Source organism: Malus domestica, chromosome 16, assembly GCF_042453785.1.
Source record: "Malus domestica chromosome 16, GDT2T_hap1".
NCBI lineage: Eukaryota > Viridiplantae > Streptophyta > Magnoliopsida > Rosales > Rosaceae > Malus > Malus domestica.
In genome coordinates, this window is record NC_091676.1 from 27657969 (window position 1) to 27730057 (window position 72089).

Below are 72089 nucleotides of genomic sequence, written 5' to 3' on the forward strand. Positions count from 1 at the left end.
AACCATATATATATATATATATATATATAATGATATATATAATGGTTGGTTATACCATTAGTATCCGAATACTCTGTTTGTACCTAATTATCTTTCCGTTAATTTCCAGTTTATCTTATCAGTTTAATCTTCTTAGTGTTATCTCTTTACCATAAGGTCTGAGCAGTAAGGCGTCATCCAAACAGTAAGTCCCGGAGGATAGGGCTTGAGTGGCACGCGTGACCCAGAGAGCTTGGTGATTAGATTCACTAGTAAGATTTTGTTGTTAAGATTTCTGTATTTTAATTGTCTGATTTTATTGGTATGAGTAGATTGTTTAGATCTAATTCTATGGCCAGCACTAGCTCTAGATCAAATTTAGGAACAATACCTGACATTGTCAATGAAGAACAAAAATATGAGTTTCAAACAGACAGTAGTCTAAATTTTGCTTAATGGAACATCCCAAAGGTATCTTCAAAAAATATTTATAAAAAGAAATGGGCATTAGCCTCTTTTAAAACTGAACATCATGTGAAAACCGTTGAACAAGCTTATGCTCTTAGTAAAGATCATGAAACTTGTCAATTGTTTACCCCAGAACAAATTAATTCCCATAGGAAAGATGGTCATACTTATATACACATAGGTCTAGTGCAAATTGCAGCCAAACCATTAACACGAAGAGGTCTTAATACCTCTATCCTCTTATGCCTCCGTGATGCAAGATTCACTGATTTCAGTGATAGCATACTCGGTATGGTTGAATCCAGCCTTTGTAATGGACCTATCCATTTCGATTGCTTTCCAGATCTTACCATAAGTCTATCCGACCCACATATGTTAAAAGCACTTACACTAAATATCAAAACTTCAGGATATAAAGTCCTTGAAGGAACACAGCCTTTGGCCTTAATTTATAGAATCTACTATAAAGTCACTGGCACAAATATGAATTTTCAGGCTTTAACCAAAAGTCCGAAGGATCATACTCTCTTGATCCAAACCAATCAAGAGAATGCCAATATTAAAATACCAAGAACCATTAGGTGGTCAGAAATCAATCTCCCTTCAGATTGGTGTCTGATAAACGAAAGTCGGCCAGTAGCCATCCAAAATAGTCTAGTCAATTTAGACAACATAGAACAATACTTTGACGGCACGGTTAAAATTAATTTTGATCGTCTTGCCAGAAAGTCTTGTGATTCTAATAGATCGCTTAAATCTTTTACTTCTAGTAGAAATTCTTTCTCTGGATCTATGCCAAACGATAGGCAAGGTCGAGACCAAGAATTAATCAATTCTTTAGCCAATAGGAAATTAAAATCAGTAGACACAGGTTCATCAGTCACACAGCAAGAATTAATAAATGACCTTTTAAATTTTAAACTTCAATCACTTGAGACAAACGCTCAAGTAGTCCACCCTACCTACCAAACTCCACCTGTTCCTATTAAGGAAGAACAAACATCCCCCAACTGCTTCTGATTTTGACGCAGAACCAGTACATCACCAACTATTGGTTTTAACCAGACAAGAACCTTTTAAATATGATCGTAAAAAACTCTGTAGAGACATAGAAGCCTTAGAAAATGTCCCTCGACGAAACATCTTCAGAAGTAAGTATACTACAGAAGAAAAATTAAAAATCCACAAAGCATGGAAAGACTTCATGCAAACCAACAGACTCGAAATATTTTTCTTTGACTTCGTAGAAAACCATTATGAGTCTGAAAAACAAATCAAGGTAATAACCAAAGAAAATTGGCTTAAAGAGGATAGGACAATTGTTTCCTCCAGCCATCCTCCACAAGAAACTATTCTTATCACCACGGCGAATACGCAAATCCCAGCCTCACCGTTCAAACTTCCGAAGGAAGACGCAGGTGTCAAACCTATTATTGAACAAAACAATTTTACCAACCAAAGCCTACATACCATAGGAAAACAGTTGGACAAAATTGAAACAAAAATTGACAATTTATCAGTCAAACCTCTTAATAAAGAAATACCATTAACCAGTTTTAGAGAGTCACCCTCTTTAAAAACCTCAACATCTATTAAGATTGAACAAATGCTCAATAAGCTAGAAAAGGAAAAATCAGTTCGTGTGATTAATAATGCACATGATTCTGAAATACCTTCCTCAACTCAGGATTCAGAAGATGAAAGTATTGTTTCCATCCATCAAATGGAAAAAGCCTTTCAGAATCTTGAATTAAAACGTCTTAACGTTAGAAGAACTAATCCTACATCCTTAACCAAAAACTGGTATCCCAGACCAACACCTCCTGATCTTCAATTTGAAGAACAGAATTTCCAATTCCAATTCACTGTCTCATCTGATAAACTCTATGAATGGAATATAGATGGTTTATCAGAACAAGAGTTATTAAACAAACTCCAACATATCTTCATGGTAGCAAATAGCTATATCACTAATCATGACCTTAGTCAAACCCAAATTGTAGACATTCTAGTCTCTGGATTCACAGGAATGCTTCATTCCTGGTGGGAGAAACATCTCACCAATGAATCCCAAAATCTAATAAGAAATGCAGTCAAACAGGATGAAGAAGGAATACCTATCTTCGATGAACATCTAGGACGCGGTGTCCCAGATGCAGTCAACACCTTAGTCTATACAATCATCCAACATTTCATAGGAGTCCCTTCTAACATTACCTCCAGGATCCATGACCAACTAAGCAACTTAAGGTGTCCAACCTTAAGCGACTTCAGATGGTACTTGAGATGTATTCATGTCAAGAGTTATGCTTAGAGATGATAGTAATCAACCATTCTGGAAAGAAAAATTCATAAACGGATTACCAAACCTTTTCGCACACAAAATAAGGAATACCTTAATAAACGAAGACGGCATTATACCATATGATAATCTTACTTATGGACATATCATAAGTACTATACAGAAAGAAGGTTTAAAAATGTGCATAGATATGAAAATCTCTAGACAAGCACAATCTGAAAAGGCTATCGCCAAATATGAATTAGGAACTTTCTGTGAGCAATATGGTTTACCACATATAGCTCCTTCCAACCTCAAGAAAAAATTCACTACCTTCAATAGATCTAAGATTTCTAAACCTCGTACTTACTACTCCAAATATCGCAAAGGTAAGTATGCCAAACCAAATCCATTTTATGAAAATCCCAAACCTAAGAATTGGAAAGGAAAGAGAAAATCCTCTGGAAAATTCCACTCTAAAGACAATAGTCATAAGGGAAAATGCTACAAATGTGGCAAAGAAGGCCATTACGCTAATAAATGTAAAGTAAAAAAAATCATAAGCCAGTTGAAGATTTCTGATGAAGAAAAACTTCAACTTATCCAAACCCTAGAACTCCAGGATACTGATAATAGTCCCTCATTAGAAGATGATCTCGGTTCTACCTCATCATCTTCATACCATTCCACTTCTAGTAAGAACTCTACCCCTGATATCAAGCTAGGATGCCCCGATGCTTGTTGTAAAAATATATCAGTATTAACTAAACAAGAAAAACAAGAATAATTACTCTTAGAGCTATAAGCAACGTTGAGGACCCTGAACTTAAAAAATTCTACCTCAAAAAACTTAAACATTTGGTTTCCCAAGAAGACATAGGTACTAGCCAAATCCAGAAACCACAAATCTCTCTTAGTTTTACACTAGCAAAGTTTAGCAAGACTAAGAAAGAAATCACGGTCAGTGACCTCCAAAAAGAAATTAATAAAATTAAAGATGAAATTAAGTTTTTAAAATCAGATAACAATGATATTCGTACACAGCTCACTAGAGTCAATATACCTCCAGAAGAAGAACCATCTAGTTCCTCTTCTTCCAGTAGTCATTCTGAGTCAGATTCCGACAAACTTTCAGAACACTTAGTTCTGAATCTTCTTCACAAAATTAGAATTCAGAAATGGTATTCTAAGGTAACGATAGTAATCGAAGATTTTCGTTTCGAAACAATAACATTAATAGATTCAGGAGCAGACTTGAATTGTATTCAAGAAGGACTAATTCCCACTAGGTATTTCCACAAGTCAAAGGAAATCCTTAGTGCTGCTAATGAGTCTCCAATGGAAATCAAATATGAACTTCCTAAGGCACATGTCTGCTAAGATGAAGTTTGTTTCAAAACACCTTTTGTTCTAATCAAGAATTTATCTGACCCTGTCATATTAGGATTACCTTTTATAGCACTCCTATATCCTTTCAAAGTTCATCACAATAGGATTACCTCAAAAGTCTTAGGACAGAAAGTCACATTTGAGTTCTGCCTGGAAACAGATCTCAAAAACCTTAGACATCTCCAGAAGGATAGCACTTCGCGATCCTTAAATATAATTTCTAATAAGACTAAACACCTTCAATTCTTGAAAGATGACATTCATCATAAAAGAACTGAAGAACAACTCAAACAAGAGATTATATCTAAAAAAATCTTTAAATTCGAAGAACAGCTTATTAAAGAAGTATGTTCTGATATTCCAAACGCCTTTTGGCATCGTAAACAACACATTGTTAAATTACCTTATATCAAGGAATTTAATGAATCAAAAATACCTACTAAGGCCAGACCTATTCAAATGAGTCAAGAAGTGATGGATTTCTGCAAAGCAGAAATACAGGATCTTCTTAATAAAGAAATTATCCGTAAAAGTAAATCACCTTGGTCATGTCCTGCATTTTATGTACAGAAAAGTGCAGAACTAGAAAGGGGATCTCCCCGATTAGTCATTAACTACAAACCTTTAAATGATGTTTTGGAATGGATTCGTTATCCAATTCCTAATAAAAGAGATTTAATAAAAAGGCTTAGTAAAGCAACTATTTTCTCAAAGTTTGATATGAAATCAGGTTTTTGGCAAATCCAAATTCATGAATCTGATAAATATAAAACTGCTTTTGTAACGTCTTTCGGCCATTATGAATGGAATGTTATGCCTTTCGATTTAAAGAATGCACCATCTGAATTTCAGAATATCATGAATGAGATTTTTAATCAGTATAGCCATTTTACGATTGTTTATATTGATGATGTCCTTGTTTATTCTAAATCTATAGATGAACACTGGAAACATTTACATTTGTTTGCTAGGATCATTAGATCGAATGGATTGGTTGTGTCAGCTACTAAGATTAAGTTGTTTCAACTTAAGGTTAGATTCTTAGGATATAATATTCATAGGTCTACCATCCAACCAATTGACCGTGCCATTCAATTTGCAGAAAAATTTCCAGATCAGATTACTGAAAAAACTCAGCTTCAACGATTCTTAGGATCTTTGAATTATGTTTCAGATTTTTATCCTCATTTGCGTCAACAATGTAAACCTTTGTTTGATCGTCTTAAGGAGAATCCTTCTGCTTGGTCTACCATTCATACTTCTATTGTCAAACAGATAAAAAACATGTTAAGACTTTGCCCTGTCTTGGCATTCCAACTCCCAACTCTTTTAAGATAGTTAAAACTGACGCCTCTGACGTTGGTTATGGAGGAATCCTCAAACAGCAAACTTCTTCCGGATCACCTAAACAAATTGTTCATTTCCATTCAGGTGTATGGAATCCTGCTCAAACTAATTATAGTACTATTAAGAAAGAAATATTATCTATTGTATTATGCATTAGTAAATTCCAAAATGATTTATTAAACCAAAAATTTCTTGTTAGAGTCGATTTCAAATCTGCAAAACATGTTTTACAAAAAGATGTTCAAAACATTGCATCAAAACAGATTTTTGCACGATGGCAAGCCATATTATCAATCTTTGATTTTGACATTGAATACATTAAAGGCAGCCATAACTGCATACCAGATTTCCTAACCAGAGAATTTTTGCAGGGAAAGAATGTCTAATAAAAACACTGCTTCTCCAACCGGCAGTAGCCAACAAAGGAGGCTTCCTGCCTCATTACCACCACCAAAACAGGAATCTATTCCCGGTTCATCGGCCTTAGCCATTACCAATAGATTCACTCTATTAGGATCAACTATAGGAAGTATCCGACCAAACTACCATACAGCGTTAGTAAACCAGTATGATCCTTTCTCTTCTACCTATAGGCAATCACCATCTCCCTCTGTGAGCTATACCAAAACATCCCCTTATGTTATTAAACCGTCCAAAGAATATCTCTTCAGTATCCCATTACTTTACCAAAATTTGAAAACACCTGAGGTCATAGCCAAAAAGATGTTTCCAACCAATTCCCATTTCCAACCAAGTGAATTTCACAAAACCCTCAAATACTATACCACCATTCTCAGTGAGACTTCGTCTGTCACCATAAAACCTATCTTTGATAAAACCTCTGGAAATCAAAACAGAATCTTGTACCATTCCCTTACCATTAATAAATTCTTGTTAGAATCAGAATGGGGAGTACCTCTCTTTCAACCCAAACCATTTAAGAGTAATACCTTCCCTAGCCATTCAAACCATTATAATTACTTTGATTACATTCAAGCCTGGACTAATATTTTCTTGCATCAATCAGAAGATTTTAGTCATTCATGGTTTATAACCTTTGATCGAAGTTTCAGATTGAATTTTCCTGCATGGTTCCCCAGATGGTGGTCCGATCATGGTCTTATCTCCGATCTTATGCCGGATGAATTCAAACAAGTCTTATCAGGCACATTCCAGAAGAAATTCGATAGAACGAGATTTGATGAAGGAATTCCTCTGTTCGCCTTATTCATGGCAAAATACAAGGTCCCCTGGATCCTTCGTTGGAACTACGAGATTGAATCCAAGCAAGTCTTTCAACAAAGAATGATCAAATGGTGGGATAAATTCAACCATCAGAAGATTATTGAAGTTGTGCTCAGAGATTTCCCTACGGAATCATCTCCAATACCTGCAGTCCCAGCCCCATCAGCAGAAGCTCTACCTGATCCAACCAAGGAAGAAATCGAATCGCTATCAGACATTAGTCTTTCTTCCTCCCTCAAAGGCAAGGCCAAATCATCCAAATCTTCGAGCAGTTCGAAAAAGAATTGCAAGAACCAAAATCCTTATGAAAGAATTGCAAGAAGAAAATGAAGACAGTTCTGATTCCGACAATTCTTCGGATGCTTCATCCCAATGCGCAGTAGCTACATAAGGAAATATTTTCCCACCAGATTCTCAAGACCCTTTCGAGTTTTGAATTTAGTATAGAAATGTAATAGCCTTATCCCAATAGGGAATCTTTAGCTGTATGTATGTTCACTCAGTAGGATACTTTGTATTTTGTAAGTAGCAGCAGTAGCAGCAGAAGAAGACAAGGTCAGCCGTAAGTGAAAACTACAGTAGCAGACCATCACTATTCATGAATAGTAAAATCACTTTTACTATTCATCCATCATTTCATCCACTCTCGTGATTCTACAGTCCCCGACAGCATCTTCGACTTTTCGGTCTCCTTACAGCAATAGCACATGCAAAGCGGGAATCCCGCTTCTTTTCGCAATCATTCCAGCCATCGTCCATCGACTACAAAATGATCCTTCAGCTTCTCAGAGAAGGAGGCTTCTTTTAGAGGAAAACTCTGCGTATTCATCCGAACAGAGTCTTTTGTTGTAATACATAAAACACTTGCATTTTAATTTTGAATTATCATCAAGGATGCCTGCGAGCTCCAACTCCAGTTTTTAAATCGTCAATAGACGAAACGCTTGTAAGTCTTATTTGATTTTCAATAAATATATTTTCAATCGAATATCAGCATCATTCATTTTAATTCATTATCTTATCATGAATATTACACCTATTTTCAATTTAGTTTTATTTGTTTATGTTCTTATAATAAATTCTATGAATTTACAATTCCCAGTTAATCCTAATATGATATTAATCAAATATTTCGAGTTTCTCGTCTCCATATACATATTTGGCTTCCCCACCCATTTGGTATCAGAGCCAGGTTGTTGGTTATACCATTAGTATCCGAATACTCTTTTTGTACCTAATTATCTTTCTGTTAATTTCCAGTTTATCTTATCAGTTTAATCTTCTTAGTGTTATCTCTTTACCATAAGGTATGAGCAGTAAGGCGTCATCCAAACAGTAAGTCCCGGAGGATAAGGCCTGAGCGGCACGCGTGACCTAGAGAGCTTGGTGATTAGATTCACTAGTAAGATTTTGTTGTTAAGATTTCTGTATTTTAATTGTCTGATTTTATTGGTATGAGTAGATTGTTTAGATCTAATTCTATGGCCAGCACTAGCTCTAGATCAAATTTAGGAACAATACCTGACATTGTCAATGAAGAACAAAAATATGAGTTTCAAACAAACAGTAGTCTAGATTTTGTTGAATGGAACATCCCAAAGGTATCTTCAAAAAATATTTATAAAAAGAAATGGGCATTAGCCTCTTTTAAAACTGAACATCATGTGAATTCTTTGGTTATTACCTTGATTTGTTTTTCAGACTCATAATGGTTTTCTACGAAGTCAAAGAAAAATATTTCGAGTCTGTTGGTTTGCATGAAGTCTTTCCATGCTTTGTGGATTTTTAATTTTTCTTCGGTAGTATACTTACTTCTGAAGATGTTTCGTCGAGGGACATTTTCTAAGGCTTCTATGTCTCTACAGAGTTTTTTACGATCATATTTAAAAGGTTCTTGTCTGGTTAAAACCAATAGTTGGTGATGTACTGGTTCTGCGTCAAAATCAGAAGCAGTTGGGGATGTTTGTTCTTCCTTAATAGGAACAGGTGGAGTTTGGTAGGTAGGGTGGACTACTTGAGCGTTTGTCTCAAGTGATTGAAGTTTAAAAGGTCAGATAAATTCTTGACCTTATGGAAGATTTGGCATAACAGGGTCAGATAAATTCTTGATTAGAACAAAATGTGTTTTGAAACAAACTTCATCTTGGCAGACATGTGCCTTAGGAAGTTCATATTTGATTTCCATTGGAGACTCATTAGCAGCACTAAGGATTTCCTTTGACTTGTGGAAATACCTAGTGGGAATTAGTCCTTCTTGAATACAATTTAAGTCTACTCCTGAATCTATTAATGCTATTGTTTCGAAACGAAAATCTTCGATTACTATCGTTACCTTAGAATACCATTTCTAAATTCTAATTTTGTGAAGAAGATTCAGAACTAAGTGTTCTGAAAGTTTGTCGGAATCTGACTCAGAATGACTACTGGAAGAAGAGGAACTAGATGGTTCTTCTTCTGGAGGTATATTGACTCTAGTGAGCTGTGTACGAATATCATTGTTATCTGATTTTAAAAACTTAATTTCATCTTTAATTTTATTAATTTCTTTTTGGAGGTCACTGACCGTGATTTCTTTCTTAGTCTTGCTAAACTTTGCTAGTGTAGAACTAAGAGAGATTTGTGGTTTCTGGATTTGGCTAGTACCTATGTCTTCTTGGGAAACCAAATGTTTAAGTTTTTTGAGGTAGAATTTATTAAGTTCAGGGTCCTCAACGTTGCTTATTAGCTCTAAGAGTAATTCTTCTTGTTTTTCTTGTTTAGTTAATACTGATATATTCTTACAACAAGCATCGGGGCATTCGAGCTTGATATCAGGGGTAGAGTTCTTACTAGAAGTGGAATGGTATGAAGATGATGAGGTAGAACCGAGATCATCTTCTAATGAGGGACTATTATCAGTATCCTGGAGTTCTAGGGTTTGGATAAGTTGAAGTTTTTCTTCATCAGAAATCTTCAACTGGCTTATGATTTTTTTTACTTTACATTTATTAGCGTAATGGCCTTCTTTGCTACATTTGTAGCATTTTCCCTTATGACTATTGTCTTTAGAGTGGAATTTTCCAGAGGATTTTCTCTTTCCTTTCCAATTCTTAGGTTTGGGATTTTCATAAAATGGATTTGGTTTGGCATACTTACCTTTGCGATATTTGGAGTAGTAAGTACGAGGTTTAGAAATCTTAGATCTATTGAAGGTAGTGGATTTTTTCTTGAGGTTGAAAGGAGCTATAGGTGGTAAACCATATTGCTCACAGAAAGTTCCTAATTCATATTTGGTGATAGCCTTTTCAAATTGTGCTTGTCTAGAGATTTTCATATCTATGCACATTTTTAAACCTTCTTTCTGTATAGTACTTATGATATGTCCATAAGTAATACCTCTATCCTCTTATGCCTCCATGATGCAAGATTCACTGATTTCAGTGATAGCATACTCGGTATGGTTGAATCCAGCCTTTGTAATGGACCTATCCATTTCGATTACTTTCCAGATCTTACCATAAGTCTATCCGACCCATATATGTTAAAAGCACTTACACTAAATATCAAAACTTCAGGATATAAAGTCCTTGAAGGAACACAGCCTTTGGCCTTAATTTACAGAATCTACTATAAAGTCACTGGCACAAATATGAATTTTCAGGCTTTAACCAAAAGTCCGAAGGATCATACTCTCTTGATCCAAACCAATCAAGAGAATGCCAATATTAAAATACCAAGAACCATTAGGTGGTCAGAAATCAATCTCCCTTCAGATTGGTGTCTGATAAACGAAAGTCGGCCAGTAGCCATCCAAAATAGTCTAGTCCATTTAGACAACATAGAACAATACTTTGACGGCACGGTTAAAATTAATTTTGATCGTCCTGCCAGAAAGTCTTGTGATTCTAATAGATCGCTTAAATCTTTTACTTCTAGTAGAAATTCTTTCTCTGGATCTATGCCAAACGATAGGCAAGGTCGAGACCAAGAATTAATCAATTCTTTAGCCAATAGGAAATTAAAATCAGTAGACACAGGCTCATCAGTCACACAGCAAGAATTAATAAATGACCTTTTAATATATATATATATATATATATTAGCATATTATCACAAAAACATAAGTGATCTGGTGGTTAAGACGTTGAAGGAGTCAATTGGGAGGGGTTTGAATCCTTCTATGCGCAAAATTGAGACTTTTCAGAAATTTTCATGTATTTTTGGATTTCATATCGCGATATATTAACGATAATTAAAGGATAAGTCACGAAATATCGTTATATCAAAAAAACGATAATATTTTGCCGATATTTTCGATATTTTGGTCCTTGCTAATAGAGGTAAGGCCACCAATACAAGTGAGTCTCACCTCTATTAAAAAGGTGATACAAAGTGGTATGAAAATGTGGTAGTAAGAAGGGTTTTTTTATTAACACCCTATATTTTGTTGACTACACTCCACATAAAATTTAATAATAAATAACTCATATATCTTGATATGAAATGACTATTTAAGCCTTAAATATATAGTACACTCCGTAAGTTTTTTTAACAGCAAAACCTAATAATAATTCAAGAACATGTTGAGATCGATTTTTCTTGTTTTCAAGTTGCAGTCAAAGAGTTCAAATTTGAAAACATTTTCTGCGAATTCCGATATCCCTTTTTTAAAGATAATTTTCATAAGTTGGGGGTGTAATCACGATCGCAATCGCAAATGCTACAAGGAACCCATGAGATTTTTCGTAAAGGAAATATATTGATGCTGATACATGCATAATCATTAATTATGAATCAGAAACTGATTCCATTTGGCAGTTAAGAATGTCTGGTAAAGAGAGTTTCATTTCTCATTTTTTCGGTTGAAAGGAGAGACTTCAAGAAGAGAAAAGCTAGCTGAAGTTTGAAACCCTAGAGCAAAATAGGATAAAAATGTAAGAGGTCAAGTCAGAGACTAGAGCAAGAACCAAACAAAAACAGCTAAATTATACAGATTGTACACTAGAAACTAGGCGCATTTTATTTCCTGGAATTCGACAAACAGAAGCAATTCTTTCCAACACTGGATAAATCTCCCAACAAGACAGCAACAACCTTTATTATTTCCTTGTGGGGTGTAAGGGTAGTGTAGGAAATTAGGTGGGGTGGATTAAGATAATTTTTAATTTAAAAAGTAAATGTGGGGCGTTTTAGTACATGGGGTGTGGTCAATAAAATGTGAGGTGTTAATAAAACAACCCTAGTAAGAATTGTATTTTTGTATTTCTATATCATGTGACTTCTAGCAAGATGTACCAATGAGAATTCTTTTTGGCGCACTGACAGAAAATCATAACAAACCCAAAGAGCATGCCGTAGGAAACCAACTGAAAATGCGACTTTGAAGGAACTACCGGACTCATGTGAAATTTATTCTCAACAATTTCACAGAATTTTCGGAAAACCAAATTGTGTTGCCTTTTTTTATTTATAACAATCTCCTCTTGTTACTATCCAGAGAGAGTGAATTCATCACAACCATAACAATCAAGCTTATAAAAAACAGTACCCCGTTAATCTATATCTCACTCAAACTTAAAAAAAAAACCCGAAACAATGGTGGTGAAATTCAAAGACTGCTGTGCACTGAAACCCTCTCAGCCAACATGGCAAGGTTGCCTAACTCTATCGGAATGGGATCAAGTCGGCGTCATAACTCATGTTCCCACAATCTACTTCTATAAACCAGACCATAACTTTGTCACATCATCTGACACCATCGCAAACACCCTCAAAGACTCATTAAGTCGTGCACTGGTGCCGTTCTATCCACTAGCAGGTCGTTTGCATTGGATTGGCGGAGGCCGCCTTGAGCTTGATTGCAATGCCGTGGGGGTTCGATTCATTGAAGCTGAGTCTAGTTCAAAACTCGACGACTTTGGTGACTTCTCACCTTCTCCAGAATATCACTATCTTATCCCAACTGTGGACTACACCCTCCCAATTCATGAACTTCCAATATTGCTTGTGCAATTGACTACGTTCAAATGTGGTGGTGTTAGTCTTAGCTTGGCAATATCACATGCTGTTGTTGATGGGCAAAGTGCATTGCATTTTATTTCTGAGTGGGCTAGGCTTGCAAGGGGTGAGCCAATTGAGGTGGTGCCATTTCTTGATCGAAAAGTCTTTCAAGCTTTAAACCTCCCAGCTGGAAGTGCTACTCTAGGGCTTGACCATTCAGAATTCAACCATCCTCCCCTTATACTTGGGCAAGCAGATAATATTGAGGAGAGGAAGAAGAAGACCACTGTCGCCATGTTGAGTCTTACTAAAGATCAAGTTGAGAAGCTTAAGCGGATGGCGAATGAGGGTACCAACTTCAACAACTCTGACACTAAGCGAGCTTACACGCGGTATGAGTCTGTGGCCGGACACATCTGGAGATGTGCTTCTAAAGCTAGAGATCACAAAAATGAACAGCCTACAGCTATGGGGGTTTGTGTTGACTCGCGGAGTCGCATGCAACCCCCACTGCCACAAGGATACTTTGGGAACGCAACGTTTGATGTAATTGCTACTAGTCTTGCTGGTGACTTGGTGACCAAGCCCTTAGGGTACGCATCAAGTAGAATAAGGGAGGCGATCGAGAAAGTGACAAACGATTATGTGCTGTCAGCAATTGATAACTTGAGGAACCAACCGGACTTGACAAGGTTCCAAGATCTTCAGGCTCTAGGGAGTGACCAGGGGCCTTTTTATGGAAACCCTAATCTTGGGGTAGTGAGCTGGTTGACACTGCCTCTATATGGTCTTGATTTTGGATGGGGAAAGGAAATTTATATGGGTCCTGGAACGCATGGTTTTGATGGGGACTCTCTGATCCTTCCAAGTCCTGATGGAAATGGTTCTGCGATTGTGGCCTTGTGTCTACAAGTTGCCCATATGGATGCTTTTAAGAAGCACTTCTATGAAGATATTATATGAATAACTTGTATTATGAGCGTGAAATTGATCATTATATTATGCAAGCGCATAGTTTAACTATCATTTCTTAATCAATAAATCAAGAAATAAGGAACTGATCTGGAAAGATCTCCGGACTTATCCTTGATGATGTACTCGAAAATTTGTACTAATTTCTTAATCAATAAATCAATTATCATTTCTCCTAAAAGTTGTTCTGTAGTAAGAATTCTTTATTTGTAATTATTTCGTATGTGGATTTCAAGTAGATATTACTACAGAACATTCAAGATATATACTTTGTACAAGTTAATTAACTACTTCATCCCATTCTACTGTTGCAAATAACTTAAACAAATTTAACCACTGAATATAAAACTTGATACATCACGTGACATTTTTCCTTTAGGTTAGGGCTGGTCATCTCTCCCTCTGATTAATTTTACGTCGTCATTTATTTTTTCAACCGTACCCTTCAAATGGTAAGGCAGCCAAATTTAGCTATGCAAATTAATAAATAGAGCAATTTATATATAAAGGATGTGTGTGAGCAATGTATCTCAGTCAGTTTTGGGATGTCATGGTTTCTTTGGTAACTTTAACGAAACTAAAGAAAAATCAGGAGTTCGAGTTTTTTAATGGAAAAAGATCGTAAGGAAGGAGACAGTAGATCATAAAAAAGGAGAAATTGTGAAAGCAATGTTCTTGAATTTTAAATGGTGGATTCTTATGGGGTTGTGTGTTCGTGAATATTGGGTCGGTGTCAGCGTGAGAAGACAACTTTGAAAATGGAGTTAACAAATCCAAGGAAGAGCAAAAGAAAGAATAATCGATTGCAAATTCAGATCTTATGTCATTGAACCAAAAAAGAAAAAAAAAGAACAAAAGGAGAAAAATACTACGTTACACTTAATTAATGGAGTTACAAGAGGTATATTTTTGAAGACCTAATTCTAAACAAATAGAATAAGTTTTCTTTTTTTTTTTTGAACAAATAGAAAAGTAATCTTGAACTCAAGTACAACTTAAAAAGAATCTTAATACTTATCTTACAAATAGGTTAATGTTGAAGAAAAATTTAGAGATCGGCAGGAGAGGGATGGCAAGAGAGAGAGAATGGGAGATCAACTGGTTTGTAATTGCTTTCGTTTCCTTGGCGGTCTTATACCTATATTTATACTAATCAAATGGGCTTTACTTGCTCTACAAGTAACACAAGACATAAAGAGATTTCATTCCCAAATCCTATTGGAATCCTACATTTATCTTTACACAATCACATTTCTAAGTAAGAATAACTACAACACTCCCCTTGAGTGTGTAAACCTTAAGAAGTAGTCGCATCAGGTCTTATTGGATGATTGTTGAAGTCTTCAAGCGGCATAGGCAGTTACATGCGTGAAACCTAAATTAAGGTTGCATTAAGGAAATATAAACTCACAAAAACCTGACAATGGTAAAACCCAAAGCGGAACAAAACCCTAAGTATTGTAGAAAAAAGTGAGTGCAAAGTCGAAGCTTGAAAAAACAAGCGGTGATTAATCTCACTTCAGGATATGACCAACCTAGCTAGGATAGGTGCCATATTTAAACGTTGTTATGTTAGCAAAAACCAATGGGAAAATGCTCGTAAACTAAGGTAAAATGAGTACATTAAGGTCAACTAGGTATCTACTAGATATTTCCCCTGAGCTTGACAAAACTCCTTATTTAGACTACAAGCAAAGTAATCGGACAGTTGTGATAGAAACATATTTATACGACTTAGTTAGCTTGTTCTTGTGCATTTGTGTTGTTATTTCTTAGTTAATTATGTATTTTAAGCTATTTTCGTGTGTTTGTAGGTCATAATAACAAAGTTGGCAAGAAAGTGCATTTTGGAGCATTTTTGAGCATTTTTTAGCCAAGATTGGATAGTGCAAGCATGGAGACATGAGGATAGACGTTTTTGAAGATTTGAAGGCTAGAAATCAGCATGTGTGTGTGCAAGTGTGTTGACCTACAACTCCAAACATCCATCCACTACACCCATTACATCTACTCATTACCACAACACTCACCCACTACACCCATTACATCCACTCATTACCACAACACTCACCCATTACACCCATTACATCCACTCATTACAACTCCATACACTCCTCTCCCTAGCCTATAAATACATCCACCCTTCACCATAATTTGGATTCCATCTCCATCCAAAGACACTACATTTCACATCTCACAACTCCATACACTTACACTTTCATCCCTTGCCGTGACCTCCATTTAGTCATTCCCATTTCTTGTGCCGCAACAAGGTGGTGAAAAAGAAGGTCCTTGGCGTTTCAAGCTTGAAGATTGGAGCGTTTTAGGTGTATTTCGTCCTTGCTTTCAATGTCTACTTTGTTATTTTCTAATTTTGTTGCAACTATGAGTGGCTAAACCCCTATTTAGTTAGGGGGAAGTTTGAAGCCATGAACATGCTTGAGATATGAATTGATTTCTTCCAATTGTGATTTGATAAGTTGTGATTGCAATTCAATTATCTATTTTATTCATAACTGATTCTTGTATGTTTATTAAGGATGCATACTTAGTTTTCATGCATGAATTAGATGCTAGAATATAAATGAGTTTCACCTAATCATTACAAGTTTATATTCATGAGTAGTGAAGGTTGTCTATCACAATCACGTTAATTGAATTTTTGGCAATTGTATCATGCATTCATAGTTATAATTACCTCGTCAACACTTATGATTTTCATTGAACGTAATGATCTCTGATTGTATCTCTATTATGCATTCATATAGGGGACTTTTAGAGAATGATTTGGGTTGTCGCATGCATTCATCCAATTCAATAAGTAAAGGAAAATCTGAGGGTTAATTTGTGCATCACGGTTAATCTGGGGTGTTGAGTATCATAGTTTAATGAAAAGAAATTGGAAATCGATTCATGTACAAGTGTGTCATGTGTGAATAATGGACCTCTAACTAATCCATCCATCATTTTATTTCTCAAATTCATTTTATAATCTGCCTAGTTTTATAACTTGCTTGTTTATTTCAAATTCATCCAAATCAAAACTCCCATTTTACTTTCTTGTTCCAAAGTGTTTAAAATCTGTTTTGTTTGTGTTTTAGAGTGTTTTGAGTCTATAGAGTCTAGTTAAGTGTTTTTAAGTTTCTTTTTGTAAGTCAGTTTAGTTTAGATTAGCAATCCCTCCTAATCCCCGGTCCAGAATGATCCCTACTTATACATATACTACAATTGTCAAAAGAGGGTTTAATTTGAGTGCTTAACTTTCATCGCATAAAAATTTGGCGTCGTTGCCGGGGATTAGCAATTTTGCTAATCCCTTGTTATTTCTTTTTGTTTATTTTCATGTTTTTTGTTTTAGTTATTGACTTTGTTTCTATTTGTGTCTCTTATTTTTACTTATGATATTTGATTTACTTTTGTTTCCTTGATTTCAAGCACTAGAGAAGTAAGACATGGATTTTGCTACTATTCAAGCTCAATTGGCGAAACTTACTTCTCAATTGTCACAATATGCCGAAAGGACCACAATGCAAAGTGTCCCTACAGATGGTGTGTCCTATGGGCAAGGATATCCAACTCATCAATGTTCTCAATTCGCTGCGAATGAAGATGCTTGGGGTTATCAAGGCCATAGCCAATCAGGGGACAACATGTTTTCCAACACTTACAATTCGGATTGGAGAGATTATTCAGATTACATGTGTGGAGAACCACAACAATTCCAACAAGATGGATATTGGCAGCAAGAAAAGGAGTTCTATCACTGGCCATATGAACCATCACAGCCACCACAACAATCTGCCCAATTCAATTCAGGTACATCTTTGAATAATGATAATTTTAATAAGTTACTCACCTCTTTGAACCAGGATATAGAAAACTGAAACAAAGAGGTGCAAAAATCAAGCCAGGAAGACGAGCGAATTGGAAAAGCAATTTGGGCAAATTATGGAGTTCACGGTACAAATTCAAGAGCAAAGTGAATTCTCCAACTCAACTGTTGAAAATTTGAAGGAAGATTTTGAAATCCATGATGCTATCACTTTGGGAAGTGCTATGGAGGTTGGAGGTGAACCGAAGACATCCAAACCAAGCCAAAACATGGATGAACAGCTGCTGCTCGAAGAAGAGGAGAATACAAGGCCACGACAAGGGAAGAACCACATTTGCCGCAGCCCCATATGCAGTGGGAGGTCAAGGGAAAGTCACTAAAGCTCAAGGGAAAATCTTATAGGACAACAATAAGGCCAACAATGCTTTTATGGCACAAAATGTTGGGAGGTCAAGCATTAACACGTGGAAAAAAAGAGTGCAGCGAATATGAAAATGCTTCGTTAGAAGTGTGGGTGTGGATGCAAATTTCTTCCTCATTCTTCTTGGACAAAATTGCACCTACAAAACAATCAACACCTTAAGGTCAAGGCCAAGAGCATCACACGCCCACGATGAATGGGGGAGGGGGCTTTGGCCGAAGAACCTCCGATGCCAAAGTTAGAATTTTAGAGAGAAAAGTGTTTAGAGAGTTTTTGGAGTTTTGCAAGAGTGTGGAATTAGGTTTGTAGAGAAAATGGGGCTCAATATATAGAGTATGGCTGGTCCCCTTTGGAGAAAAGGTGGCTGGCCTTTGGGATTTTTTTGGGTGTATTTTGGGGTTTAATGTGTGATTTATATGGCCATTAATGGATTAATTAGGCAATTAATCCATTAATTAGCCAATTAACACATTTTTAGAAAGAAAGTTTTGGATGTTATGGAATGAATAAAATAAATAGCTAATTGATTAGCTAAGAAAGGGTAAAAAATATATGAAATGAAATAGGTTTTGGGAGTTACCTTGTAGAAGGGATTTGATGAGATAGGTTGTGAATTGTTACCTATTTTGGGCACTTTTGACTTGGTTGAGGGATGATTGCCCACTGCTTGCGCGTAGGAATCCCGTTATATCTCAAGGGTATTTTTGTCCTCTTTTATCCAAAAATTCACGTGTTGCTTGTGATTATTTTTGGCTCCACAATGGGCACACGAGAAAGGAAAATATTAAGAACAAGGATATCCAATGTAAAGTATGGATGACCTGCAATTGAAGATAAGATGAGATAATCGGTTAAGATGGTTTGACATGTGAAACAAAGATTTACTGACCCCATTTAGTAAGATAAGGTTTTGTTGTTGTTGTTGTAATCCGGTTTTTCCTTTAGAACTGGACTTTGTTTTTATTTTAGTTCAAATAACTAACAATAAATATAAAGCCCAACCAATTAATCAACTATTAAATAAACAGTTTATATGAAGTTCAATCTTCACTAATTTTATTCTCTGATATCATTCTATTGTGTATGACCTTGTAGTGGATATCTGAGGATCCGTATTTTTAAAATTGCATATTTACTATAATTATTTTTATTAGAAAATTAATATTATATTAGTGGATTTTTGTTATAGGTGTTGTTTTTATTTTGACTCATTAGACTAACTAGATCTCATCCATTCATTTTTTCACTAGACCACCTATCAATGTACCTCAAGCATTCCTACGAATACAACACCTGCTCTTCTCACTTCATGCAAACTGTCAGCGGCACCTACCATTTCTTCATTCTCATCATTTTAGCAATATGTGCACTCTATTGTGTTGATTGTATGCAACTATAACCTAATTTTACATAACTTGATTAATCAAAATAATCAAATAATCTAATTTTACATAATTAGAAACCATTCTATTTCAACATTATAGAAATATCCACACATCGAATAGTAACATCTAGTAATGGATTTTTTCTACCCAAATTAGTGAAAGTATGTTTGAATTCATACAACACATATTTAGAACCTTAGTTATGATTATAATGCAATTCGGTTCATCTGCCTACTATATTCCAATCATATACTTTAGAGCAAGGAACCATTATCAATTGTATGTATAAATATAATCACTATTGGAACCACATTCAAGCACCGTCGTTGATTGTGGACATGCACAAAGATTATAGGAAACGTATCGATTTATTGCTGGATTGGTTTCAGTATCTTATATAACAAGCATGGTCAATCTCAACAAAGTCATCGAACTTCACCCACTAATCCAAAAACAGGATGACAGTGGCATAGTTGTTTCATTTATTTAGCTCCACAACGGAGGTTGTTGAGTCCAAGACTGGACTTTTGAGGTATGCGTATTCCGAACTGCCTTACTTTAGCACTGAAAAATCATGGTCCCACTATCACCATGATGTTTCTCATGTATGTTGCTTTGGCCAAAGACTTTTGAAGATAGAAAATCAAAGGGTTCTAGGAATATCTACCTTAATAATTACCTAAAAGGTGATAGATTCCTTGTTGTCATTCACATATCTCCATATTAACACACATCATCCTGAACCTCACAATGTAAAGCTCCACTATCGTTTGAGAGCTTCGAGGTGAGGCGAAAGATGACCAATAATGCCTCAGGTAAGAACTACTTGCATCCATACTCAAAAGTGTGGTGTGATTGACAAGTAGGTAATCTTTACATGCATACACTCTATGTTAGTCAATGTTCAGTGAACTTAACTTCGTAGATGAGCACATTTATATCTATTCCATGCCAATACATGCTTAGTCTTAGACTTACTATTGAATATGTCATAAATTGGCCTTTGTGGATGTTAGATAGTCAATTCTATCATTTTATGGCTAAGAACATGATTTAGGACTTAATATTTGTAGGGAACATATCTTAGGATTGGAACTTTGTTGTAGTCTCATCCATACAACTTATGGTATTCCTCGGATTCATCGTAATGAATAACGAACTTTCCTTATCTGCTATGAGGTCATGTGCTCTATTGACGGATGTTCTCACTTGCCCTTGTCGTCAATGACTCGACATTGGGTTGCCACAAATAACTATGTTTTGCCACAAATAACTAACTATGTGTTGCCACATCAATTGCTTTTATGGTATACTCCAACATATATTGTTTTCCTTTTCCAATAGATGCTTTTACATGAAATCCACTTTATCAAATATCTTCAAAGCTCAACAACTTTTTTCCAGAATGTGGAGAATACAACGCCTTTAAGGTAAACATCGTACCATTGGACAATATTAGATAGGCATTTCACTGCCCCTCGATCAGGTTGGATGGGCTTGAGAGAGTTTTTAGAGACAAGGTTTTAGGTATGAAGTTAGTGAAGTACTTACAATCATGCAAGATGATATGTGTCGTAGCACTATCAACCATACAACTAACTTCCACACAAGACATACCATAGTCAAATTTAATTGAATCGGTCACATTTATAAAGAAAATTTAAATTCAATTAAATGATACTAGAAAATCCATAATAGTATCCAATTTAATAATAAACTGAAATAGAAACACCAAACCTAGAAATCCACAATCATAAAATTGTTCGCAAACTTAGACCAAAATACTAGCAAATTTCGGCCAACATAGGGCCCCATGTCTAAAAATCTAATCTTCCACAAATGCAACATCCTCTTGAAAATTAGAAATCTCCAACGTTGTATCACCATGATTCTCGACTTGGATGAAACTTGACTCTTGAGCAAAATTGGCCTCCCTAGCCTGCCTCTTGGTGTGGTATTATTTCAGTACTTGTGTCGGGGCTTTGCAAACCTTAAACCAACGGTCAGATCAGCCACAATGGTAACACATAACAAGGTTAGCAAAATACTCTTTCACTTTACCTTATTCTTGAAGTCTTGAGCCTTAGGAGCTAAAGAGTCGGGCTTAGGGCCATAACTCAAACTATTTGCTTGGCTTTGGGTATGTCTGCTCGTATTCGCAAACTTGGGAGACTTGTCCCTACTATGACCCCTATGCAGTGCGCTTGCATTTGCTTATTGCAAAGGAATATTATTTGAGCTAGTAGAGCGAGACTTATGGTTTTTCATCAAGAGCTGGTTGTTCTTCTCAGCTACTAGTAAGGCAGATATCAAATCTAAGAACTTTTAAAAGTTTTGTTCCCAATATTGTTGTTACAAGACAATATTCTCAGCATCGAAGGTGGAAACGATCTTTTCCAAAAGATCCCTATCAGTTAACACCTCATTACAAAATTCTAGTATGGATCAAATTCGACAAACTTCATAATTATATTGGTTAAAAAATTTAAAGTCTTGGAACCAAAGATTAAGCCAATCATGCCTCACTTGTGGCTTTTGTATATACTATTGGTGGGTGAAACAATCAGTCAAGGTTTGCTAAAGAGCATAAGGGTCCTATTCCACGAGGTACTCCGTCTATGGAGCATCATGCATATGCCTTCTAATGAAGATCATAACGAGTGCTTTGTCAACTTTGCTTGCTGTATAATTAGCCTCGATCACATCTCTCAAGTTCTTAGCAACTAGGTGGAGCTTCTTGCCTTGCACTCACTTGAGGTAGGTTGTACCAAACACCTCTAAAGCGGTAAAGTCAATATTGTTGAGATTTGACATTCTATGAAAAAGCAAAATGTGGAGTCAGTGCTTGAGTATAAATCCTCTAAAGCAATCAACATAGACATGAAATGGTCTAACAAATTAATGATGAATATTCTAAAACCTTAAACATGAGTGGCGCATATTTGGGAAATAAAATTTCTATAACATGCTCTACAACTCCGTGCACGAGCTTTATGAACCTTTGATCCATACTACATTAAACACGCACGCGCGCACACACACATACATATATATATATATATATATATTTGTGTGAATGCAAACAATTTATCTCATCATATATCATCCAAACTAATTTAATTAGCATCCATGAGTATGGGAGTCAACGAGACTCTCAATATGCATTTCCAATGCGTTAGATATAAACTATGTGGCACAAGGCCCATCACGGCAATGAAGGGTTTCATTTGGGTCGGGTCCGTCAATACACCATGTATAGCCCGCGGAAGATACGTATGGGTTGAGTGTGCATACCCTAGACCGGCGGATCCGGGTCATTATCCCGGCGTGGATGACAGCTTCGCTTACAATTGTGTCACCACAACGTGGCCAAGTGTAGCTCAAGGCCACCATTGTCTTCCTGCCTATAGTTCATTGAATGGGGAAAGAGAGAGAGAGTGCCATGGGTTGAAAATCTAATTTTTCATGGCAGGAGAACAAACATTGTTAAGGAGGAAGGCCGTAGGAGACTAGGGCACCACCGAAGATTGGGCTCGACGATGGTGGCTTTGGTAGCCACTAGGGTTTGCAGTTTTGTTCGCTGCAAACCCACCGATATTGGCCTCGTTGAAATCAACAGTGGTGTAGTGAGTTCCATCAAGTTCCGTTCAAACCCGGGGAAAATGATGTTCATCGACAACAGAGATCAGAGATGGAGATTTTGGTCATCTACGACGACCTATAGTCATCGGTGGTGTCGTTTGGTCTTTGTGTGGATGTACAGCGTGCGCTGCGTGATTGGAAGCCACGGCTTAACACGTGGGTTAGGGTTTTTAATCAGAAAAACTAATGAAAAGGGTTCGAAAACTTTGAGTTTTAATGATAAGGACAAAATAAAGGGTAAAGTGAATAGTATCATGTTTGACTTTTTAGTGTAAAAATGTGGTTTTTCGTTAAAGTGAACAGTACCGCGGGCTTTTCGTTAAAACTCCCTTTTTAATCCCTCTTTCTTTTGATTATTTTTTCATGCTTTTCCACACACAATTTAATTAAGCAATCCAATATCAAATCACAATAATCCATCGCAAACATAGCAAGATATATAATCCGAAATTGAGAATAGAATTCATGGTTCATGGGATGGTTAATATGCATAAACGCTTATAGAACTTTGACAAAGATAAAATATAGAAAATTCATGGGTGTCGATTGCGTAAATACTATTCTAGAGCGATCCCCTCCTTCGAGACACAGTTCAGGTTGATAACATGTTGAAGGAAAACAATCCTTATGCCAATAAATTAAGTTGATGTTATTAGTTAAGAATTATGTTGCCCACAAATTTATAATTTATGTTCAAGTGATCGAAGTAGTAAATAAGTAAAGCTAGTGAAATACATTGACTATTTAGTACCATAGTCGGATAATAGAAGGCCATTTATTATAAGTGTTTGATATCAATAAAAGGATTGATACTCAACTAGGTTTGTTGTGAATTTATGTCAAGTTATTAATTTAGACTTACGAGAGTTTCTTCCAACACTCTTCTATAGAAAAACAAGCAAACCAAACCAACGAAAGTCGTATGTAACAAGTTGATGTTGTTTACTATATTTAATCAAATCTTATTGGATCTAAAACTTGTATGCTTTTTTGCGAGTATCACAAATAGTTTGAGAACATAGTGCGAGAATCAAAGTTTTTTATTGTGGTAACACCAACATTTGTTTAAAAGAAAGTGATTATGGCACTTCGTTGGCTACTTGTGAGGGTGCAGAGAAGTCTTGAGCAATGAACTTCAGTACTCCTTCTGGCGGGCACTTACACATAGTGTTGATGCATGAGCATTTGGCTGGGTCAGGACATTCAGCAGATGTTTTGCAGGGAAACCTCACTATTGGACCCCTCGCTTCTACTCCAATTTGTAGACCTGCAATATCATTATTTCCTTAAGTAATATTGAAATTGCATTTTCTACTTAAATACTAATTCATGTAGAACTTGAGGGTTTTTTTTCTCCGATCAATTCAACTTGAGAGTTAAGAAAGCAAAATACATAAACATGTATATCTCGTCTATGTAGGGATCATATAGTAAAAAGTATTAGAGACAAGTATTTTACCATATGCAACAATCAACAGCACAACAAAGAAGGCTAACTTGAGTGAACCTTTCTCCATGTCTCTTTGTTGATAGATAGAGGCAAAAAATTATGATGATTGTTGAATTGTATTCTTCTTAAACTTAATTTTGAGCTACTAGTGTGCTCCAAAGCTACAATTATATAGTTGAAGTTGGGATTATTTTCTATAATTGTACATCTATCTCGATAAAAAAAATATTTCTTTAACAAATTGGTTGCTGCATAAATTTGTAAAGAAATCTGTTCACCAAAACTTTATAGTAAAAATGTTTGATAAAATCAGATTGCAAACCATAGTAGTTCATTTTCATGCATGAAATAATTATGTCTAAAGTTAGTTAGATTCGCATTGAAGCTATGTGATTCTCAAGTAACTAGTGCTCTTTAAACTAAAGATTTTATATAGCTATATTTTGGATTACTTTCTTAAAATACATGCCTAGATATAGTGAAATTCAATTTTGGATTACATTCTTGTTTAGACTTGAAATAATAGTTTGGGTCGAGAATGGGCTAAATTAAGTTTAAAAGTTATGATTCTCGACCTAGTAATGATCCCTCAGGCTAGTGGGCTTTCAACCCAAAAGAGAGTATTGATTCGGCCAAGTCTTTGTAGGAATATGACTATTAATGGATCAAGCTCTTGTGTGGCTTGGTCGAGTGTTAAGAGAGTTAAAATGACCAAAGATTAAGCTGAATTCTGATAAGATGCGAATCATTTTAGGGATCAAAATTCATGCTTGATTAGTTCAGAGTTCTGGTTCAAATAAAAAAGTTGAATCCACTTTTATAATAATTTTTTAGTAAAAAAAATTAAATTTAAAGGGAGTAAAGTCAAAATTTTAGTAAATTTTATAATAGTTTTTTTAAATACCTTGCGCGACGAATGTAATTGTTGTGTAAAAGCACTTTGCACGACATCGACGTCAAAATGTATCCCTGCGCTGCGATGCGCCGTGCTATTTGTGATAATTTTGACGGTGAAGTTGTAAAAAATAGGCGCTTCTTTTAAAATTTTCCTAAGTTTGGACAAAATTTTCCCAGACCCGAACGCTCTCTCACTCGGTCTCTCTCTTCCCAAGTTTGGACAAAATTTTCTTTTCCCGTTGCCTTCCTCCTCATCTTCTTTCCATCGCTCCCGACTGCACCCAGCCAGCAGGTATTGACCCAGGTATCTATATTTTCTTAATTCTTAATTTTTCTTCTTTCTAAGGTCAGAATCAAGCTTTAATGCCTTAATTTGAAGATTTTGGTATTGTAATTAGATTCAATTTGGAAAATTAAATTAGAAATTGGGGATTTTAGTGTTAAATCGAATTTTAGGGTTTGAGTGTTAAATCGAATATTAAGATGTTGATGGTGTTGTGCGTTGTGAGTGTGAATGAAAAACCAAGTAAACTTTGATAAATTTGACATCATGAATCTCTGGGTGTGACAAGCATTTGGAAGAATTTCCGTGTATCGGATATCGTCTCTGTGTATGGTTTTTTCCCCCCACCTCTTTAGGGTGGTGGGTTGGTATGCCAGGTATGTCTGATTTATTTTTCTGTTCATACAAATTTGCTGCAGTTGAAAGTTATTGGTCTTTGTCTTACTAAAAATTGAAAATTCCTTAGGTTGCTCTGACATGCATGGCAAAGTTAAGAGATGACAGATTTTTATTTACTGGTGGTCTTAGTTCTGATAGTTTGGCATGTCTTGACATTATCATGGCAAAACAATTACCAAATGGAGCTTGTCACTCAATCCTGTTTAAAGCTTACGCTGGCAATTCTTAGACAAGAATCATCAGAAGCCTTAAGGAGACGGTATGCTTGTTCAAGATGTCCCGTCAACCGTTCTGCAATTCTTGCTGCTTGATGAGCAAGATGGTGATGATATGGATCTCCAGAAGGTGTCTAGTTTCTATGATTACAAGGCAATTTGCACTAAATATCATCTGGTGGAAAGGATAGCTTACCAGGTGTGATACTACATATGTTATTTTCTCTGATCAACTGAGAACTGGCAGAACTTGCTCGTGCCAATTTCTCTATATTAAGGAAAGAAGCTCAGTCTATTTTGGAATAATTGTTTGGTATCTAGTTGAAAATCTTGCCTGATAATTTTAGGATATGATGACCTATGGAAGGAGTTGGATCTGGAGTATAATTCAAGTGGAGAGTTCTTCTGTAAAAGATGTTTTGCTTCTAGGAAGGTTCTGCAGTATCTAAATGAGATAGATTGGGGTTGTTTGAAGATAGTTTGTGCATATCAGCCACATCTATTTGAGCAACTGATTATTTAACTACACATTAGTTTTGAGTGCATCCTCTTCACACAGACTTGCATGCACTACTAAATTGATATTGCTTTTGCAAATACTATATTTCCTATCTATTTATCTTTTGACATATTTTTCTCTTTAACCATGAATGTTCAGGTAATAAAGGATGCTACTGAAGGCAGTGAACTTGGGAAACAAATGGCACTCTATGTTTTGGATGCATTGTTTTGTGTAGATCATGAAAAATATTTCTTAAGCCAGCTTCAAAGCAGGGGTTTCTTAAGGTCTTGCTTAACAAGCATCAGCAATTCTCATCAGGTTCTTGTTTAACCAACTATAAAGTCCAATGTAAGGGTGGTTTTGATTGTATGATACTAGGCATTATTAGTTTTTGTTTGGCACGTTCAAATTAGCCAATTGAAAGATCTCATGTTTTCAACTTTTTAATTAAGCATAAATTTTTAGGCAATCCTATTTTGGTGATACCAACACCATCAGCACTCTTACGAGTCTTTGCCTTTACAATTGTTTGAGGACCAACCAAAGAGTGAGTCGTCTTCCAACTTGGGACCCTTGAGATGTAACCTCACTCCCCTCTCATTCATCACTCCTCTCAAAGACAGAATATTCTGTACTCCAACTATTTTCTCACTTCTTCAATAATAGTAACATCCAACGCTTCATTAGTTGTGTGTGAACCACCTCTGTCATCAGGTACAGCATTTTCTGGTTAATCATGCATACATGATATATATCGATCTCCAAACATGCATTGAATAAATTAGAGTGGTCCAAACTTAATTAAGATTTCCAGTTATAACAAAGTGAACTACAATGCTAGGACCACTGATTTCCAATTCTCACTGATTTCCAGTTATAGCACACAAGCTCTGGATTGAACAACCCGAAAACTTCCCAACTTGTCTCGCCATAAAGCCGTACCTGAAATCCGTGGTATCCGCATATTTTAGAAAGTTGAAACTCTGTAAGTGATGTTAATGTCATCCTCATTAATGCACAGCCATGAATTGATTTGTATACGACTTTCAAGCATAATGTGTTCGTTTATGAATAGCTCTTTATCCTTATCAGTTTTGCTTCCCCTTTATGTTGAATGTGTTAGAATACAGTTGATTAGCAGTCTGATGTCACACTGTTCCTTCGTGTCATTTACCACCATCCAAGTTTAGATTCCTGTTTTCCTACTTTGTCAATTACCATAGCCATCTCTTTGCTTCGTTGTAGTTCGCGTGTTCGTTTGGTACCTTGTAACGAAAACATGTGGGGATTAAAAAGGAAAAAATTAGCATCAGAAAAAGAAACTCGAATGCTAATGGTGTATGTATTGGCTGTTTGGTGTTTTGATCATGAAAATTTTGGAATTTACAAAGTTCAGCATCTTAATATAGGTTGAGGTCGTGGATGATGGGAATGAGGAGTACTTTGACCCTCTCAGACCATCTCCAATTCTGACCTAAAACCTAAAAATATTTAGCCAGAAAATTTAGGTTTTAGCCAAGAAACAACTTTTTTACTCTAATCCTTTTGGCTTAAAATTTTAGCCCTAGATTATCAAAAAATGAATTAAGAATAATTTTTTTAAATTAACTTTTTATTTAAAAAAATTATGTAGACTATCCTAAATTAATTTTATAAACATTTTAACCTAAAAATATTTAAATTTCGATAAATTTTGAAAAATCACTAATGATATACATGAAAATCATGATAAATCACATAAACTTAATACAATCGAAAACTCATAAACTACATAAACCTAATAATGATATCCATCATCTTGACTTGGTGGTGGATTTGGGTGATAGTCTTGAGATGAATTATCATCTTGAAATATACTCCTTGTGGTATTCCTTCGTAAAATTTCTTTTTGCTTATCGCGTAAGTATCTCTTCCTCTCTGGAGTGTATTTGTCGAGGTCCTCCATTATCAAATTAGTTTCGTACCTTTCTTGCTCCCTATCCCCTTCTTGCTTCATGGCCAAAAACATTTGGGCCGATTCTTCTTGCCGACGACATTGATTTTCATTCATTCTTGCCATTTCGCAAGCAAATTGTGCACGTATTGGATCTTAGGACTTCTCTTTTCTCTTTGCTTCCTTTTGCTTATCTCTACCCGAGGGCCTTGGCAAAGAAGAAGTTGGGCTCATTTGGTGGATACCTTCATTGTCGGCAAAATTCACACCTTCATTGACATCATTTGGGGGTGGGGCTTCACTATGAAATAATCTTCCACATTGTTGATTCGCATCGATTCCCCACCTCGGACAATCCTTGAGGATGTTCCAAGCATGATGCAATTTAAAAGCTTGATTTTTTGGTGTAGTTCTTGTTTTGTAAATTGTCATTGCTTTGTCACCCTATGCAACAAATACATAAAAATAATTGGTTGCAAAATACTATTATGTACATGACAAGTAAAATATCAACAAAGAAACTCACAATTTCTGAGGCGCCCCTTCCATTAGGCATGTCAACCATGACTCTCTCCAAGCTTCCCTTCCACAAAGTGCACGCTTTGTTGATAATCTTCCACCGATTATAAACACCACCAACTTCCCTTCGACCGGCGTTGGAGTTTTCATGGAACTTATCAACGATTTTACCTCACAAATCCTTTCTATTTAGATTGGTGGTGCCGACGGCACCATCTTCACTAACATAAATCCATGCCAAACATAAAACAATATCTTCATCAAAGGTCCAATTACGACCTCTAACATGCTCTGTTGCCATCTTGAAAATTTTGGAAATGAGAAGAAATTGTAGAAAGAAAAATTGGAAGAATTGTAGGAGAAAAGTGAGTTTTGTGTGGATGTTTGAACAAATACATAGGTATTTATAGCGTTTTTGGTTGAATTTTAAGTTAAATAATTTTTTTTAATTATTTTAGCCGTTAGATTTAAATTTGGACTGTTGGATCTTTTTTTTTTTACCGTTAGATTTGATTATATTCGATCTAAGCCGTTTGATTCAGAAGGTCGGATAACAATGCCGAAGCTTCTAGAGAGGATTTGGTGGAAATTGAAACCAGTTCTACTGCAGGACTCTGGTGAAGCTTCTATTCAAAATTTGTCTAAAGAATGGGCCTGTTTTTAAGAGATCCCTGATGCAGAGGTTTCCAGTTTCCAAAACAGTTTTGACTTATTCAGTAAGCATTTGACGCTTCTTGATTTTATTAGTTCCACATGCTGTTTTATATTCAAAAGTATGCAATCTTCTGAGGCTTCATGTCGTCTTAAGTAATTGTCAAGCTAGCGAGCATGTTTGGTCGTATCTTTTAGATGGTGGAGCCCATTTGTGACGTCAGTTTCGTTTCCGTGTATTTTGTAATGACATAGAGTTTGATGTCTGAGTTCCTAGAAGAATTCTTTTTCAATTGCTGCTAGGTATTTTTCAAAACACAACCGTTAAGCATCTTAGCTACTGGGACTTGTATTCTCACCTCACTTTCATATTCTGTATTTTTTCTATATTGAAATAGAGTTTGAATTTTTGCGTTTCCTGGATGAATGTTACTCCAATTATTGTTGGCTAGTTTTCGAAACCATGAAGAATAATATGGGTATTCACAATGTTCTTATCATATATCGGTTTCTACAAGTGTTTTCCTTTCTTAGGTTTTCGAAAAGAAATTTTGGTTTTCCATACCTTCTATTCTCATCCAGCTATTTATTTCCCTAAGTTTCTCACTGCAAGCTATAACCTATCTTCTAACTATTTATTTTCCTTTTTCTTATTACTTAGAGATGTCCGACATGATGAAAGGCAGGAAAGTATGTCAGCCTTCTTTGCTTTGTTCCAACAATTTTTTGGAACAAGTATTCTTATGACAAGTATTTTTGTTGCTCAACTAGAGCAGCTATGATAATCACTTTGATTTGTTTTACTGATATGAATTTACAGCACATGAGAAATCTTCGACAAGTATGCATTTGGAGGAACTGGAAGATCCAGAAAAATTTGCAGAAGAGGGGGGCAAGGTCATCACGGGCCAAGAATATGTTTCTCGGTTGCATGAACTTAAAGCTGAATTAACTCATGCATGGCATGTCGATGATCGTGTTACATCTCTGAAATTATCAATAGAAGTACATTTTAATTGATAATTCAGTTTACCCAATTAATCTTTACCTGGAGAGAATTTGTAATAGAAGACAACATTAAGCATCAAACCTAGAAGACTACTTCTTATAGGTTTATTTTTTTTATTTTTTATTTTTTATGTTTGGACATCTTGTATGTACATTTTCATATATTTTATAATTAAATACTTTTTCTTGGTTTATTAATTATTGTTTATAATTTAATTACAATATTTATAAAAAATTAAATAATTTTTTTTTTGCCAAAAAAAACAAGGGTTTGCGCAACGCAGGTGGTCTCTTTATTTCGCAAAGTGACTTTGCACGACGAAGAGAGCTTGCATCGCGCAAAAACATTTTGCGTGACGAAGAGACCACCTGCGTCGTACAAACCCTGCTTTCATTGTCTTGGCGCGACGGTTTGTGCGCGACGAAAGTTTCGTTGGGCTAATTTGCAGGCAATGTTTTTCGACTTCGCGAGACAAAGGTACCTGCGTCGCGCAAACTGTTTTTTGTACTAGTGAATTTATTATTTTCTTGCATTTTATTTTCAAGTTTTAATTCATTTTAGTTTAATTCAAAATTCTCCATCATAATTTGTTTCAATTTAATTAGTAAGATTTTTTAGAATCAATTCAATCTCTGTGGGAAGATATCTGCGCTTATATGCTATACTGTCATATGATTTGTATATTTGCGAGCACTAAAATTTGAGACTTAGAAGGGTGTATTCAATTGAGAATTTGAGAGATTTTAATGGATTTATAAATTCATGGATTTTTATAGAGTTTAATTGATTTGTAGAGATTTCGTATAAAATTTTGATTCAATTCTTTCGAAAGAGAGGTGACATTTGTGAATGCTTAAAATACACTATGAAATCTCTCCAATTCCCTATAATTCCTCAACTTTCTCAAATTCTTTAAAATCAATTTCTAATTGAAAATTTATTTAAAATCCTAATTGAATACATCTGAATTTCTAAGGATTTTAAAAAATTATCTTAAAATTCTAATTGAATACACCTTGAACTTCAGATAATCACTTAAAATCCTGATTGAATACCCCTAAATTCATTAAAAGAATTAAAATCCCTTAAAATCCCAATTGAATACAACCCCCTTAAGACCATCTCCAACCCTTGGGCTAAAAGCCAAATTTTTTAGCCCGGAAAATTTAGCTTTTAGCCCAGAAACATCTTTTCTGCTCCAACCCTTCTACCCTAAAATTTTAGCCCGGAATTATTAAATAATGAAATTAGCCTAAATTTTTTTCTTAAATCAATTTTTTTTTAAAAATAAATATGTAGATTATTGTAAATTAATTTTATGAACATTTTAATCTAAAAAAATTTAAATTCCGATAAACATTTCGCATTTAGCCCGGGGGGAAAGCTGGGGGGTATTTGGCCCAGAAATAGCATTTGGCATTTAGCCTAAAATTTTAGCATGGGTTGGAGAGTGTTTGGGGGGGGTAATTTGGCTTTTAGCCCAGGGTTGGAGATGGTCTAATGAGATTAATTTTACTTATCTAATTTTCGCAATTGCCAGTTGAGTCATATTTTTTTTTATTATGCTCCCCATTACAATTTAATGCTAAAGAGATAATCAAGTATGATTTTGTTTCAACCTGGGAAAGTTTATGGAGTAAGTATAAACCAACGGGAAGAGTCGACGAAAGTTTCCAAGAGATTGCATTTGGTCTGTTGATGGTGTGGAAGCGTAGGAATGAGATGGTATTCCAAGATGCACGTAGAACACCATTGGAGGCCGTGAATCTTTGTAGAACACTACTGGAATTCCGAGGTGCTCAGAATGCTAGCTTGGGTGGACATGTTATGCAGCGGCGGACTGAAAAGGCTGGGGATGTGGAGGTGCGGGGGGGACAAGCAAACGGTAGCCAAATGGATGACCCGAGTTCGAACGATTAAATTTAATTGTGATGCGGCGTGGAGTGCAAAAACTGGGGGTGATGGGGTGGGACGGGATTTTGCTGGGCTGCTACGCGCAGCGGGAGGGCATGGAGGGAGGTTTCAGTCGGCTGCGGTGGTGGAAGCCACCGCTATACTGGATTCTCTGGGCTGAATCAGATGCGAAGTTGGCGCAGAAGATGGATTCAGTGAAGTTCCTATTCGTACCTAGGGGTGGGAACCGTGCTGCGGACGCTGTAACTTCCTACTTTCAAAATCATGGAGGGTCTATGGTTGCCTTTGGTACACGGGACGGGACGGAATAGGGTGGGATGAGGCGTTCCGTCCCACGTTTGGTGAGCCTAAAATGAGTGGAACGCCTCGTTCCACGGGACAAGTTTTTGATGATTTTTGGTTCCACCTCCCCCCCATGGAACGGCTTGTTCCACGTCCGTGGGACAGAAATTTACAACATTTTAAGACAAAAATGCCCCTTGTCTTTTTCAAATTTTACATCATCACAATCATACAACAAACCCTAAAAACTATCTTCTCTTCTTCTCAGCCGTTGTGAACCTCTTCACCTCTGCATCTCCCCTTCGCAACCTTCCTCCTCATCTTCTTCCGTGTAGCCTCTTCACCTCTGCATATCCCCTTCGCAACCTTCCTCCTCGTCCTCTTCCGTGTAGCAGCTCTGCATCTCCCCTTCGCAACTCTTTCGTGTAGCAGCTCTGCGAGCCTTCCTCCTCATCCTCTTCCGTAGCATCTTCAGCTCTGCATCTCCGTTCCAGGTTCGATCTGTTTTTGTGTAGCTCTCGGTCTATCTTTCTTTGTAAAAAAATTTCTTTGTAAAAAAATTTCTTTGTAATTTGATGGCATTATAGTGAAAACCAATTGTTCAAATGTTTTTTATTTGTTCTCTGTAAGGGCTTTATGTGGTTGACATTTCCACAGCCCAGTTGTCTTCTTCTTACTATTATTCTTTATCTCTCTATTTTTTTCTTTCAATCTATTTAATTTAGTCGTTCAATTTTATCTCTCTATTTTTTTCTTCGAATCTTTTTAATTTAGTCGTTCAAATGTGTTCAAATCTGTTTTTTCAGAGCAGCCAGCCTCCGCCTCTCTATTCTTTGTTCTTCCCATATTTCATATCGAAACCCTAGCTTAATCTCCCAAATGGGCAAATCAAGCAAGAAATCTGCCACCAAAGTATGCTTCTTTTGAACTGCTTTCGCTTCGTCAAGTCTTTGATTTTGATTCGATGATTTCGTTAACTAATTGGGTTTTGATTTTCCTTACAGGTTGAGGCTCCCGCTGTAGTTGTTCCAGCTCCTAAGTCTGGAAAGAAAGGTTTCGATTCTTTTCGGAGTTTTGGGATGTTGTTGTTTTGATTTAATTTTATTTATTCTTTGTGCTGTGAGGAAATGGTGTTTTTATCCGTCGATAGTGTAGTTTGAAGTTTAAATTTTGCATATTTGGTTTGTTTTGATTTACGATACTAAATTTTTGCGTTTCAGAACTTGCTCAACCAAGTCTGAGGAGATTTGGGTAGACAGAGCGTTGAGGGAGAGCTCCAAGTCATGGTGAGGGTTCTTGTGGTCGCTGAGGATGCGGGAGAACTCGCTTACAAGGTGCGGTGATGGTGGAGATGGCGGGTTGTGGTGGGTGAGAGAAGAGAAGGGGTGGCGATGAGTGTTGGGTTTGGAGGGTGAGGGAAGAGAGTGGAAGATAGAGTGAAGGGTTTTGGGTTTAGAGGGGAGAGATCTCATGGACATTTTGGTAGGTGGGTAAAGAAGAAGAAGAAGCAGCAGTGTCACTCTGGATTTTGCTTGTCTTTATGTTGCCGTAAGAAGGGTTTTGGGTATTTTAGTCATTTTAATCTTTTGGTTCCGTTCCGTCCATGCACTACCAAACGCAGGACAGAACAACCGTCCTGTTCCGTCCTTCGCGTACCAAACATAACACAGAACATCTGTTCCGTCCCGTTCTGTCCTGTCCCGTCCCATCTGTGTACCAAACGCTATCTATGGTATGGGATTGTATAGGGCTTGATGGCCTGATTTTTATTTTATTTTTTTACATCCATATTTTTATACTAAGGGGAGGGGGAGTTCGACTAAGCAATGATAATTTCGACCTTAGTATTCTATTATGCAATGACAATTTCGACCTTATTAGGTTTTAAAATAGTAAAAAATTTCTAAATACACCCTAAATCACTTTTAACGTATTATTTATCTTCTTCAACTCTCAAAACAACTCTCACCCACCATTGTAGAGAAAACCCTAACTAATGAAACTACAAACACATTGTGGAACAAAAAATAATCACAAGGCGACACGTGGATTTTTGGGTGAAAATGACAAAATTACCCTTGAGGCACATTAGATTTCCTACGTGCTAGTAGTGGACAATCATCCCTCAATCATTTTGTAGGTGCAATTTTGTCCAAGATCAAGGAGGAAGAAATTTGCATCCACAAATTGGTGTTTTCATTGAGAGAAGAGTCACACACTCGTAGAAGACTCTTGCATCAAAAGCTTTTCTTTTTTCTTGTCCATTTGTAGATTTTTTGTACATTCTTATTATTAGAATTTTTTATTTGCAAAGATTATTTGATAAAACGTAAAAGAGAAATACAATGGCTAGAAATTTAGAAAATTCCACAAGTGAAAATTCCAATATTCAAGAAATAAGACCACGACGATCCACGAGGCTAAATGTGATCATAGGAGCAGCACCATTGCTATAGGGCTCCACCATGGCAACCACCGTAGTGGCCACCACGGTTACCACTACCCGTAGCGAGGTCTATGGTATCGCTACCACGGCCCGAGCCATGCCATCCAAGGCTCACGACACTAAGGCCACGACCCAAGCCATGTCATTCCAAGCCCAACATGAACTCAATGCGTTGCCAAGCCGAGCCCAAGCTTCGTACCCGTGTGCATCACACTCCGAGCAGCCTGCTCTTGTGGCCCAGCCTGCTCCCGTCGAATAACCCACTTTTGTGGCCCAACCTGCTCTCATGGCCTTGCCTGCTCTTGCCAAGCAGCCTACTCTCGTGGCTTTCCAAGCAGCCCAAATCGATTCAAGATTAGTTCAACCGTCTCGGCTTCAAATTTTCGGACCGACGATCAAACTGGGAGATTTTCACCACATTTGTCTGCGTATTTGACATTTCTCAACTCAAAACTCGCACCCGGAGTTTACCACACTTCCACTGCTCAAGAAGAAACATTCCTTCCAAGCTATTCCCATCCAAATGGAGAACAACGCTTGTCTCGACAAGTCATAGAGTTGACGAGCGCCTTCGCACATCAGACGACCTTGGTGAACCAGCTCTTGTAGCGCACAAAGATGCAACGTGCCTCAGACGAGGTGTCCCGAAGTAGGACAAGGGATGAAAAAGAACCTCTCAAGCAATGTCTCGGTAAGCAGCCACTCGACCAGTCACGAACCGAGCGTTCGGGTAATGTACACTCCTAATTAGGCCCTCGAGATAGTGTATACTATTGTCTTAGCGCGCAAAGAAGCGTGCACTCTCGATGAGGCCCATGAATGAGCATACATTCACGGTTGGGGTTACACTTCGATAATCAACATAAGCAACCTTCCAGGTGAAATGTTCATTCGCTGCCAAGCTCGCAAAAAGCATCATCCACCTCACATCAGAGTAGGCAGCACGACCGACGGAGATAAACAGTCACTCAATCCAGCTCAAGTTCAACAGGTAGGTGATGTCGCGTGATGGTAGAGCTTATTGCTGCTTTAGATACCGTCAAACATACGAATAAGTCATCTGCTGCTTTCGGTTTAGATAGTAGAGAAGTGATGTTGGGTACTTCTTCAAGTCCTTGAATATGCATTAGCGAGCCTCGTCCCAAAGTGTATGATTCTCTGCCATAGCGAAAAAGTCTGCTAGAGTTAGATCTTCTTTCATGATCAATTTTTCGAATAACGGGTGGTCTGCTGGAAGTTCTTTTTGGAAGGTTGCTCTAGCTATCGAGTCATTACATTCGATTATCCTTGCATTCTCTGCTTTGAACATCTTCACATAGTCGCGAAGCGACTTCTTTGGGTTCTTCTTAATGTTGAACAAATGCTCGGACTTCTTTTTGATCAAGCGATATGATGAATATTCTTTGGTGAAAAACAAAGAAAGTTCGTCAAAACTTCTGATGGATTGTGGCGGCGGGGTGTAGAACCAATTTTGTGCCTCGCCTTGTAGAGTGGTGGTGAATATCTTGCACATGAGATCATCATTGTTTCGATAGAGGATCATTGCGCTTCGGTAATGCTTAAAGTGTCTCTTTGGGTCTTCATCCCTTTTGAAAGATGTGAAATGTGGCATGCTGAACTCACGTGGAGGCTTTGCCTGCTCGATCTCGCCGTGAAGGGTGACCTAGTTATGTTGGTCGTGTTCCGTCGTAGTGCCTTGTCGGTGACCTCATTGCATTGGAAATTGCATAATCTCTTGGTTAAGAGTCTCTTTACTTCTTCCTGAATTTGCCTTTGTTAGGGTAGTAGAGCTCTCGGTTGCCCCCAACCGTGACTTGCTGGTCTAGGCTGCTCTTCCATGTGTTTGTAGGTCCAATTGGCAAAGTTGGCAAGAAAGTGCATTTTGAAGCATTTTAGAGCAATTTTGGACTGGATTGGATTGCATGCATGTGGAGCACAAGGAATGGACGTTTTTGAAGATCAAATGAAGCGAGGAATGTGCTAAAGAGATGGAGAAATTAATTCAAGACATGGAAGATGAGTAATCAGCTACATGGGGACCTAAATCCTTTCTAGAAGGTCTATCCCTTCTCTTATACATGTGCCGCACCCACCTTTCTAGAAGCCCTAGAGAGGTGGCGCCCCAAACCCTTCTAGAAGTTCCAATTTCTGCCACAAAACATTTTCTTTCTAGAAGCCTAAAAGAGCGACGCACCCCTTCCTTCTAGAAACCTAAAAATCTGCCAGAAACCCTAGTTATTTTCCCCCTTGGATTGGGCCAAGCCTTGTGCCGCAAACCCTAAGCCTCTTCCACTAGATATTCGGCCAAACCCTAGCCTATAAATATATGTTTTCAGCCATAATTTTGACTACCAGCCCCATATAATTCTACACCCCTTTTAGCCGCAAAAACAACAATTAACACCCTTTGCCGCAACTTTGGAGAAGAGAAGAAGAAGCCTTTGCCGTGGCTTCCATTGGAGAAAGAGGACCTTGTGCGCAAGCCACCTACAACCATTGGAGTTCTAAGAGTTCCTTCTTCCCTCGTTTCGTTTCCATGTTTATTTTCTGTTGCTTTTCAATTGTTATGAACATGTGGAACTAATTCCTTTTTAGTTAGAGGTGAATTCAAAGCCATGGACATATGTTTAATATGAATTGATTACTTTCAGTTTTTGTTTCGTAAAACATGAATGTGATTTACTTATCTGTTTGATTGATAACTTATTCTTGTGTGTTGATTAAGGATGCATACTTAGTTTGCATGCATGAATCTAATGCTAAAATATAAGGGAGTTTCACCTAATAGTTACAAACTTATATTTACAAGTACTGAAGGTTGCTAGTCACAATTGTGTTAAGTAAATTCTTGGCAAGAGTATCATGCAGTTCATAGTTACGATAGCCTTGTCAATGCTTATGATTTTCATGGAACTTAATGATCTTTGAATGTACATGCTGTTCATATAGGGAACTTGATAAGAATAATTTGGTTGCGATGCGTTGTCCATTCAATTCAATGAACTTGGAAAAATCTGAAAGTTAGTTAGTGCATTCACAATTAATTTGGGGCATTGTCATTTATGGTTTGAAGAAACAATACTGGAAATCAATTTATGTGCATATGTTTCATGAGTGGAGAAGGACCCTCTAACTAGCTTTTCACGCTTGAATTCATCTTAATTTCGTTTTAACTTACTTTGTTTGCTGCAATTTACTTAGTTTTGTCAAATTCGTCCAAAAACCCCCTTAGTTCTTATTTGGTGTCTTAGTTTAGTTAATTTCGTTCAAATCTATCCCCATTTGGTATTTTGAGTCGAGTTAGTTCATAATTTGTCCAAATCACTCTTTAGTAGTTGTTTTGAGTCTTTTTAACTTAGTTTTGCTGTTTTGAGTCAATTTGGTCAGTTTTGAGTCATAAGAGTCTAGTTTTCTGTTTTTGAGTCTAGTTTAGTGTTTTAAAGTTTAAATTGAGTAGATTAGCATCCCTTCTAATCCCTAGCCTTAAACGATCCCTACTTACATATACTACAATTATAAGGTTTTAATTTGAGTGTTGGAATATTTGACATCAAATTTTGGCGCCGTTGCCGGGGATTAGCAAAATTTCTAATCTTCCTCTAGTTAGTGCCGTGAGTTGCATTCTGGTTTTATTTTTGTTTTGTTTTGTTTTCTGATTTTGTTTTGGTTTGTTTTCTTTGTTTTAGGTACTAGTTTATGACTCGAAGTTCTCAACCTATTAGTGCAAATATCTTGGAGTTTGACGACGATTTTGAAAAAACTTTAAGAAGAAAGAGGAAGCAGCCAGAACCTAATCCACCTAGTTCTAGCTCTGAATCTGAAGTTGAAGAAGAAGAAGAAGAGGAAGAACTAGCAATGGTTGTGGATAATCGAACAATCAAGGAACTCTCTGCCTCAGGATTGGACAATGTCGTGCCTTTATGCATTCAATACCCTCTAGCAGCCTAAGGCAAGACCGATGAGTTCAAGTTGAAATTAAGCTTGCTGCATCATATTCCCAAATACTATGGGCTGTCCATGGAATATCCAAACAAGCATTAAAGGAATTTGAAGTAGTATGCTCAAGTATGACACCCATTAATGTGGATGGGAACATTTTGAAGATGAAAGCCTTTCCATTATCTCTTATGGATAAGGCTAAAGATTGGCTTTACGAATTAGCACCTGGAATTGTCACTTCTTGGGAAAGCATGAAAAAAGCGTTCTTGGAGAAATTCTTCCCAACTTCAAGAGTTATTCTTTTAAGGAAGAAAATTAGTGGCATCTAACAAAACCAAGGAGAATTGTTTCCAGCATATTATGAGCGTTTCAAGACGTTAGTTGCATCTTGCCCACAACATGAGATGAAGGAGGAGCTTCTAATTCAATATTTTTATGAATGACTTCTTCCAATTGAAAGATAAATGCTTGATGCTTCAGCGGGAGGTGCTTTGGTTAACAAGACTCCATTTGCTGCAAAGATCTTAATTGCAAATCGAGCCTTGAATGCACTACAATATGAAGGAGTTGGAGGAAGAGACCCTCCACGGCATCAACACCAAGTGAATGAGGTAAGTGCAATTTCTGAAATTCAATCCCAATTGGCTAATCTCACTGTTCTGTGTCACAGGTTTTTGATGGAACTAAAGTGCAAGGTGTGGCCATATGTGGAGTGTGCTCTATGCAGGGGCATCTCAATGATCAATGCCCTTAATTGATAGAGAATGGAGGATGGGAAAGTGCAAATGTCGTGGGCTACCACGGCCAAAATAAGCGACGGAATGATCCATACTCTAACACCTATAATCCAGGCTAGAAAGATCACCCAAACTTCAAGTGGAAGGAGCCTCAACAACCTCAACAACAAGGAGGATATAGACAGCCACCTCCCAGGCTCTATCAAAGACCATTCGCACCAATTCAACCTCATCCACAATATGCCCAAACAAACTTAGGTTCATCATTAGATAATGATAAACTTCTTCAATTACTAACTTCATTAACACAGGCCAACAAAATCAAGCCAAGGAGATGAGTGAAGTGAAAAAGCAAATTGGGCAGATGGTGGAGTTCATGGGGCAGTTTCGAGAAGAAGGCAAACTACCTAGCTTAACCATTGTTAATCCAAAATGAGGTTTTGAAACTGCCAAGGCCATCACTTTGAGAAATGGTAGAGAGATTGGAACCAAGCCAAACATGTCCACAACAAGTCAAGAAGAGGAAGAGAAGTTGTTGCAAGAAGAAGAAAAGTTGGAAAAAGCCATGGCAAGGGTGGAACCAACCTTGCCACAACCTTCAAAGGCTCCTAAACCATCACTTTCAGGTAAGGTTGTTCCAAATTCAAATAATTCTAACCTAATTCCACCAAATGTGCCTTTCCCTTGCAGGTTCATGCAATCTAAGAAGGAAGAGAATGAGAAAGACATCTTAGAGACTTTCAGGAAGGTACAAGTCAATATCCCACTCCTTGATGCAATAAAGCAAGTTCCAAGGTATGCTAAGTTTTTAAAAGAGCTTTGTACAACAAGGAGGAGGATTTCGAACAAAGAAGTGGTTCAGGTAAGTGAAAATGTCTTTGCTGTTTTGCAAAGAAAACTACCACCTAAATGCAAAGATCCAGGTAGTTTTACAATCCCTTGTGTTATTGGAAATACCAAGTTTGAACATGCCATGTTAGATTTAGGTGCTTCCATCAATGTCATACCATACTCTATTTATACATCTATGAACTTAGGAGAGCTTAAAAATGATGGTGTTATAATTCAATTAACCGATCATTCTAATGCATATCCAAAAGGTGTTTTGGAAGATGTTTTGGTGCAGGTTAACGACTTAGTATTTCTAGCTGACTTCTATGCGCTTGACATGGAAGATTCGGCCCATTCTACACCCTTGCCGATCCTACTTGGAAGACCCTTCATGAAAACAGCCCGCACCAAGATAGATGTGTTCAAAGGGACATTAACAATGGAATTTGATTGCGAGATTATTGATTTTAATATTTTTGAAACTATTAGGTATCCTAAAGATGATCATTCTTGTTTCTCTATTGATGTATTTGATGCTTTGGCGCAGGATTATCTTGATTCCTTAAATGAGGACACCCTTGACACAACAATTGCACAATGGATTGGACTAAAAAATGAAGGGGCAGATGTCAAGCACCCTTACGGCATGGATAGGGAGATCTTTGCTGTACCTAAATGTGAAGAAGAGGCTGAGATGGTTGCTGCCCTTAAGTCATCGCCACAACATGTTGGTAGGGCTCCAATCCCAATTCCAATTCCCGTTTCTACTAACAAGTTGTTACCTTCAGTGATTCAGGCACCCATCATTGAGCTTAAACCATTGCTGGATCATTTAAAGTATGTCTTTTTGGGAGATAAAGAGACGTTGCTCGTCATTGTCTCTTCATCACTCACGGTAATAGAGGAGGAGAAATTGATTCGGGTGTTGAAAGAGCACAAAACAGCCATTGGATGGACATTTGCCGACATTAAGAGAATTAGCCCTACAACTTGCATGCATCGCATACTTCTAGAGGATAGGGCTAAACCAACTCGAGAGGCTTAACGCCGACTCAACCCTCAAATGATGAAAGTTGTGAAAAAGGAGATTATCAAGCTTCTTGATTGTGGAGTGATTTATTCAATTTCGAATAGCCGTTGGGTTTCACTGGTTTAAGTAGTTCCAAAGAAATCTGGAGTCACAGTGGTGAAGAATGTAGAGAATGAACTTGTGCCCACTCGTATCCAAATAGGTTGGAGTTTGCATTGACTATAGGAAGCTCAACGCCACCACAAGGAAAGATCACTTCCCTTTGCCATTCATTGATCAAATGCTTGAAAGGTTAGCTGGTCATTTTTTTTATTGCTTTCTTGATGGTTATTCGGGATATAATCAGATTGTTATAGCTTCCGATGATCAAGAAAATACTACTTTTACTTGTCCATTTGGTACTGTTGCATATCGTCGAATGCCATTCGGTTTATGTAATGCACCAGCCACGTTCCAAAGATGCATGGTAAGTATCTTTTCAGATTTTGTTGAGAAGATCATGAAGTTTTCATGGATGATTTTAGTGTCTTTGGTGATTCGTTTGATGGGTGTTTAGATAATCTCACTTTAATTTTGAAACGATGCATTGAAACTAACCTTGTTTTTAATTTTGAAATGGTTAAACAAGGCATAGTTTTAGGTCATATAGTTTCAGCAAAGGGCATAGAGGTTGATAAATCCAAAATAGATCTTGTACGCTATTTACCCTCTCCCATTTCGGTGAGAGAGGTTCATTCTTTTCTTGGACATGCAGGATTCTATAGGTAATTCATCAAAGATTTTTCCAAGATTTCCCAACCCCTTTGCCGACTTCTACAAAAGGAAGTGACATTCAAGTTTGATGATGAGTGTGAAAAGGCCTTCAATCACCTCAAAGAGATGCTAACTTCAGCCCCCATCATAGTCCCACCAGATTGGAGCCTTCCCTTTGAGCTTATGTGTGATGCCTCAGATTATGCATTAAGGGCTCTTTTGGGACAAAGGAAGGACAAGAAGCCACACGTCATCTATTATGCATCTCGGACCTTGAATGATGCATAATTGAATTATTCCACCACTAAAAAAGAACTTCTTGCTGTTGTATTTGCTTTAGATAAGTTTTGTTCTTATTTACTTGCAACTAAAGTCATAATTTACATTGATCATGCATCTTTGAAGTATTTGCTCACGAAGAATAAGGCCAAACCAAGGCTTATTCACTGGATATTACTTCTCCAAGAGTTTGACGTGGAAATCCGAGACAAGAAAGGAAGTGAATATGTGGTGGCTGACCACTTGAGTCGTTTGGTGCATGATGAGGACCCATTACCTATTCTAGAAGTATTCCCAAATGAGCAGTTGTTATCCATTGAGGTAAGTGAGCCATGGTATGCTGATTTGGTGAATTATTTAGTGACTAAACAAGTTCCAAACACCCTAAACAAGCACCAACGTGATAAACTTAAAAAGGATACATGGTTTTATGTTTGGGATGACCCGTATTTGTGGAAATATTGCCTTAATCAAATTCTACGTAGGTGTGTGCATGATTATGAGTTTCATTCAATTTTAACTTTCTGTCACACTTATGTATGTGGAGGTCATTTTGGCACACAACGTACAACACATAAGATTTTAGAATGTGGATTTTATTGGCCTACTATCTTTAGGGATGCTAGAACTTTTTGTATGACTTGTGATCGTTGTCAAAGAACAGGTAATATAAGTGTAAAAGACCAAATGTCGCAACATCTTATCTATTATGTCAAAATCTTTGATGTGTGGGGTATTGATTTCATGGGTCCTTTTCTTTCCTCACATGGTTTCCTTTATATATTACTTGCTATGGATTATGTGTCGAAATGGGTGGAAGCAAAAGCTACCGTTATTAATGATTCTAAAGTGGTTGCATATTTTGTTAAAACTAACATATTTGCAAGGTTTGGTATGCCGCGAGTACTAATCAGTGATAGGGGTTCTCATTTTTGCAATCGAACCATTGAGGCGCTGCTAAAGAAATACAATGTCACACATAAGGTTTCAACACCTTATCATCCTCAAACAAGTGGGCAAGCCGAGGTTTCGAATAGGGAAATCAAGCAGATTTTGGAGAAGACAGTTGGACCAACTAGGAAAGATTGGAGCTTGCATTTGAATGATGCACTGTGGGCATATCGTACGGCCTAAAAAACACCAATTGGGATGTCCCCATTTTGGCTCATTTAAGGGAAACCATGTCATCTTCCGGTTGAATTGGAGCGCAAAGCACATTGGGCAGTCAAGACATTCAATATGGACATTGATGCTGCTGGAATTAATAGAAAGCTTCAATTGAATGAGCTTGAGGAGATTAGGAATGAAGCTTATGAGAACGCTCACATTTACAAGGAGAAAACAAAGGCGGTCCATGACAAGATGATTCGTGGCAAGACATTCTCTATAGGGCAGAAATTGTTACTCTTCAACTCCCGCCTTCATTTGTTTCGGGGTAAGTTACGTTCTAAATGGATTGGACCTTTTGTTGTTACTAATGTTATTCCTTATAGTGCAGTCCAAATTCAAAGTTTGAAGACGGGACATGAATTCAAGGTAAATGGACACCTTTTGAAGCCCTACTACGAGGCTTTTGAGGAGCATGTCATGGAGGATGTACCCCTCCTTGCCTTTGGCCCTATTAAAGTTTAAATGGAGGTATCATCTGGCTGAAAGACGTTAAAGAAAGCACTTCTTAGGAGGCAACCCATGTGTTCAAACGAGGGCTTGATGGAATTCTATCTCCATAACCAGATTTGCGTTCCTAAACTCTACTCTTTCTTGCTTTTACTTTGCCATGTTTGTCATGTTTGTTTGCTGTGTCGTTTGCCTGTTTATGTGTGAGTCTATGTTTGAAACATTGAGGACAATGTTTGATTTAAGTGTGTGGGGGGGGGGTAAATAAGTGTTTTTGTTGAAAATTCGTAGGATTTCACCACCTAGCACTATTAGAGTTGTTTCTCGCTATTTTTAAGTCTTTTTTAGTGTGTTTTGAAGTGTTTTAATGTGTCTTCAAAGAAAAATACGAAAATTTGAAAGAAAAAAAAGTAGAAAATGTTTTGAAAAACCCAAAAATAGTCGTTTTAAAGTCATTTTTGTGTGTTTGTGTCTTAGGGTACCTTCCAACACAATGATGAGGATTTGGTTTTTAATTGCATGACTGTTAAAGAAAGTAACAAACATGGGTGGAAGTTTGATATGCTATTTGTTTAGTACTTGGTTGTAGTTGTCATTAATGAATTCACATGTAATCACAAAGGAAAAAAAATCAGTTTTTGTAACATGCTTGAAGGAAGGAACTCAAACTAACGCTACAACCCTGAGAGACTTGAGCCTAAACTTTATTTGGAGAGTTATTAATCTGTGATTTCTTGTTTTCTAAAGTTGTTGCATGATCTCATTATCCTTTGCTTGGTTGCTACTTAGAATGCATTTCCTCACTTTAGTTCCAAATACTAGAACTCATGCCCGTTTCATTCAAAGCTTAAAATTGAGTACAGAACATATAACAAGATGAAGTTGTTTAGTAGTTACCACCAGAGCCAAAAAGCCTTCATCCCATGCATTTGTTTTGTAAGTTTGACCACTTTTGAGCCTTATTTAGCCTATTTTCGTTGTTAGCCACATTACCCCGACCTAGCCTCGAATAGGACTATCCATACCCTTGTTCTTAAAGTATAGTGAAGCATGACTTAGAGGGAATTCCTTTTGATCAAACATATTGCAGAAATCAAGTGTGGGGGAAGGTTATGTACACGAGTAGAAAGAGAAAATAAAAAAAAAGAAAAAGAAAAGAAAAAAAAACGTGAAAAAGAAGAAAAAGTTGAGAAAAAAAGAAAAAGAGTTCAAAATAAGTGAGAATGAGCTCATAAGTATTGGTTGTTGAAGAAAGGGTCCAAAAGTTTGAAAATGGCCCTAAGTGTTCTGTGAAACCCCCTTAGTGTTTCAAGTTATTTGCTGCATTTAAGATTGAATTCTAAGTTGATTTCATTACTTTGCTTACTACTGCTTTGAGAACCTTTGTTTATCCTTACCTTTCTTTGTTAGCCAATACCCTTAGCCCCGTTACAATCCTTAGACTTTAATCTTGGTTGTTGTGTGTTTCAATATGTGGAGTTTGGGATTGGTATAAGCATATGGTATCCCTGGTTCTCGCGTCTAAGTAGTGGCATTCCTATTCATGAGATCATATATATATACATGCATTAATAATTCCAGAAAGTGCTTTCTTTGCTTATAACATATGTGAGTGTTAGTCTATATGTTTACATCAATCTTCTCACATATACTTAGTGTAGGGAGTGTAGTCAGAAAATTTGTGTGAAAATAGAGAGTATATCCGGTGAGGAATTGAGAGAATTCTCTAAGGCATGTTAGTACCATCAAAACCATGTTTTAATTTGATTAAATGCGAGCTAGTGAGTGGTGATTGTGATTAAGTATGTGCTCGAGGGTAAGGATAACTAAAATTTGTGGGAGTAGTGATTTTTAACGTATCATGTTTCATTGGAAATCCCTGAGGCGAATGTTGGAAGGTTTAGGTTTGTTTTGTTTGTTTTGTTTCCTTTGTTTTGCTTGAGGACTAGCAAAAGCTAAGTGTGGGGGAATTTGATAGTAGCATATTTATGCGACTTAGTTAGCTTGTTTTCTTGCATTTTCATAGTTAGTTTGTGTTTATCATAGTGATTTAAGCTATTTTCGTGTGTTTGTATGTCCAATTGGCAAAGTTGGAAAGAAAATGCACTTTGAAGCATTGTAGAACAATTTTGGACTAGATTGGATTGCATGCATGTGGAGCACAAGGAATGAACATTCTTGAAGATCAAATGAAGCGAGGAATGTGCTAAAGAGATGGAGAAATTAATTCAAGACTTGGAAGATGAGTAATCAGCTGCAAGGGGACCTAAATCCCTTCTAGAAGGCCTATCCCTTCTCTCATACATGTGCCGCACCCACCTTTCTAGAAGCCCTAGAGAGGTGGCACCCCAAACCCTTCTAGAAGTTCCAATTTCTGCCACAAAATATTTTCTTTCTAGAAGCCTAAAAGAGTGCCGCATCCCTTCCTTCTAGAAACCCTAAAAATCTGCCAGAAACCCTAGTTATTTTCCCCCTTGGATTGGGCCAAGCCTTGTGCCACAAACCCTAAGCCTTTTCCTCTAGAAATTCGGCCAAACCCTAACCTATAAATATATGTTTTCAACCATAATTTCGACTACCATCCCCCATATAATTCTACACCCCTTTCAACCGCAAAAACACCAATTAGCACCATTTGCCACAACTTTGGAGAAGAAGAAGCCTTTGTCGTAGCTTCCATTGGAGAAGGAGGACCTTGTGCGCAAGCCACCTACATCCATTGGTTCTAAAAGTTCTTTCTTCCCTCATTTCGTTTCCATGTTTATTTTATGTTGCTTTTCAATTGTTATGAACATGTGGAACTAATTCCTTTTTAGTTAGAGGTGAATTCAAAGCCATGGACATATGTTTAATATGAATTAATTACTTTCAGTTTTTGTTTCGTAAAACATGAATGTGATTTACTTATCTGTTTGATTGATAACTTATTCTTGTGTGTTGATTAATGATGCATACTTAGTTTGCATGCATGAATCTAATGCTAAAATATAAGGGAGTTTCACCTAATAGTTACAAACTTATATTTACAAGTAGTGAAGGTTGCTAGTCACAATTGTGTTAAGTAAATTCTTGGCAAGAGTATCATGCAGTTCAGAGTTACGATAGCCTTGTCAATGCTTATGATTTTCTTGGAACTTAATGATCATTGAATGTATCTCTATCATGCTGTTCATATAGGGAACTTGATAAGAATAATTTGAGTCGAGTTAGTTCATAATTTGTCCAAATCACTCTTTAGTAGTTGTTTTGAGTCTTTTTAACTTAGTTTTGCTGTTTTGAGTCAATTTGGTCAGTTTTGAGTCATAAGAGTCTAGTTTTCTGTTTTTGAGTCTAGTTTAGTGTTTTAAAGTTTAATTTGAGTAAATTAGCATCCCTTCTAATCCCCGCCTTAAACGATCCCTACTTACATATACTACAATCATAGGGTTTTAATTTGAGTGTTGGAATATTTCACATCAGCTATAAGTATGTGTTATTTAAGCCTTTCTAATATACTTATGGATTTTTAAGCTATATGTCTGTGTTATCTGCTCAGTCTGGATTGCAGGGTTACAATTTAATAGGCTTAAATTAATTTATGGAAGGGCTTTCTTTTCTTTCCAAATAGCTGCTTGTGATTCCCCTAGAATCCATACTACCCAATATTTATTTAAGCTTATTATTGATTTGAGCCTAATATTTATCTACAATTCCCAGAAAACCATATTACCCAACGCCACTACTGCTACTAATCAACAATTTCAAATAATTTTCACCTTGAGGTGTATGATTCTTAGCAAATAATTGAGGTTTATGATTCTCAAAGAGGGTTTTACTCCTAAGTCAATTTAATTTATAAAATTAAAAATGAGTACTATAAGATGTGAAAATGTGGGATGTATAGAAAATGTAGGGGGTAAGTGTTGTAGAAAATATAAGGTGTATGTTGAAATGTGGAGTGTAAGGGTATTCTTGAGGTGTATTGTTGATGCAAATTTCCGCCGTCTTTAAGTTTGAAGAAAATGCATCTGCAAAACAATCAACACCTAGGCCTAAGCCTCACGCGCCCACGAGGTGATTGGGAAGGGGATGAGGTGGGGGTTAGGCCAATGGATCTTCGATGCCTAAGTTAGTTTCTCTGAAAAAAGAGTAAGTGTTTTAGGGTAGCTAAACCTTACTGAAATTTGGTAGAATTAGAGATATATATATATATAGGAAAGGGCATGGCGGCATCCTATTGGTGGTCCGTGCGCTGCAAGGGATGTAGGAACTTCGGCTGTGGCTTGGTGGCCTTGTTGTGGCTGCTGGGTTGCAGTGGCGGTGAAGGTGCAGCTCTGTGGCAGTGGGCCTCCTCCTACCATCACGTTAAGCCTTGAGGATCGCCGTCGTGGGGCTACGTCCTCGATTCCGCTCTCCAGTCCAAATCCGTGAACTTATGAGGTTTCGTTCGTCGTGGTTGCCAAATTTCCTACCATTGTATCCTTTCTCTAGGGATTGATGAATAAACTTTTCTAGGAAAAATTAATTGGTATGACGTGTGAGAAATTCATTGTAATAGAAAATTCTAAAAACCAAGTGCGAAAGTCTTCTTCGAGTATTTGAATCATCTCTCAATGAAAGCACCAATTTGTCGATGCAAATTTTCGCTATCTCTTGCTTTGACAAAAATGTACCTGCAGAACAATCAACACCTTTGATCGAAGACGTAAGCCTCATACACCTACGAGGTGGAGGGTTAGGTCAATGAATCTCTGATGCCTAAGTTAGTTTCTCTAAAAAAGTGTTTAGGGCTTTTAGGGGAAGCTAAAGCTTATCGAAATTTGGTAGAATTGGAGAAATATATAGGGGAGAGGTCCAGCCATAGTGTTAGCGTTTTACCTTACACAAGGCGGAATCCTATTGGCTAGACATGGCATTCGTGTCGTGTTTTTTGCGTTCGTGTCGTTTTCATGACATACCCAATATCTTAATGGGTCGTGTCGTGTAACACTCGTGAAAGTAAACGGGTAATATGACCCAACTCAAAATCGACCCATTGGTATTATCAGGTAATATAACCCGAACCGTTACCCGTTAAAGAAAATATATTTTAAATCAATAAATAATGAAAATAAAAAACCTAATTTGACCCCCCAAAAAATAGAAAACATAATACTAAATTAGTATATGTATACCACATTGTGTCTCATCCCGGCCCGGGGCGGTCCACTTCCCGGGCCTGCTCCACCACCATAGCACAATATTGTCCGCTTTGGGCCCCGACCACGGCCTCACGGTTTTGTTTCTAGGAACTCACAAGCAACTTCCCAGTGGGTCACCCATCATGGGAGTGCTCTGGCCACCTTCTTGCTTAACTTCGGAGTTCCAACGAAACCCGAAGCCAGTGAGCTCCCAAAAGGCCTCGTGCTAGGTAGGGATGAGAATATACATTTAAGGATCACTCCCCTGGGCGATGTGGGATGTTACACATTGTTACATAAATATTAATTACTTCAAAAAAAAAAAAATTGTCTTTCAAGCATTACATACTCCAAAATAAAAGCCTAATGGAAAAACATTAGTACATTACTATAAAATATCAAATGTTCAAGGATATGCAAAATGAAAGGAGTTGTGTTTCAGGGTTGAGGAACTTTGCACGTTTATATATGTTTTCACATTTTTCAGACTTGTACATTAATGATTATGAATTTTATTTATTTTGAACTCCCTTAAAAATACTATTCATGAGGCTTTGTATGATTTTAAAAATTCACACGATGATGTACCCATACTCAAAGCGTAGAGGATGTGATCACGAGCCTTTGCATATTTTTTTTCACATTTTTCGCACATGTAAATTAATTATTATAATTTTTTCGTGTGTTTGGTATTTTTAAATTACTTGATTTTTTATTTTTAATGATAATTTTTAATCTCATTCTTGCCAATAGTATACTATAAAAAAATCTTAAATTTATTAAATTTATATAGAATAATAATACAATAATACATATTTAATATACAAGATATACATATGCACTACGGGTACTGTATTTTATAATAAGATTTTTAGTAGTTTAAAAAATTAAAATCATCAAAATAACTTTTTTCCTAATGTATCGAAACGGGTTACCCACGTGTCACCTTCATGTAAACCTTTTAAGAATCCGTTATTAATGGGTTCTTATCATGTGACCCGATAACAACTTGATTAGTTATCATATTGACTCGAAACTTGCTATTTTCATGTCATTTACGTGTCGTGTAAGAAATTGTCAGGTCTACTATTGACCAAGGTTTATGGAGAAATATTCTCAAGATATTAAATAGGAAATAATATTTTGAGATAATAGAGTAAATATCCCTAATTGATTTAAATAGGGATTACTTACTAGAATGGAGTCAATATTCAATTGGGAATGTATTAAAGATAAGATTTGGGTATTATTCCTTATCTTTATTGTTTTGACTTTTCCTTCTCAAGGGCATGTGAGCTTTGGGCAGTTATATTCAACTGCATGGACCTTCAGGGGTGTGAGCTGCACGTGAGAGTATTTGAAGAGCCTGCCTATTGAATGAGGGCAATTTTGTCTTTCTAAAGCAAAAATGTCACACCTCGATCCCAAAATACGTCTGGGATCGACATGTGACGTCACCAAGTACCCGTATATCTAACTTACCCCATCTCTGGGATATGGACAAAGCACAACTCAAGGTTCGAATTGTATAGTAATTCTTCGTTTATTCTATGGCTGCATCTAACCTCTTTGTTAGACTGCCTACGTACTATTCGACGAGATCAAGCCATTCGTTGTTCACCATTTGTTAAACTCTGAACTTTCCGTAAAAGACTTCCTAGCAGAAAACATAGAGTACCACACTACACATCAACCAAAAGCCAAACAAGAGTAGTCATTCACACACACATATGCTTTCCAACACCATTCCATAATCATGTCAATTAATAACTCATGCAATACACCAAAATATAGGGTTAGAGAGACATAATTCGGCCGAAGCCTACATCTCTGAAGCTTTCTCAATTTAGACCGAATCCAACGAATCAATGAAGTCAAAGATGTGATTTTGGACCACTCAACGAAATCCAACAATATCGGGTTCCAAAAGTGGGATTCAGACCACTCAACGGAATCCAACTAGGATACGATTCTAAACCACTCAACAGAATCGCAGAGTAGAAGGGATTTCGGACCTCTCAACGGAATCCGAGTGAATATGATTCTGGACCACTCAACGAAATTGTGGAGTACAATGGATATCAGACCACTCAACAAAATCCAAAGCAGGATACGATTATGGACCACTCAACGGAATTGCAGAGCATGAGGGATTTCGGATCACTCAACGGAATCCAGACGGAGCAGGGAACTGGACCATTCAACGGCACCTCAGCGAAACCCAATTCTGGACCACTCAACAGAACCGAACGGAAGTCCAAGAAACATAACAATGACTCAAAGAAACAAGACATGAATCAAGTTACTCAATTCACAAAGGCTCAACGAAATGAAACAAGCACAAGTACTAAATTTAGAACAAATCAACGAAGCTAGAAATGAAACGATATCGAAGCAACGAATCCTCGCGACAATGGGTTAACGGTCCACTGCTAACCCTCACATTTAACAAATAATCCAACATGCATTTCAAATCACATTTAACAAATATTGCCAATGCACAAGTCAAATCACATTTCATAATAATATATCGATGGCTAATTATTAAAAATCACATTTTAATGGAAATCACATTTATAAAACCAAGTCATATCCACAAAAGATATTAAATACGAAATCAGGGTAATAACCATATCACATATGTTAAAGTCACTAACCGAGATAGGCCTGCTAATTTTAGAACTTAAGGACGATTACAAACATTTGGATCAAAGTCAACCCTAGTAATTCAATTCATCAAGATCTGTACGTCAGATGCCAGATCCGTTAGTTTCTAATGTGCTGAAATATTACGTACTATAATGTACTAAAGTTTGGTGTCGATCCAATGGTCGGATCGCCGATTCATATAATAATCAAGTGGCGTACCATAATGAAACTAAGTTCAAACAATCAAATCACATCAAACAGATATCAAATCTGAAATCAGGAAATCTAATTTAACTTAAAAGGCATCGTCGGCCCACTGGCCACGCGCTGCTGCAGGTGGCGGTTTCCGGCCAACGGAAACCCAATTTTCCGACAAAATCCAAAAATTACCAAATTTTTTAAAATTGTAGAACACAACAAAAGGAAGAACTTTCATACCTGGGCCGAAGTCCAATTTGGCCGAGAAATACCTGAAATTGCCATCTATCCGTTGGAACCCTAGAAATAGGTGTTCTTGATTCGACTCCAAAACAAGCTCCGACGCCTCAACCAACCTATGGGCATTGTTCCTAGGGTTGAAAGGAGTCGATTGATGGTGGTAATAGACCTCTCGGCGCCACTGACGCCATTCTTCGAGAAAAGGAAGCCAATCCTTGTCGAGTTTAGGTGAAAAGGAAGCCAATTTCTCCCCTCTTTTCCCTCATTTCTCTTATCTTCTTCCCATCTCAGTCGTACACGTGGCACTCAGATTACTGCTCCAGTAAATCTGGAGCTTTCCAGATTAAGGGTTAATGACTATTTTACCCATGCATTTAATTGCTAATTTCTCCTTCGTTAAAACTTTGTTTCATAAACGGTTTTCGCCTACGCACTCATGAGGTCAAGCTCTATCCAAATATGTAAATAAAAGTGACAAAACATATAGGAATTAAATACATCCTCAAAAAGTCTGTTAAGATCATTAAAGGTGTTTTCGTCCTTTTACTTATCAAAAAAAAAATTATACGCTATAAGTATAAACATGTCGAAACTAAGGCCGATTGTGATTTGAACAACAACAACCCGGTTTGCAGATGCTTCTACGACTATGGACCTCCATCACCGCTGCCATACTCGAAAAAGTGCAAAATCAGTTTGGGAATATGGTGTGAGAATTGCTTAGAGAGTGATTGTAACTCACAGTGTGCTTCCAAATATCCTGGACCACAAGAAGGAAGTGGATACTGTTATAATAGCGTTGGAGCTCCTTTCTATACTTCTTGTTTTTGTGAGTACAAGTGTTGAGCTAGGGTTCAACAACTAATGGAGAATAAAATAAAGAGAAATTTAACGAAAAAGCTCATGATATTGTTCATTTTAACGAAAAATCATATTTTTACACTAAAAAGTCAATCATGGTACTATTCACTTTACCCTTTATTTTGTCCTTATCATTAAAACTCAAAGTTTTCAAGTCATTTTCATTAGTTTTCCTTAAAATAAAATCATCACCATTGACTGCTTTCTTGCACACCTACTAGTACATTTCATTCACGAATGATATGTGTATTCTCATTTATTCCCTTCTCATTTAGCAAGTACCTTATTGAATCGGAGAAGGATTTTTTTTTCCTCTTTTTTCCCCTCCCCTTCCCTCCCCTCTTATTTGAACGATCACGGTTAAGCCACGTCAAAATCTTATATTAATTTTTTATAGCAAGAGAAAAACTAAATAAAAGAACGTGAGAGGAGGGGATGGAAGGAGATGGAAAAATGAGGGGAGAGAATCTTAGTCCTATTTAATCTACTAGTGATATCATCCTACTAAAAGAAAGGGAGTTTTAACAAAATGTCCGTGGTACTGTTCACTTTAAAGAAAAACCACATTTTTATATTAAAAAGTCAAACCTAGCTAGTACTATTCACTTTACCCTTTATTTTGTCCTTATCATTAAAACTTAAAATTTTCAAGTTCTTTTCATTAGTTTTCCTTAAAAGAAAATGATATATCTATAGTTTTATTCCGCATTAGTGTTTTCTCAATGTTTATCTCTATGTTACAAAATCGACATGGATTTTTTTTATTTTTTTTATTTTATTTTTTTATTTTTTTTATATTGCTATTCTAGCTTGTCATATTTCCTTACTCATGTTTGATTACAAGTTTACTTCGACCCTACCTCGTTACACTTTTTTACGAATATTTTACAAGTTTTATCAAATTTCTTAATTAAATAATTCAAAATATATTAAAATTGAACATTTGAACACTGCATCAGTCAAGTCGGTTTGGTTTCTGATCTTTCGCTTAAAATGTCAAAGCTTATTCAATTGTCTCACAGAAAAAGTACGTCACTCTAATAAATTAAGCATAATTATATTTTATTACTCTTTCATCTAGATTACATCTATATTTATTTTGTAGTTTTGTCATATTTCTTCACATGAAATATTTTATTATAAGAAGAAATGTGGGGCTCGATTTGCCTATTCATTGTGTAGTAGGCAATATTGCCCATTTTGGGTGAGTAAGCAAAATTTGTACTCAATTGCCTGTATTATTAGAGCTAGGTTTTACTGACCTAGCTCATCAAAGTAGTTTTGCCTACTCAATTGCTTATAGAATTTCTAATGGAAGATGCAAAATGTTTTGAAATTTGTATTTTACATTTTAAGTTGGCTGGAAAACATTCTAATGGCAGGATGTAGAATACCCATTTTCACCGGGAGATGTAAATAAAAATGTAAATTTACATCTCTTTTTACATGTTTTGGAGGTGGGTCCTGGCAGTCAAAGAACAAACAATAAATAGAACCTCAAATTTACATCACTCTGATAAGAGTTGAACTAGCATTTACACCTCCCGAAAAATGTAATATATGACTTTTACATCTCAAATTTTCTCTCTTAGAGATGCTCCTACAACCATTGAAGATGCTCTATTATGAATGCCAAAGCTAGAAAGGGGTGCTATATTTTGGAGTTGAGAATGCTATTGGATGATCAGGTTACTAATAATACTGAGATAATCTCCATTGATGAAGAAGAAGAAGATTAAAGAAAGTTTTGATGAATTTGGAGAAAGAACAAGAGAAAGAGAAAGAGAAAGAGAGAGAGAGCAACGACAGCAAGAATCTGAGTGGTTTCCAATTAATTAGAAAGTGAAAGCATTACGACACTTTATAACCGTAACAGACTACATGATTGAAGGACTGTGGAGCGATTACATTTGACCAGTTTAGGACAACAATAGCCCAGCCGAGTTCTTATGATTGAAGGACTATGGAGAAATTACATTTGAGCAGGGTTCGGCCGAGTCCTAAATGAACTAAAACCGTTAAGGATTGACAATCGATTATGATAAAATGGGGTTATTCAAAGGATCAGAATGCATGCTTAATCAGATAAGAAAGAATTAAGTTCAAAAAGGGACTAGGTTCAGAGTCATTTTTCGAATGGAGAAGTTGAGACTGGATCAAGTTTAAGTTTCGGTTAATGAAGGATAGGTTGGAATATTCAGATAAATGCCGAGGAGGCTCAGTCCTATCAGGACTCTGCCTCAACAAATCGACTTATCCTTAAAGCCTTGACTATAAATAGGAGGGGCTTCACAACGAGAAAATGATCTTCAACTCAACACAAGAATCAATGCTCTGCGTAAAACCTTCTCACACCCTGAGAAAAATCTTAACTGCTCACTAACCCGTCCCCGTTGGCAGATATTCAATTTGGTTAAACATCAATGTGTCAACAACTAGCGACACCTTTAGTTTGGTTAAACGTTACTAGAGTCATAGAACCTACCTGACCTAGGAGACCTTCAGTTTGGTTAAACAACACTCTCATATCCTTGTTGGTTATCTATCCAAGTCTCGGCAGACGAGGAATTCTTTATTTTTTTTGTCTAAAGAGGTCATCTCATCAGTTTCGGCAAAGTGAAGGGTTCCCATGTTACTCATTGTTCAGCACAACGAAAGTCGAATCAATTGTTGAACTTCACACCGAGATTAGTAACCTTATCTTTAGGTTTGAAGAACCCTAGGCTGAGACTGTTCCTTCCTCGACCGTACTCGCTCGACTCACCTACGTGGCGAGTTGGCACGCTCGCATCAACCACAAGAAGGACGTAGTTAGCTCTTAGTTACTCAGCTTATGCGTCACATAGGCTTGATAATTTTTAGAATCAACAATTATAATTTCACGTACGCTTTTTTATCTTTATGCTTGATTTCCCCTGCAAAGTTATGTGAAATTATACAGTTGCCTGGTTTCGTCCTGATTCTTCACGAATACCTGCTGCACCAGATGCATAGTTCACACTATTGAGTATTTTCGATCCTATTGCAGTAGCAAAAGGTGGAATGTAATGACTAAAACCTAGTAATTCAGCTTATTATGAAATGTTAAACTAATTAGCATGATGATGTAGATTTATAAATGAGTTTATGCTAAGAAGTTTTATTTTATTTTATTTTATTTCAAGCAATAAAATGGAAGATTTGAACTCGAGATAATAGATTGAAAAAAAAGAAAAAACGTCATATCCATCGTTTGCTATGCCAAAAGATGTACCAAATAATCTTATAAGTTACCTATCTGTGTACCAAACGTGTATCATATCTCATTCCATTTTCCCCTCGCATTTTCCCTTTTATGTATATTTGTTTAGGCCCAAAATATTGGTTTGGGCCGAGTGTGGAATCATTCTCGGCCCGGAAGGATTTATTGTTAGGGGTCGTCTTGTTCATGGGCCGCTTAATTAGAGTCGGTCGAGCCTCATTGGGAAAAGGAACGGCCTGGATAAGGAAGAGGCGTGGGAAATTATGTGTCTAACAGAAATCCTGATGTGATAAGGAGTCCCGGTGAGATGAGGAGGTCAAGACGCATTTTGAATACGGCTTGATAGAAAGGCTAGGTCCAAAATCCTGATGGGAGTAGGAGTATTCGAGATGGTGTTTGATTAGAAGAAGAAGTCCTAATCCGAGTAGGGTTTAACTACTCGGATTAACTCTGCTTAGGAAGTATCTGACGCTATAAATAGAAGAGGCTGTGCATTGTTCAAGCCCCAATTCAACACACAATTGCCCTGCGCAAACTCTCTCAACAACTTTTAGATTTTTATTTTCTCTTTTCGCTGACACATTTTTCGTTGGCATCAACAACACTGTGAAAGCAACCGGTGATATCTACAGTTGGCATAGATAGCTCTGTCGTCGTACAATCAGCCGATCTCGCAGCATCTTCCGTTGGCATCAACATCACTGCGGCGAGGGCGGTTGGTTACCTATCCAAGTCTCGGTCGAGAAGGATTTCCAAATCCTTGTTGATCGAGGTCATCTCATTAGCCTTCTCGGCGAAGTGAGGTGTTACAGCTTACTGAGCTCGGCGCATTGCACGCCGAGTTATTTTATGATTGGATACTCTTAAGTGGGATTTAGAGTTTGGCATTCAGACGGTCGAACCACGTTCACTATTAAGACTTATATCCGCTTTGAGTATTTGTGCCCTTACACTTTGGTGTCGATTCGGCGTGAGTTTACTCTGACGAATACCATCACTGTGACTGAATCCAACGACGATGATTCGTGAACTTCGTAAGAATAGTAGCCTTGTCTTCAGGTTCAAGAACCCAAGAGACCGAGACGTGTTCCTTCCTCAGTCGCAACGCAAGACGCAGAAGTCAGCCGCGCACCCAACACAACATCAACAAATTTTACTCCTCGGCCGAGCGCGGCCGACAACTTAACATGCCCCGCATTCAACCGAATGACGTAGTTAGCTTATAGATTACTCGGCCTGCGCGCCACGTAGGCTTGGTAGTTTTTAGGGTCAACATTTTGGCATGCCCAGTGGGACCTAGTGCTAAACTATGAAGTTCATGCCAATTGAAACACGATCGGTAAAAAGGAAAACAGCTATGAGAAAATCAACAACCAATTTACCAATTCAGAAAATAGGACAAAGTGTGTCACAGGTGCAGAATCCCCTTAACGCTGTGACACCTGAGTCCACAAGCGCGACTCGTCAAGAAAGGAAAGTTAATCTCGGCGTTCAGCTTCGTAGTCTAGAAGTCCCTAACAGAAACACTTGCATTCTCAATGAAAGGATAATGGAGGATTGTGACGAGGATGGTGGTGAAGGATCTGATCCACCAACAAGATCGTTTCTTCGTAAACGACTTGACGAGCAGTCTCGGATGGTTGAATAGACGCTTAGTCGAGGAATCGATAAACTGCATGACGTGATACGCAGTACCAGTGAGATACAAACCAGATTGCTCGAAATACTGGTTAGTAAGGTCAGCGACGGCAGGTTTTTTGATCTTTTCTAGCACTTGCCACCAAGAAATAATCTATCACCAATTGTACAGGCCGAGTCAATCCTTGCTTGGCTCAAGTCAATTGACTCTGAAAAAGGAGGAGGATCAAATAGTAGGTCCGGCGGACCCGACCATAGAGTAGTATGACCGAGGTTCAGCGGATGATCGATTCGGCCATGAAAAAAGGGCCGAAGTTCCCTAAATTTATCCATCAGTATCCAGCTTATATGGAACAGTTCGAATACCCTAAAGGTTTCAAAATCCCAGATTTTAGCCTTTTTGTCGGTGAATCGTCCCTATCTTCGTTGGAACATGTGGCTCGTTTTACTGCGCAATACAGAGATGTTAATAGTGACTTTCATAAGCTACGGTTGTTCAACTTTTCGTTGACCGGCTCAGCATTTGCTTGGTATATTAACCTCCCTCCTAATTCCATCCAAAGTTAGGAGGAGTTGGTCGAGAAATTTCACGAGCAGTTTTATCGGCCAGGGATGGAAATGTCAGTTTCTTCATTAGCAAGGATGGCTCAATCATCTGATGAGTCACCAATGGATTATCTTACCAGATTCAAATCGGCCAGGAATTGGTGCCGAGTGCCTCTACCCAAAGTCGAATTTGTCAGACTCGCTTTGAATGGCCTCGATGTGGAATACAAAAAGAAGTTCTTGGGGGCAAACTTTCTTGATATGTATGAACTAGCCCAGCATGTCGAGCAATATGATTATTTGCTCTAAGAAGAGAAGATCTCGAAATCCCCATCCTGGGGGACGATATACAAAAATCCCACAATTAGTTATGCATCGACCGAAGGCGAAAAGTCTCAATACATCAGCGTGGACGCGGCCGAGATAGTAATAGATAAACCATACATTTGCAAGGCGTTGACTCAAATTAATTCCAAGGATGCCAAAATTCACTCGACCACGGAAGGAACAGTGAAAACTTCAAAAGTTTACACCTTTGATATTACAAAGGCTGAGGTGATTTTTGATCAATTGTTATCCGTAAAAATCATCAAGCTTCAGCCAGGGCATAATATTCCCACGGCCGAAGAGCTTAAAGGAAAGACATATTGTAAATATCATAATTCGACCAAGCATGCCACAAACAATTGTGTCGTATTTCGTGATGATATCTAAAGTTGGATTGACAAAGGAAAGCTAAAGTTTCCTGAAAAACGCATGACGGTTGATACGGATCTATTCCCTTCAGCGACAGTCAGCATGGTAAATGCCCGATTGCCCAAAAGCAAAGGAAAAAAGAAGGTCGAATTTACCCCAGTACAGCACATCCGGAAGCAAAGCTCCCAGCCTCGACTCAAGATAGATCTATTTTCCAACGCGCCACCTACCGAGCTATCAGGACCAGCCATAGTTGAACCAATGTCGAACTACAACAACGAAGAAAATGATGGGCCAGTGGTACCACAGATCCTAAAGAAAGGTTCCCAACCTCTACTCAAGATCGACTTGTTTTCTAATGCACCACCCACCGAACTCTCAGGACCTGCCGTAGTCGAGTCCATGTCAGACTCCAGTGAAGATGGGAATGGCGGGCCGATAGTTCTATGTAGCAATTGTAAGGCACGCGTTGTATTGACCGAGCCCAAGGGGAAACTGTCTCCGATGCAGATGCCAACATCACAACACCACTCGACGATTGTAACAAAACCTTCAAATGAACCTAGTGAAGGCCAGCGTCAGAAAGTATTCGACAGGCTCGGCCTAAGAAAACAGACAGACGGACCTACATAGGTCAGACGGTGCCTTGATTTCGACGTACCATTTTACAACGAGGACTATTATTCCTGCAATTCTAGTAGTTCGAGCTCATCAACAAATCCAAAAACCTTCAGGCCACCTGAACTATGTGATCAACGTTGTTACAGCTACAATTCTCCTACCGGCATGTATACAGCGCTGTCCAAATCCTAGAAACGTCGACGTCAGCGTATAGATTGGTTGGCTCGACGACAAGCTGCCCAGCCTGTCTCGGTCACTAAATGGCAGCCAAAAGAAATGGCAGGAAGCAGAGATGACCAGCCAACCCCAACAATTATGGCTGAATTACAAAGGCAAAAGGAAACTAATCGGGACTTCGAAACTACCATTGAAGCAGCCGAGAAGTGCATCAAACTTCTTCTTCGGCCTGGCGAAATGAAAGCTCGTTTCGAGCAATTTCAGAAAGAGGCTGAAAGCCAACTGCCTCCATTCCCATTGAAAGAACCTCTAATCAAAATTCGACGAAATCTGCATCCCCCATTCCTCAGCGAATCATTAGAATATATAAAAGAATTTCACAAGACATATTCCGCCAATGATTTATATGGGTTGCCCAAGGCTTGCCAAGAAGCTCTTGACCTGATATTAACTTGCCCCGATGCTGAGCAGATCATCCAAAAAACCACCGATCCGGCGATGAAAGCCAGATTCCAGCACATTTGAGAAGCTAGGGTTCTCGGCTTCGAGGTCGATCTATACACGGACATTGACACGGCCAAGCTCCATTTTTCTCTTGACGATCTTCAATACCTTCGATATCACTTCGAAGTCTTTTCAGCTGTCTCCTTGTTCGGTTTAACGGCCGATAAGACAGAACGGGTGGCACGTCTGGACGCTTACCTGGACACTAGGAACTCCCGGATCATCTATGAAGAACGAGCTGGCTAAATACGGCAGGATCAGAATTTGATGCCAGATGCATGCAAGTCCGAAGACGACAATCAACAGGATACAGCGTCAGATTGTGTGACACAAGCGCCTGAATATGCTGAGACACACAGCGAATTGGCCGTTAATGCTCCAACACACAATGATATAGTCCTCCCCACTCCGAAAGATGATGACCAGGATCCAATGGGCCATTCGATCGTTGAAAATATGGAAATCAGCATGGTTCATGTCCTCCCTGTCGAATTTCAGTTGACTACACACCAACCAAGTTCCTTGGATGGTGATGTGGTCACCGAGGAGGCAACGCAGGTTGATTTTATCACTACTCCTGAGGACGAGTCAACTAACAGCGATGATAAACTTAAAACAGCCTTGGGCATCTTGTTTCCCCGTTCCTCATCGACTAATCTTACGTAACGGCCCATATCGAAGGATATCCAGTCTCCAAAGTTTTTGTCGACTGTGGAGCCACTGTCAATATCATGCCTGTAAATATCATGAAGGCGTTATGTCGCTCTAACGACGAACTTATTCCATCAGGGATCACCATGAGCAGTTTCGTCGGAGATATATCCCAAACGAAATGGGTGCTTCCCTTGAAGGTAAACATCGTCGGTCGTAATAACATGACCGACTTCTTCATCGTCGACTCCAAGACCGAGTATAATGCACTGCTCGGTCGAGATTGGATTCATCAAACAAGCTGTATCATTTTGTCATTATATCTAGTGCTCATCTTTTAGGACGGCAAATCGGTCATCGTTCGTCTGGCCGATGATCAGCCCTTCGAAGCTAACATGATCCAAGCACGGTACTATGATGACCATGTCGGCTACATCACCCTACAAGGTTTCAATGATGAAGGACGGCCGACTCGGATTTCTGTTCAGAAGGCTATCGAGGTTAGGCCGAAACTGTACACCAAGATTTGGCGAGACTCGGGTTAGCCGCTTTCATTCCCGATCCCAATGTCTGACACCGATCAGGAAAAACGTCAGGCCGCGATTTCATCTACTATGGAACGACTGCTGGCTCATTGGAATACTATATCTAAGCAACCAAATTCAGACGTTAACCTCATAGAGTTCCTCGACGAAGGAGATAATGGTCCTGCCTTGTCTCTCGACCAAATTCAAGCTGCCCCGGCCAAGCTCGAAGATAATCGACCCCAAGTCAAGGATCCGTTGGAGGAAATTAATGTTGGGACGGCCGATGACCCTCGGCCTTTATTCATTACTGCTTTGCTTCCCCAATCTATGAAAGTCGGACTTTGTGCTCTGCTCGAGGAGTTTAAAGATTGCTTCACTTGGAGCTACCATGAGATGCCGGGCCTAGATCGCACTCTCGTCGAGCATGAGTTACGTATTAAACCGGGATGTAAACCTTTCCGTCAACCACCTCGTCGATTCTCGACCAAAGTGCAACTCGGAATCAAGGATGAACTTGTTTGACTTCTGAAGGCCGGGTTTATTCGGACAGCTCGATACATTGAATGGTTGGCAAATATCATTCCTGTCTTAAAGAAAAATGGAGCTTTGCGCATTTGTATCGACTTCAGAAATCTAAATCTGGCAACTCCCAAAGATGAATACCCAATGCCGATTTCAGATTTGTTAATCGATACTGCAGCGAATCATGCGATCTTATCTTTTATGGATGGACATGCCAGATACAACCAAATTTTCATTGTCGAAGCCGATGTCCATAAGACCACCTTTCACTGCCCGGGGGCACTCGGCACATACGAATAGGTTGTCATGCCATTCGGCCTCAAGAACGCCGAGGCCACATACCAACAAGCAATGAATACCATCTTTCATGATTTGATTGGCACCATCGTCGAAGTTTACATTGACGATGTTGTAATCAAGTCAAAACGCCAGCAGACCCATCTAGATGATCTGCGACAGGCTTTCCTCCGCATGCGCCTGCATAAACTCAAAATGAACCTTGCCAAATGTGCTTTCGGCGTGTCCGCGGGTAATTTTATAGGTTTCCTCGTGCATCACCGCGGGATTGAAGTAGATGAAAATAAAGCACGTGCAATCATCAATGCCCCATCATCAACGACGAAGAAGCAACTACAGTTCTTACTCGGTAAGATAAATTTTCTCTGTCGATTCATATCAAATTCGACGGGCAAAATGAAAACGTTTTCTACGTTGTTGAAACTTAAAGACTCCGACAAATTTGTGTGGGGTGCCGAGTATCAAGCGGTTTTTACGCAAATCAAGGTCTCCCTTACAACGCCCCCTGTCCTCTTCCCACCTCGGCGCGGTAAGCCTCTCAAGATATATATTTTGGTAGCCGAAGAATCCATCGGTTGTCTTCTTGTGCAAGATAATGAAATCGGCCGGGAACAAGCCATTTTTTATCTTAGTCGAAATCTCAATCCACCGGAGATCAATTATTCTGTTGTCGAGAAGCTTTGCCTCACTTTATTTTTCGCTGGATCAAAGCTTAGGCATTACATGCTCTCGTTGGTCACCCAAGTCATTGCCCAGACCGACGTCATCCGCTACATGCTCACTCGGCCAATAGTAAAAGGCCGAATTGGGAAATGGACAATGGCGCTGTCCGAATTCAGTCTGCAATATGTGCCCCAGAAAGCTGTCAAAGATCAAGCACTGGCTGATTTCCTCGCCTACCATCTCTCACTATATAGCTTCAGGGGCAACGACATCGAAATCGGCATGGTTGAAATGCGTGATAATTACTGGACGATGTACTTTGATGGCTCGAGTACTTCATATTCGGCTGGTGCTGGAATTGTTATTCAATCCCCACACCACGATCGTTGGTACTTTTCGCTCAAACTTGATTTTGATTGCACAAATAATCAGGTCGAATACGAAGCCCTTATCATCGGCCTTGGTATCCTTCACGACTTACGAGCGACCCATGCCCTCATCTTTGGCGACTCCGAACTTGTGATTAACGAACTTAATGGTTCTTTTCGGTGCATGAGTTGTACCCTGGCACCTTACCACATGGTTGCCAACTATTTGGCTTAATCCTTCAACGGTATTACCTTTGAACATATTTCCCGGATTCATAACACCGACGCGGATGAATTAGCTCAAATCGCCTCCGGTGCACAACTCCTGGGGGGCAAGCTAGGCTTAGAAATACCCGTGTTACGACAGTTATACCCGAACTTGGTTAACCAGCAAGTCCTCCGACGCGATAACGTGATACGCATAAGAGTCATGTCTTTACCTTCGTTGTTAGACTAACAACACCCTATAGATGTTTGTGCCATCGAGGCAATACCAGATGACTAGCGAAGGCCCATTATGCGGTATCTTGACAACCCCAATGGCAAACACGATCGCAAGACAAGAGTTCATGCCACAAACTACGTCGTATATCAAAACGAGTTATACCGAAAAGTGAGGGTGGGCTTAGCCTCACAATTGGCTAACAATAAAGGGGAAGGGTGGGCTTAGCCTCACAATTGGCTAACAATAATGTGGTTCAAAATCATTTTTGGTGACAATTGACCTAAGACCTCCCACTTAGGGGTGGAAAAAATACCAAAAATTCCAAACAGAACAAAAAAAATCCCAAAACTGAACCGAAAAAATTCCAAACCGAAAATCCTGAACATTTCGGTACCTAATACCGAACTGATTCCAAAATTGTAGTACGAGAATCAGTCTCAGTTTTCATTTCATTTGGTAAGCCCCAACCAAACCGAAATAATATATATATATATATATATATATATATATATATATATTATTTTCTCAGTCACCCTATCAGACTCTCTCTCGACCTCACCTCACCCTCCTCGACCTCACCCTCACTCAGTCACTGTTTAACCCCGTTTAATTTCAGCATTCTGATCTTAGAATTATGTATAGTGCAGGAAAAGTTTCAGGAAGTGGTGGTAAAAGCCAAGGCCAGAAGAGGAAGTCTACTTCCTCCAGTAAGCAAGAGCTGCAATTTTCTCCACGATTGAAGTTTCTCCCTCAGACTTGCTCACAAAAGAAGTCTTAAACTAGCTTTCTTCATCAGGATTACTCACAATCAAGTGACTCAGCATTTTGGGGACTGGAAAGAGGTAAAACTGTTTTTCCTTCTTTGCATTTGTTTAAAAGAGAGAACCGGGACTATAAGTGAAATGAACACAAAGTATGCTTCTTGTATCTTGGATCATCTATGTGAATTGGGTGCATGAACGAACATATCAACAGCTTAGTATGCTTGTTATATGTCTGTTATAGTTCTTTCCGTTTTGGTATTGCCCTTTTGAATGGGTCCTGTTGGCTCCTCTACGGCTTTTGGTAATCCCGATTTGTCCCGGAATCCCAAAACTATTTCAGGATTCTAGAAATTTGGGATTTCCGAAAATTTGGTTTGGGAATCGGGATATGGTTTTCGGTTCGGTATCCCATACTGAACCAGCCCTACTCTCACTTATAACTGAAGAAGAATATCACCAGACCGTAATACTGAGCAACAAATATTGAGTTTTTAACGTAAAGAAATGTCACTAAATTTTGTGCAAAAAGACCAAACGACTGACCAATAACATCAACCAAATTACGTCCGTTGGAAAACCTTCCGGTTGGACCTCTTGGAAAATCAATGCCGTAGGGTTTATAATTCGCCTTAACCAACGTTAAAATACCATTGTTGTTTCCACTGTCGGATAACGAGTCTCCAAATATGATGTAACATGGAACTTGTGGTGCCCCATCAACAAAACAAGAATAATGCAAGTTTGAAACCAACAACAAAGCAGGGAGCACCCACAACAATGGCTTCATAATTTCTACGTGCCAATGAAGAAGAAAAAGAAGAAAGACAGAGCAAAATGGGTTTTAAAAAAATTGATGGTTTGGTAAGTAAACTAAATGGAAGGACTTACAGATATATATGCTTCAAAAGAATATTGGGTCGTTTAATTTTAACCAAAATTAACCAAACTAACGCCTAGTGGAGGTGGTGGTCCTCGGTTATATTTGACTTTGTATTAGTAAACTTTTATTTTTGGCCTAATTTTTTTTTTTTAACTTTTCTTTTTTTTTTTTAAAAAAAAGGACCAGCTAGTGGCTTCACTCCAGTAATTCATTTTTCTGAAGGCCGGGAAGACTCACAGAGGCATTTCAACCTCCCTAACCACCATCGTATGATTCACCAACACCATAAATTGACTCAGGACGTGCCGTGTGGAATACGGACTTAGAATTCGTCTTCAACCACTAAGCCACCCTGTGGTGGTTTTTTGACCTAATTTCTCCACCAACCCAGAAAATACAAAATCACACTCGTTCATTCAGTTGATACCCTAAGATGATTATCTTTTTTGTCAACATATGACATATTACTTGAAAAATAAGACCACAAACAATAACCTATGATCCTGATTCAATGCCAACGGATGGTTAGGATTTGAGCTGACTTAGGGTTTTGTCCCAAGCTTGGCTTGATGAGTTTTGGCTACGTAGTCGTTTCTCTCCCCCCATGAATAAAAGAGAGAAGCAGAGCTCCGTGTTTGAGCTACTGTGAATCTTATTTTCTCTTGGCAACATCATCAACTCTTCTCTAAATCTTGTCAGTTTTTGCATCCCTTGAACAGCTACTTGTCAGTGGCCGTGGTTGCCAGGTTTTATTTGAATGCAATTATATCAATCAGATAAAAATGTAGAGTTTGGCCACTCAAAATTTGTCGCTTGTTCAGATTTATGCATGACTTTCTTATTTATAATTTATATTTAATGCTTTCATAATTATGCAAACAATAAAAAGATTATTTCTTTTAATTTTACTATTATTAAAAGCTTGCTCGATTAGCAGTCGAACTTGTCCGAATAGGTTTAATTTTTGTCCGATTGCTTGTAATTTGCATTTCCTTCAAATTACTTTGTTGTTCAAGTTATTACTTCGTTGCTGAATATTTAACTAGTGTCTAACTTCCTTTACTTTCTGTCTTTCCCTTTTCATATAATTTGTCCTACATTATGTTCTTACATTTATATGAAAATTGCAGATTGAGTTGAACCAAGACTCGACCGGGTTGTGGTTATCACTTGACATACACAAAGAAATATTTAAAGTCGTTGGCTTTACGAGGCATAAAAAATAATTAACTTAACACAGATTTAAATCTACTATGGCACAGTCTCTTAATTAGAAGCTCTATTTACTTGTGGCACAAGTTTACGATACAATCTTTCTATTGGCCTGAGCCAACAATAGCATGCTTGACACTAACAATAACTCATTTAAAAGAGCTTAATGCCTATTCAAGACTTTCCAAATGCATTTTTAAACTGACATAATACGCCATAACGCCCCTTTTATACTCAATCTCTTTCAATGCCTCTAGATTATATTAGGGTAACCATAAATGAAGAGTAGAACAAACTCAATTGTAAAAAATAGTAGTTGGATGAGAAGAACAAAGAATTTGCATGTTAGGTTTCCCTCTTGGATGCTGCATTGCCCCTTTTTGTTGATTTAATATTCATTTAATAAGTGAACTTTAATTTAGAGTCAAATTTGAAATACTATAAATTTCAATGGGGTGTCCAAAGAAACTTTAAAATTAAAGTGAGAGTGTCCAGACATGAAAATCGGATACAAAAAAAAAATTCCCATATGAGGTTCACATATGAGGCTAAAAATATAAAGTAGTCTCACGAGCTAACAATTAACGAAAGTTCTGTTTTAACCTCATATGTGTGGCTCACATATTAATAGTTAACGGATAGTTGACGGAATTTTCAATTTTGGGCTTAAATTCTAACAAAATTTCACCATAGGGGCTTAAATCCTAATATTTTTTTTTGGTAAATTACAATTTACCCTCTCAGGTTTATGTGCAACTACAACTTCATACAACATCTTTAAAACATTTCAATCTCATACACAAACTTATATTTAGTTATGATTCCATACATCCGTTAATCAAACTATCAATTTGACTGTTAAATAATGATGTGGCAAATTGCAGGTCCCATATATTTGCTGACAATATCATCTACCCTATGGTCATGTGTCAAAAATGAATTAGGGGTGTAGTCAATTTGGATTTCAGAGAATTTTAATGGACTTTTTTAAGTGATAGATTTCAAATGATTTTAATAGATTCTACAATTCCATATGGATTTTGACAAATTATTATGGATTTCTATGGATTTGTATGGATTTCTTTCATGGTTCTTAGGATTTCTTTTTTGACTCCAACAACATAAATTATTTTCTCAATGCATAATCTGAAAAGGACATAAGCATATGTATATTGATATGGAAATATAAACCAATCAAATATGTCTTTTCTTTTATTTTCTCATTTGAATTGTGATTTCTTTACAAAAAAAATAATTTTAACTAATCAAAACAAGTAGTGCTTCTTAAATCAAATGTCTCAAAATTAACCATTTTTCCTCAACAATTGATTAGTTCATAATGTGTTATTCAGTCTAAGTACAGTTACCAATATAAATAGGCTTTGGAAGATGCTTGCACCCTTACAATAACATGATTACACGAAAAAGAACAGAAAGCTTGAAATGGCAATAAGATTCTTAGTAGTAATTGATGCGATATAAACTAGCACTCAAACTTAAACCCTCTTTTTGACAATTGTAGTATGGATAAGTAGGGATCGTTCTAGGCCGGAGATTAGGAGGGATTGCTAATCTACTCAAATTAGATTCAATTACACTTAACTAGACTCTTATGACTCAAGACTGACTCAAACTACTAAAAAAATACACAAAACAAACAAATCAACTCAAAACTAGCACTAAGGATGACTTTGGACGAAAATTGAACTAAAAAGACTCAAAACAATGTGTATGGACGAATTCTAACTTATGTTGACTCAAAATACTAAAAAGAAACCAGTTCGGATAGATTCTAACTAAAGGACACAAAATATAAAGGGGGAGTGGTTTTTTACGAATTTAAAGTAAAAACAAACAGATTTAAAGACTCTAAATAACTTTGGACGAATTTGGGTGTATTAATGAGTGAATGGCTAGCTAGAGGGTCCTTCTCCACACGTGACACATATGCATACGAATCGATTTCCAGTTATTCTTCCTATAAACCATGAATGACAATGCCCCAAGTTAATTCTGAACTGCACAAATTAACCATCAAATTTTCCTAAATTCATTGAGTTGGACTCAACGACACAACCAAATTATTCTTATCAAGTTCCCTACATGAACTGCATAATAGAGATACATATCAAAAACCATTAAGTTATATGACTATCATGAGTATTGACAAGACATTCGTAACTATGAACTGCATGATATTCCTGCCAAGAATTTGCTTAACACAATCATGACTAGTGACTTTTACTACTTGTTAATATAAGTTCATAACGATTACGGGAAATTCCCTTATATTTTAGCATCAAATTCATGCATGCAAACTAAGCATGCATCCTTAATCAACACACAAGAACAAGTTATCAATCAAACAGATAAGTAAATTGCATTCACGATTTATGAAACAATAACTGGATGTAAGCAATTCATATTACACATATGTTCATGGCTTTAAATTCACCTCTAGCTAAAGCGAAATTAGTTCCACTTGTTTGCAATTAAACAAAGACAATTAAAATTAAACATTAAAAACAAAAGATAGAATACACCTAGAAACGCTCCAACAATCCAAAGGTCTTGAATGGCAGGCACGGCTCCAAGCTTCTTCTTCTCCTTCCTTCCTTGCACAAGTATGTTTTTTTTTATTTTTAGGCTTTATGTGTGTGGTACTCTGAATGGTGCAGCAAAGGTGTATATATAGGGCTAGGGCACGGCACCAAGGTTGTAGAGGAAAAGGATTAGTTGTTTGCATTGTTTTAGGACTCCTTAAATAAGATAGGAAGTGGTTTAATGTGAAAAAGAATCCCCCTTGCAGCTGGAAATAAGGTAGGATAAGAATAGGATAGGATAAGATAAGGTTAGTTTGGATAATGTTGGATAAGGTTTTGGATAATGTTACTTCCTTTTAGCTAATTTCTTATCTTCCAAGTGTTGATTTGATTTCTCAAATTTGTAGCACATTCCTAGCCTCTTTAAACTTCAAAAATGTCCATCCATTATGCTCCATATGCATGCTGTCCATTCCAAGCCCAAAACTGCTCCAAATTGCTCCAAATTGTACTATCTTGCCAACTTTGTCATTTGAACCTGAAAACACATGAAAATAGTTTAAAACACTCTATTGATGCACAAAACTGGAGGTCTTGGAACAACGTGAATCTGACCATCAATCTGCAAGAAATGTAAATGACACAAGATGTATCGTGGTTAACCCCAAGGTTTGGGCTACGTCTATATTGATTGTATTTCTCTGACTGTATGTATGGATTACAAGGGTGAGGGAGTCCCCTAGAGAAGGAGAGAGTTTGAGAGAGCCTCTGTGTATGTCAGAGAGCTTGAGGGGGTGATGAGGCTTTAGAAATGGCATCCTCTAATTGTGAGGGTGAGAAGTCCTTTTATAGAATAAGGGTTCCTCACTTATTACATATTTGCCCCTTCCTTTATTACATAATTACATTTAAGTCCCCCAAGTATTTATACGAGATCTAAATACAGAGGCCCTAAGTATGGTACAAACAGTAGTCCCCCAAGTCTTCAGTCAAGAGAGTCTTTTGGGTGGAGACTTGAAATTCAGTCCATGTGTGGGCCTAAGTAACTAGATGTCGTTCTTGAATTGATACTTGATATGAGGCGGTGCTTAAAGTGAAATGATGCTCAACTAGAAGTAGCACATGTTGCGAGGTTGCTCGACTTGTGGCTTATGTTGCATTGGTTGGCTTGGCTTGTGGTGTTGAAGGTGAGGGAGTCCCTTTTTATAGAATAAGGGATCGCTCCTCAATACATAAATAATGGGCTAGAGTCCCCCGAGTATTTTTCATGAGGCCTAGTTGAGGCCCAATATATGGTACATAATGTAGTCCCCAAAGTCTTCGGTCAATAGAGTCTCTTAGCTGGAGACTTCAAATTGAATTCATGTATGGGCCGAAGTGGCGGTTGTTCCGAGATGGTATTTGTATACCCTACACTGAAGCTTTGGAGGTGAAGCTTTGAAGCTGGAGCTCTGTAAATGAAGCTTTTAAAGCTGGAGCTCTGTAAATGAAGTTTTTGAAGCTAGAGCTTTTGTAAATGAAGCTTTTGAAGCTGGAGCCCTGTAAATGAAGCTTTTGAAGCTAGAGCTTTTGTAAATGAAGCTTTTGAAGCTAGAGCTCTGTAAATGAAGCTTTTGAAGATGATTAACATGAGTGATGCTCATGGATGTTTATGTTGATTGACATGAGTGATGCTCATGGATGTTGACATGAGTGATGCTCATGAATGTTGACATGAGTGGTGCTCATGAATGTTGACATGAGTGATGCTCATGAATGTTTATGTATGATTGATATAAGTAATTCTTATGTATGATTGATATGAGTGATGCTCATGTATAATTTTGAAGTACTGGGCGTACTTTTGGCCGCCTGGTTGGTGCTATTTTGGGCTTATGGGCCTTCGCTCTCCACACCACATTCCAGCCCATTTATTTTGGGCTTTTGCCTTTTTTTTTTCTTTTTACCCTCTGATAGGGTTTATACATATATCTCCGAAAGATACGGAAAATAAATTACGTGGAGTGTCTCTTTTGCAAATGGCAGACAAGGAAATCACGTAGAGTGTCTCTTTTCCCTTTC

At 37.6% G+C, this 72089-nt stretch overlaps 4 protein-coding genes and 3 long non-coding RNA genes across 15 annotated transcripts; 5 read left to right on the forward strand and 2 right to left on the reverse strand.

The window, feature by feature from the left end:
- The first annotated feature begins 12283 nt into the window (after positions 1-12283).
- Positions 12284-13651, forward strand: LOC103435659 (spermidine hydroxycinnamoyl transferase). Its single transcript, NM_001319255.1, has one exon. It carries the CDS (start codon positions 12284-12286, stop codon positions 13649-13651), a length of 1368 nt encoding a protein of 455 aa, NP_001306184.1.
- A 9309-nt stretch (positions 13652-22960) lies between these two features.
- Positions 22961-24260, forward strand: LOC139192793 (uncharacterized). Its single transcript, XR_011577166.1, has 2 exons — positions 22961-23100; positions 24055-24260. It is a non-coding gene; the product is annotated as an uncharacterized lncRNA (long non-coding RNA).
- On the reverse strand, positions 24125-24517 carry LOC139192794 (uncharacterized). Its single transcript, XR_011577167.1, has 2 exons — positions 24400-24517; positions 24125-24207 (listed from the first exon to the last, which is right to left on the reverse strand). It is a non-coding gene; the product is annotated as an uncharacterized lncRNA (long non-coding RNA).
- Positions 24518-25317: 800 nt separating this feature from the next.
- On the forward strand, positions 25318-30991 carry LOC114822036 (nuclear pore complex protein NUP205-like). 9 transcript variants are annotated; one of them, XR_011577162.1, is made up of 7 exons: positions 25318-25591; positions 26037-26383; positions 26843-27004; positions 27561-27671; positions 29681-29854; positions 30451-30479; positions 30610-30991. XR_011577162.1 is itself a non-coding variant. In XM_070815492.1 (4 exons), exons 2-4 carry the CDS (start codon positions 26231-26233, stop codon positions 27564-27566), a joined length of 321 nt encoding a protein of 106 aa, XP_070671593.1. In that variant the 5' UTR covers positions 25318-25591; positions 26037-26230; the 3' UTR covers positions 27567-27774. The 9 variants fall into 9 exon arrangements, 2 of the variants coding, with proteins under 2 accessions (XP_070671593.1, XP_070671592.1); XR_011577163.1 differs by having other exon boundaries at positions 29684-29854; XR_011577165.1 differs by having other exon boundaries at positions 26037-26314.
- Positions 30992-33789: 2798 nt separating this feature from the next.
- On the forward strand, positions 33790-34049 carry LOC139193171 (uncharacterized). Its single transcript, XR_011577574.1, has 2 exons — positions 33790-33906; positions 33999-34049. It is a non-coding gene; the product is annotated as an uncharacterized lncRNA (long non-coding RNA).
- Positions 34050-36566: 2517 nt separating this feature from the next.
- On the reverse strand, positions 36567-36983 carry LOC139193095 (uncharacterized). Its single transcript, XM_070816057.1, has one exon. It carries the CDS (start codon positions 36981-36983, stop codon positions 36567-36569), a length of 417 nt encoding a protein of 138 aa, XP_070672158.1.
- Positions 36984-44248: 7265 nt separating this feature from the next.
- Positions 44249-44641, forward strand: LOC139193096 (uncharacterized). Its single transcript, XM_070816058.1, has 2 exons — positions 44249-44444; positions 44508-44641. Exons 1-2 carry the CDS (start codon positions 44249-44251, stop codon positions 44639-44641), a joined length of 330 nt encoding a protein of 109 aa, XP_070672159.1.
- Positions 44642-72089: the final 27448 nt, after the last annotated feature.

What these genes read in the sequence shown, in the direction of transcription:
- LOC139193095 (XM_070816057.1), bottom strand. Translation starts at nt 36,983, where the DNA reads ATGATCCTCTATCGAAACAATGATGATCTCATGTGCAAGATATTCACC.
- LOC114822036 (XM_070815491.1), top strand. Translation starts at nt 26,231, where the DNA reads ATGCTTGTTCAAGATGTCCCGTCAACCGTTCTGCAATTCTTGCTGCTT. An exon ending in TGGAAAGGATAGCTTACCAG is followed by an intron (nt 26,384 to 26,842) that starts GTGTGATACTAC and finishes ATGAATGTTCAG; the next exon opens with GTAATAAAGGATGCTACTGA.
- LOC103435659 (NM_001319255.1), top strand. Translation starts at nt 12,284, where the DNA reads ATGGTGGTGAAATTCAAAGACTGCTGTGCACTGAAACCCTCTCAGCCA.
- LOC139193096 (XM_070816058.1), top strand. Translation starts at nt 44,249, where the DNA reads ATGGACATTGATGCTGCTGGAATTAATAGAAAGCTTCAATTGAATGAG. An exon ending in CCGCCTTCATTTGTTTCGGG is followed by an intron (nt 44,445 to 44,507) that starts GTAAGTTACGTT and finishes CTTATAGTGCAG; the next exon opens with TCCAAATTCAAAGTTTGAAG.